Below are 72,089 nucleotides of genomic sequence, written 5' to 3' on the forward strand. Positions count from 1 at the left end.
TCCACTCGTTCCTGTGTGCATCCTCTCCTTTCATCTTTACGAATTTAAGAGATTGAGGTCAGTGCAGAGATTGAGGTCAGTGCAGAGATTTAATGCTGCATTAAATCTCCAACTTGAAGATTTCTCTTCGGTGCATGCCAACGTTGTCTGAGAGAGATGTTTGCCAGGTATTCCTTTCGCCATCGACTTCAAAACTGTTCTGCCAGGTATTGAACATGTCGCCACCTTTTCTTGCCATACATGTCCTCTCTGACGAACTCGCCTGGAGGTGGTAAGGCCCTGACAGTTTTCATAGTCAGAAGATGATTAGGTGTGAGTGGCTCAAGACTATGAGGATCACTGAGGTTGTCAACAGTCAGTGGTCGACTGTTGACGATTGCCATAGCTTCATAGAGAAAAGCCCGCAGTGAAGCATCATTTAGCCTTGGGGGACCCCTTTGCTCAGCAGTTTCAACTCTTCTTGGTTTTTCTGCAGGTCTTTGATTATGCAATGTTCTGCATCTTCTCGTTCTGTTACAGTGGTGAGGTTGTTTGATCTGTTCTTTCTGATGCGCCTTAAAAGGCGTGCAACAGCTCGAATAGCCAGTGACCAAGATGAGAACTTAGATAAACGATCAACAAGGCTCGCTTGCTCTGTAGTTCTTGTGTTAAGTACCAAAGCACTTCTGACCTCTGGGTCTCCAATTATTAACTCTGGAATTTCATCTGCTGGCGGCTTCATTTCCTTGTGCCACAAGAACTTGGGTCCAGTGAACCAGGTGGATGACAAAAGCTCGCTGGGAGTCAAGCTCCTGGAAGCATGGTCAGCAGGATTCTCATTGGTTGGAACATATCTCCATTGTTGAGGGGCTGAGCTGAGGTGAATCTTCTGAACACGGTTAGCCACAAAGGTGTGGAATCGTCATGCTTCGTTTTTTATGTATCCCAAAACCACCTTAGAGTCGGTCTAGAAGACCTCCTCAGTGTCAGCTGATCCAAATTCCTCCTTGAGCATGTTGCTCATCTTCAGAGACAACTGCAGCCGTCAGTTCCAATCTTGGAACAGTTGTAACTTTTGATGGCGAGACGCGTGACTTTCCTACAACTAAGGCACAGTGAACGTCTCCCTCCTCATTTTGTAGTCTCAAGTATGAACACTGACCATAACCCTTCAAGCTAGCATCTGAGAAATGATGCAGCTGTGTCTTCAAAACCTTCCCAAATCCAGCTGGTGAGTAAGTGCGGGGTATAGTGGCATTATCCAACTGAACTAGATCATCTCTCCATTTTTCCCATTTTGGACGGAGCTCGTCAGGGAGAGGATCGTCCCAGCCTGTGCCTCGCCTACACATCTCCTGAAGAATGATCTTCGCTTTGAGCAGAACTGGCGCCACGAACCCGAGAGGATCATACAAGGAGGCAACTGTAGAAAGAATGCCGCGACGTGTTGCTGGCTGATCCTTGAGGCTGACACTGAGACGAAAATGGTCGGACTCCACATCCCATTGAATCCCCAGGGCTCTCTCAAGCGGCAGTTCATCGAACGTGAGGTCCATATTCGTCACATTGATTGCTCTTTCAGAGGGCGGTATACTTTCTAGGACATTTCTCTCATTTGACACAAATTTGTGTAGTCGGAGTCCACCCATGGCACAGAGTTCACAAGCTTCTCTGGCAAGCTGAACAGCTTCTTCGGTGCTGCCAGTACTGGTGAGGCCATCATCAACATAGAAATCCCTCATGATAAACTGTGAGCCTTTAGGGTAGAGGTCGCCATTCTCCTTAGCTAGATGCTTCATCCCGAAGTTTGCACATCCAGGGGAGGAGGCTGCACCGAACAGATGCACCTTCATACAGAACTCACTGGGCGATGAGTTCAAGTCTCCTTGCTTCCACCAAAGAAAGCGCAGGTAGTTGCGATCAGCCTCATCCACATGGAATTGATGGAACATTTTCTCAATGTCACACATCAAAGCAACAGGGTAACATCGGAAGCGGATGAGAACACCGCTCAAGTTGTTCAGCAAGTCAGGCCCTGAGAGGAGATGGTCGTTCAAGCTGGTTCCTTTGTGTCTGGCAGAGCAATCGAACACTACACAAAGCTTATCTGGCTTCTTTGCGTGCCGAACACCATGATGGGGAATGTACCATCTCTCACCTTCACTCCCACCGTCTTCGATCTGCTCTGCATCTCCCCTTTCGATGATCTCCTCCATGAACTTGACATACTGCTCCTTATACTTTTCAACCCGCTGCAGTTTTCTTTTGAGGTGGTTGAGGCGTATCATGACTGACTTTTTGTTGTCAGGCATACTGGGTCTGTTTTTGAAGGGTAGAGGCATTTGGTAATGGCCATGTTTGTTTTTCTGTATGCCCTCATTTAGCTTGTTGTGGAAGGTGATGTCATCTTGTGACACTGTTTTGCTGTCTTCACTATCATCCTTGAAGTCAGATTCCAGAATGCGAATAGCGTCGGCCGGAGTTACCGGAGGCAGTACTTTAATGGAGATTTTGTGGCACAGGCGACTTGAGCTTGGCGAATCATAGCTTTGCGATGAGCGCCCCAGAATACTCCATCCTAAGTCTGTCCGTACAGCATAAGGTTCCTCATCTCCTCCTAGAATAACCTGCCTTGGTGCCATGGCTCTAGAGCAGTTATAGCCTATCAGGAGCCCTATTTCACAGTCCTTCAGAGGTTGGATTTCTTCTGCTATTTCTCTGAGGTGACTCCATTGCTTAGCCGTCTCACAAGTGGGAATATGAGCACGGTTTACAGGTATGCAGTCCTTTGAGTAGGCAACTGGGAGATCAAACTGAATTGCAGAACTGTATCCCCTTACACAGAGGCCGAAAACACTCACTTGAGAGAACCGTGTTCATTCCACTCATGGTCGTCAGCTTCAACTTCACTGGATACTTGTCAGCATTTAGACTGTCACTCACTTCTTGGTCGATGAATGTTGTATCGCTTTGATTGTCAAGTAGAGCGTAGACAAGTCTCTCAGCAGTTGGGTTGTTTTTGGATGACACCCACACTGGCATCACCATCGATGTGTAGGATGAGCCTTCGCCTGCAACACTGAGCGACGTTGCAGCAGCTCTTTGATTTGTCGCTGCTTCTGATGAAGACTTTTCCTTCCCATAGTTGTAATCGTGGAGGACCATCGGATGTTTTCCTTTACAGTTGTCACAGCAGTGGCGATGACGACAGCTTTTTGCGCTGGGGCCGAATTTTAGGCATTCGTAGCAGAGTTTCTTCTCCTTTACATAGTTCCGTCGCTCTACCAACAACATCTCTGTAAACTTGGGACACGCATGAAGCTGGTGTCTATTATCTTGACAGAGAATACATGGAGTTTTTCTCTGGTCTGACCCTTTGTTGATGATGTCCGTAGCTGCTTGAGTGATGTAAACACTGGCCTTGTTTGTCTTTGTGTCTCTGAGATTTCTCTTTTCAGCGTTAGAGTCTGATGAGCGAAGAGCATAAAGCGACGTAATTGGATTGCAGGCAATCTCAGCTTCAGTTGACACAAATATTGCAAAGTCCTTGAAACTTGGGAATTCTTGCCTATCGTTCAGGCTTCGTGTGGCTTGTCGGTTCCAGCGTGAAGCTGCCCAGTCTGGTAGTTTATAGACAAGCTTCTGGTTTTCCTCGCAGTCGTTTAATATGTTGAGACCCTTGACATGAGGCATGGCATCTTGACAGGCATTTAGAAAATCAGAGAAGTTTCTGAGTCCCTCGGCATCTTTAGGTTGTATCCTAGGCCAATTGGTAAGCTTCTCTCTGAATGCTCTCTGAATGGCAAAGGGCTGGCCGAAGCGACGAGTGAGCTTGTTCCAGGCATCCTGTTAGCTTCATCGTCGTTTCGGAAAAAGGTGCCATCTTGCACCTGCCGTGCTGGGCCGGCAACATACTTCTTCAGATAATAGACTTTTTCAGCTGGAGTGATAGCTCTTTGGTCAATGAGCGAGGAAAACGATGCTTTCCATTCAGTGAATCGTATTGGATCACCATTGAAGACGAATGGCTCTGGAACAGGGAGCCTATTCAAGGCTATGCTGTCTTGAAAGACCTGAGCCAGTGAGGAAATGTCTTTATGAGAGGGTGTTGCAACATGGGATGGCGAGACGGCAGTTACAGGCACGTTTGTTGCGTCCTTATCCTTTTCAATGTTGATGCAGTCAGTAGCCTTATGTTCTGTCTCCTTATTATACAAATTCAGCTTGGCCTTAGCTGCTCGCACTTCCTTCTCTGCCTGCAATCGCTCCAACTTATACCTTTGTGCCTCTAGAGCTATCCTCTGTTGTTCCTCTAACTCTCGAATCACTTCCCTTTGTCTCTCTTCGGCTATCATCATCTCATAATTGGTTTCCTTCACTGCTAGTTCTGCTGCTGCATCCGCACGCTTGGCCGCCATAGACGAAGTCATGGAGTGGGGGTCAGACTTGCTGTGACTTGTCAAGGACGCGGCGGATCCATAGACAGACTTTGCATAGTCACGGTGGAGGAGTTCATGAAGGCGATGTCTTTCTTGCTTCTCGTTAAACTCAACTTCATCGTCTATTGCTGTTGTGGGCAATGATAATGATTTCTGTGGTGACTGATTCACAAGTATCGACTCGTCGTCTGACATCAGTGGAAGGTGTGGCAAGATCTCGCATTTCAGAATATATGTTCATTATGTCTTCCTTACTTTTCCTAAGTTCTTCCACAAGAGGCCAGAGGTCATCATCTGGCATGTAGGACTTCAGTTGATCTCTTGCTTTTCGTATTTTGAGTTTCCATTGCTCGTACATGGAGAGCAGCCCTTTCTCCATTTTCTTGGCCTCCTCCGCTTGTAGTGCACGCATCTTCTCTGTAGGGTTCCGTGCACGTGCGGATCGTCTGGGACCTTCAGGTGGGTCATCCAGTTTACCTTGGAGATGACTCTGACCTTCTTGCACCACTTCAGTCGTTTCCTTCAGGCATGATGAGTCTGCGACTGAGTTGAGCTCCCTCTGCAAATCTTGGACTTCATGCTGAGAACCAGCCATTTGCTCCTCTGTGTCACTAACATAACCTGACTTTGACATTATCAACTCCAAACTCAGAATTATTAAGCCAGATGAAAACCCCTAAGCAGATACGATCGAACTCTTAAGCAGTTTAAACATAGAATATCAGAACCCCAGTACAAAAATAACTAGCAGTTACATTAATGTGCAGACACTCAAATAACTGTAAATGTATAGGTAAATAATAATAACATAATAACATGATAAGCACAATTTTCAGATAGCATGAAATGCAGTTAAATTTCCTTTTTTTCTTTTTTTTTAATTATAAAGAGTCCACATGAATGTGTCCGTCTGTATAAACGTATCAACAGTTCCTTCGTTGCAGATGAGCAGGTGAGCATTAAATGTTCTCTGGTTCAGTTCAAGAAGCTGTTAATGTGTTGCTCACCTCATTGGAAGTACCGTAGACCATATAATATTGGGTAATGCTCAGTTCTGCGTCAATGAATACTACTGTACTTGACCAATGCACCGAATCCACGAGACCGCTGCCCGGATTGCCGTAGTGGATCATGCGTTGACATGCAGGAACATGTGCTGCTCGATGACTCCATGTGAACAGCATGGGGCGATGTAGCAGCAACAGCAGCAGGCATGCAGTGAAGACCCTCTATCGTGATCCGTCATGGCGGCGAAAAATCGTCGAATCGATGTGGGTCAAGCTCTTACTGTAGCGTACCCCAGCCGGACAATGGTGAAGCTTACAGATGTTTCAGAAGCCTTTATTTACGTTCAGCCGTCAGCCTTATTTTGAGCATAAATATTCCTTTCTTCACATCTTTCTTCATAAACACCGTAAGAGCTACAGGACAGATAAATAACATTAATTAGCTCTTACTCATACAGTAGGGCAAAAAAGTATTTAGTCAGCCTCCAATTGTGCAAGTTCTCCCACTTAAAAAGATGAGAGAGGCCTGTAATTTTCACCATAGGTATACCTCAGCTATGAGAGACAAAATGAAAAAAAATAATCTAGAAAATCACTGTCTGATTTTTAAAGAATTTATTTGCAAATTATGGTGGAAAATAAGTATTTGGTCAATAACAAAAGGTCATCTCAATACTTTGTTACATGCCCTTTGTTGGCAATGACAGAGGTCAAACGTTTTCTGTAAGTCTTTACAAGGTTTTCACACACTGCTGCTGGTATTTTGGCCCATTCCTCCATGCAGATCTCCTCTAGAGCAGTGATGTTTTTGGGCCACACGGACTTTCAACTCCCTCCAAAGATTTTCTATGGGGTTGAGATCTGGAGACTGGCTAGGCCACTCCAGGACCTTGAAATGCTTCTTACGAAGCCACTCCTTCGTGCCCGGGCGGTGTGTTTAGGGTCATTGTCATGCTGAAAGACCCAGCCATGTTTCATCTTCAGTGCCCTTGCTGATGGAAGGAGGTTTTCACTCAAAATCTCACGATACATGGCCCCATTCATTCTTTCCGTCATACGGATCAGACGTCCTGGTCCCTTAGCAGAAAAACAACCCCAAAGCATGATGTTTCCACCCCCATGCTTCACTGTAGGTATGGTGTTCTTTGGATGCAACTCAGCATTCTTTCTCCTCCAAACACGACGAGTTGAGTTTTTACCAAAAAGTTCTATTTTGGTTTCATCTGACCATATGACATTCTCCCAATCCTGTTCTGGATCATCCAAATGCTCTCTAGCAAACTTCAAACGGGCCCGGACATGCACTGGCTTTAGCAGGGGGACACGTTTGGCACTGCAGGATTTGAGTCCCTGGCAGCGTAGTATGTTAGTGATGGTAGCCTTTGTTACTTTGGTCCCAGCTCTCTGGAGGTCATTCACTAGGTCCCCCCGTGTGGTTCTGGGATTTTTGTTCACCGTTCTTGCGATCATTTTGACCCCACAGGGTGAGATCTTGCGTGGAGCCCCAGATCGAGGGAGATTATCAGTGGTCTTGTATGTATTCCATTTCCTAATAATTGCTCCCACAGTTGATTTCTTCACACCAAGCTGCTTACCTATTGCAGATTCAGACTTCCCAGCCTGGTGCAGGTCTACAATTGTGTTTCTGGTGTCCTTTGACAGCTCTTTGGTCTTGGTCATAGTGGAGTTTGGAGTGTGACTGTTTGAGGTTGTGGACAGGTGTCTTTTATACTGATAAGGAGTTCAAACAGGTGCCATTAATACAGGTAACAAGTGGAGGACAGAGGAGCCTCTTAAAGAAGAAGTTACAGGTCTGTGACAGCCAGAAATCTTGCTGGTTTGTAGGTGACCAAATACTTATTTTCCACCATAATTTGCAAATAAATTCTTAAAAAATCAGACAATGTGATTTTCTGGATTTTTTTTTCATTTTGTCTCTCATAGCTGAGGTTTACCTATGATGAAAATTACAGGCCTCTCTCGTCTTTTTAAGTGGGAGAACTTGCACAATTGGTGGCTGACTAAATACTTTTTTGCCCCACTGTATACAACTATCGCCATGAAGATAACATTTGCACGGCTGTACAGCAACAACACATTTAAACACATTTTAAGTAATATAAAGTCTTGAACAAATTAAACACACAATACCTTGTTCCCATTCCAGCTAGGCACTTATTAATTACTACAAATTGTTATGCATAGCAACCGTGTGTAGCCTGAATTCCTTCCGTAATTACACGTAATAACCTTTCCGTGCGATCTCCTTCAAGTCAAGTTACCTACTGTAGATTCAAACTTCCTGCGTCAAAATAAAAGACCCATGACGGCAAAATACACTATCAAAATAAAAGCATGGAGAAAGTGATTATTTTAACAGACCTTCATAAGAATTATTAACACACAGATATTATAGGGTCTATAATATCTGACTGACAAAATTACTGCAAATTAACCACACAGAGATAACCATGGCAACGGGTCAAACAAATTTTATTTTTGCCATCATTCTGCGCGCGCATCCGCCGCGTTGATAAACAAATAATCCCCCTGTAGGAGAAATGTGTTAATGTTTGTCCCTATAAAACAATAATGGTAAAAAAATAAATACAAAACATGACGGTAACTAAGGAAGTCAAACCGTCCAATCTGAAGGCTCTACTTAACCACTCCCCCTACTTCCACCAATGAAAAGTGAACAGAACTGAGTAGGGGAGGGCGTAGCCTAACTAGTTTGTGAATGACCCAGAGAAACGCAATGCAAATTCAATGGAAACATGTATGAGGCTTTAATAAAATCCCGGATGATTTTGAAATTCCGCCGCACATTTTTTTTAAAGTGTCTCAAAAAGACGGCGTGTCCGGGCAAAAGAGGACGTCTGGTTGACTCCTGGATGAACCGGCCACATGTGATATTATAGTGCTTTAGACCCTTTTTAAATGGACATTTGACTCAACCGTGTAATCATGAAATAATTCAATAATACATAAATACTCAACGTTAGTCTTCTTACGTACGGGAAACCCATTTGATTCCTACCTGTTCCACTGCTAAAAATAGCGGCGCAAATTGGTGGGCGTGACATCGCCGAATGCGTGAGCGGACATGATGGAGGCAGTATCCCCGCTCGTGCCTCCGCTATTCGAGGAGTTCCTCGAGGCGGGACCGGGCGTTGAGGATGCAGAGGGCGATGCCGACTCTGACCTCCTCAACATGGACGAAATGGAGGAAGAGGAGGACGATTCCACTTTTCCTGTCCAACAGTCCAGACCCCCTAGTGCCTCTGACACTGTGCCACCAATGGACAGTAACTTGTATGAGGTTTGCAAACGGGCTGCGGCTAAATTGGGCATCCAATGGCCTGCAACCCCGGATGCTGAAGGGGAGGAGAGGGACCTATATAACGGCAAAAGGCTCCCACCAGCCCAACCGCCGTCTAAGCAGCTCCTACCAGCGGTTCCCACCTGCATGAAGGAAATGAGCCGCTACTGGATCAGCCCTTTTAAGAGCAAACTTCCAACCAAGGGCTGCTCTACGCTGGAGATCCACGGGATGGGTGAGCTGGGGTTGGCCGAACCCCCAGCTGTTGAGCCTTCAGTGGCGTACCACCTCCACCCAAACCGTCGCTCTCTCTCTGCTTCTTCGGGCATCTCTCTGCCTGATAAGATGGACCGCCTCACCGCATCCACTTATCGTAGGGTATATAAGTATGCAGCACAGTCGGTATGCTCGCTCAATGCCATGACACTGCTGTCTGCATATCAAGCTGAAATTCTGGAGGAAATGAGTCACCAGCTGGACTCGGGGTCACCTAACCCTGCCCTCTGGGATGAGATTTGCATCGTGAGTGATCTCGTCCTGCGGCTGAGTTATGGGACTTGCAGTCTCAGGTGAGAGAGGGTTATGGCTCAATCTCTCTGGACTGGGTGACACACAAAAAGCTGAGGTCATGGATGCAGCATATGACCCAACCAAGGGTCTGTTTGGTCTGCTCTGGAGAAGATGAGAGAGACCAGCACTCTCAGAAAACAGAAGGAAAAGCCTTCGATCTCTGCCTTCCCAGAAAGCAGGCTCCCCGCCCGCCCCAACCAGCGAGGTCCGGCTTTGCGGCCTCCGCAGCGGCGGCGAAGGGAAAACGGGGGAAGTAGGCCTACAAAGGGCCTACAGACCAGCCCACTCAGCTGGCCCACAGACCAACCAACAGCCTAGGTCAGAGAACCCGAGGCCATGGGGCAAACACTCCTTCGCTGCTGCGGCAGCCAGGAACCGCTCTCCCCAACCCGGGGATGGGAAGAAGAAGCGTGCATCCTAACGCTCCCAGCTTCTCTCTCTCCCCCTCCCATGAAGAAGTTAAAGCTCCATGGTTCAGGGACCTGGATAGGTTCAGGTTTTCCAGGTGCCCTTTTTCAGTCTCTCCCGCCTCACGTTCAGGGCGAGGTGAGACAGGGGCAACAGGTTACACGGTGTCACCAAGCACTTTCACTCTGTTCGATGTGAAAACTATAAACCCGGCATTTTCACAGCCAGGCCAAGGGCCAAGGGTGAAATGCACAACCCAAAACAAAATAAATCAAAGTCTGGGTCCCTGCATTCCCATAAGGGGAGCTGACGCTCCTCCTGTGGGAGCAGACCGCTCCTCTCTGTTCCCGAGGGTGACGCCATCAAAGCACGGCCACATGGGCACTCTCGCCGGCCGAGTGGAGCAGTGGCGTGCATGCGCAGTTCACCCGTGGATTCTCTCCACTATATCAAGGGGTTACAGACTGCAATTTGCTATGAAACCACCCAGATTCAACGGTGTGTTAGTTTCTATGGCCAAGGGAGATTCGAGACGAATCCTAGAGGACGAAATATCGTCCCTGCTGAAAAAACAAGCGATCAGAGCCGTCCCGGGCGAGCAAGCCCAACAGGGTTTTTACTGCCGTTACTTTCTCATTCCAAAGAGAGGGAGCTTGTCCCTTCGCCCCATATTGGATCTCCGTGTGTTAAACGGACACCTGCGCAAGTACAAGCGCAAGTTCAGGATGTTAACACACAAAGTGCTCTGTCATTCAATCCGTCCAGGCGATTGGTTTGTAACGATCGATCTCTCAGATGCATACTTCCACATCGCCATTCATCCCGCGCACCGTAGATTCCTCCGGTTCACGTTTCAGAACACAACCTACGAATACCAAGTAGTCGTGTTCGGGCTTTCATTAGCCCCGAGAGTGTTCAGCAGGTGTGTGGAGGCGGAACAGCGGCATCAGAATATTGTCTTATTTAGACGATTACCTGATATGTTCCAATTCACGCGAACAGGCACTCAGAGATTCTGCTACAGTGGTAAACCATCTCAGGACTCTGGGTTTCAGCATAAATTGGGAAAAGAGCCGTGTAGACCCCACACAATGCGCAGAATATTTGGGTCTCCACATAGACTCTCTCTCCTATCGCGTCACACTAGCGGAGAGAAGACTAACGTCTCTCACGCAGTGTCTCTCCCTCTTCAGGCAGGGAAGAGCCGTATCATTCAGATTATGCCTACGCCTACTTGGCCTTATGGCTTCGGTGATATCAGTGGTACATTTGGGGCTTCTGATGATGAGAGGTTTCCAGCACTGGGTCACAGCACTGCGTCTATGCCCCCGTCGCCTCCTGAACCTCAAAGTGAAAGTAACACAAGCGTGTGTTACCGCTCTCCACCCGTAGTCGGTGCGCACGTCTCTGACAGCGGGCGTCCCACTGGGGGCCGTGTCGTCCAGAGTTACCATAACAACGGACGCGTCCCTGTCAGGGTGAGGTGCGACAATGATGGGCAGAGCAGTGAATGGCACCTGGAGCCACAATCTGGCTCAGGCTCACATAAACCTCCTGGAGCTGTGGGCGGTGTTTTTTGCTCTAAAACACTTCCTGCAATTTATCCAGGGCCACCATGTCTTAGTGAAAACAGACAATACCACTGTCATGGCATACATAAACCGGCAGGGCGGCACTCGCTCACTGAAACTACACAAGCTAGCTCGAGAAATTATTATGTGGAGCAGCACCAGGCTCTTGTCCCTTCGGGCAACACATGTAGCGGGTGTTTTGAACAGAGGAGCAGATCTTCTGTCCAGAGGAAACCCCCTTTACGGGGAATGGACTCTGAATCCACAGGTTGTGAGGCAAGTTTGGTGGAGATACGGCCTGGCAACCGTAGATCTCTTCGCCTCGCAGGAAAACGCTCAGTGCCCGCTGTTTTTCTCCCTGTCTGATGCAAAGGCTCCTCTAGGGGTAAACGCGCTGGCCCATCCGTGGCCGAACGTGCTGCTATATGCATTCCCCCCTCTCAGCCTAATCTCCCCCACCCTAGCCAGGGTGAGGGAACAGGGTCTGTCGCTAATCCTGATCGCACAGCGGTGGCCATCCAAACTTTGGGTGGCAGAGATAATACAACTCCTGGCGGGCGAGCCATGGCCTCTTCCCCTGCGCAGGGATCTTCTCTCCCAGGCACGCGGGGAAATTTACCATCCGCACCCAGACCGCATAGCACTCTGGGCTTGGCCCGTGAGAGGTGGAACTTGAATGCTGCGGGCCTGTGCTACCTGCACAGGTCGTTGACACTATTCAGAATGCAAGGGCCCTTTCCACTCGCCAGCTTTACAGTAGTAAGTGGCGGGTTTTTGAGGACTGGTGTGACTCGAGGCACGCCATTCCATATTAGTGTTCCGTGGTGGACCTACTGTGTTTTTTACAGGAATTGTTGGAAAAGGGTAAGGCTTTTTCCACAATTAAAGTATACTTAGCTGCCATCTCAGCTTGTCATGTTGGCTTTGGGGATAAGTCTGCAGGGCAGCATCCCTTAGTTTGTCGCTTCATGAAGGGGGCGCGACGCAAGCTCCCAGTTTCCAGGCCCCTGGTCCCTTTGTGGGATTTATCAGTGGTGCTGGACCACTGTCCACTCTCATCACCCATTTGAGCCGTTGGGGATGAAGTTTGTGTCGCTGAAAGCGGCACTGCTTTTAGCTTTAACCACAGCTAAGCATGTGAGCAATTTACAGGCATTGTCTATCCGTCCTTCCTGCTTGCAGTTTGGTCCGGGGGCCTCCAAGGTCTGCCTACGGCCCAATCCAGCTTTTGTGCCTAAGGTGGTTGAGTCGGCCTATAGGTGTCTCACAGTGGAGCTGTCGGCGTTTCACCCGCCTCCTTTCTCCTCTGCGGAGGAGCAGAGCCTTAACACACTATGCCCAGTGCGGGCACTGCATGTGTATGTGAGCCGGTCGGCTGCTTTTAGAAGAGGGGATCAACTGTTCGTGTCTTGGGCCACTCCGCATAAAGGCAAGCCTTTGTCTCGTCAAAGGCTGTCCCACTGGATTGTAGAGGCTATATCTCTTGCTTATGGATGTAGGGGCTTGCAGCCCCCCCACAGCTTGAGGGCCCACTCCACAAGGGGTATGGCTACTTCGTGGGCCTTATTCAGAGGGGTCTCAGTACATCAGTACCTCACACTTTTGTAAAATTGTATAGACTGGATGACTCAGGGCCTTCTGTGGCACGAGCAGTGCTGGAGACAGTCTCCTCAGGCTCCATGTAATATTACTGCCTGGTGGAATTTGCATGGCTTCGGGAGTCATATGCAATACGGGAGTGGTCTATATCTCCCATAGTGAAACACTGAACGAAGTTAGAAAAAGAACTTTGGGTTACTTAACATAATCCCTGGTTCTTTGATAACAGAGTGAGGTGTTTCACCAACACGTCCCTCCTTGCGCTTACACGGAAAGAAACCGGTATAAAATGGTGTGAGGAGGGATGGTCGACTGTATAAGTGCAGGGGGCGGGGCCCCTTGGCACAGTCCAACCTGTCTGTCAAGGACAGACGTGGTGTAATTGGAGCTTCCATAGTAGGTCACGCCGAGGCGATTCCCATAGTGAAACACCTCACTCTGTTATCAAAGAACCAGGGATTACGTTAAGCAACCCAAAGTTATGCTTTTTATATTTTGCTCATAACATTAATATGATCTTTATTCTCTACGTGAAGAATGGATTGTATGTTATAAGATTCTATTTTTTTCAGTCACTGAATGTAGGCTACCATTTTTCATATAGGCATATAGATGTGTGTGGCGTCCAGCCTGCCTTTGCCAATGTAACACACACACACACACACACACACACACACACACACACACACACACACACACACACACACAGGATACATATATATATATATATATACAGTGGGGCAAAAAAGTATTTAGTCAGCCTCCAATTGTGCAAGTTCTCCCACTTAAAAAGATGAGAGAGGCCTGTAATTTTCACCATAGGTATACCTCAGCTATGAGAGACAAAATGAAAAACAAAAATCTAGAAAATCACATTGTCTGATTTTTAAAGAATTTATTTGCAAATTATGGTGGAAAATAAGTATTTGGTCAATAACAAAAGGTCATCTCAATACTTTGTTACATGCCCTTTGTTGGCAATGACAGAGGTCAAACGTTTTCTGTAAGTCTTTACAAGGTTTTCACACACTGCTGCTGGTATTTTGGCCCATTCCTCCATGCAGATCTCCTCTAGAGCAGTGATGTTTTTGGGCCACACAGACTTTCAACTCCCTCCAAAGATTTTCTATGGGGTTGAGATCTGGAGACTGGCTAGGCCACTCCAGGACCTTGAAATGCTTTTTACGAAGCCACTCCTTCGTTGCCCGGGCGGTGTGTTTAGGGTCATTGTCATGCTGAAAGACCCAGCCATGTTTCATCTTCAGTGCCCTTGCTGATGGAAGGAGGTTTTCACTCAAAATCTCACGAGACATGGCCCCATTCATTCTTTCCGTCATACGGATCAGACGTCCTGGTCCCTTGGCAGAAAAACAACCCCAAAGCATGATGTTTCCACCCCCATGCTTCACTCTAGGTATGGTGTTCTTTGGATGCAACTCAGCATTCTTTCTCCTCCAAACAGGACGAGTTGAGTTTTTACCAAAAAGTTCTATTTTGGTTTCATCTGACCATATGACATTCTCCCAATCCTGTTCTGGATCATCCAAATGCTCTCTAGCAAACTTCAAACGGGCCCGGACATGCACTGGCTTTAGCACGTCTGGCACTGCAGGATTTGAGTCCCTGGCGGCGTAGTGTGTTAGTGATGGTAGCCTTTGTTACTTTGGTCCCAGCTCTCTGGAGGTCATTCACTAGGTCCCCCCGTGTGGTTCTGGGATTTTTGTTCACCGTTCTTGTGATCATTTTGACCCCACAGGGTGAGATCTTGCGTGGAGCCCCAGATCGAGGGAGATTATCAGTGGTCTTGTATGTATTCCATTTCCTAATAATTGCTCCCACAGTTGATTTCTTCACACCAAGCTGCTTACCTATTGCAGATTCAGACTTCCCAGCCTGGTGCAGGTCTACAATTGTGTTTCTGGTGTCCTTTGACAGCTCTTTGGTCTTGGTCATAGTGGAGTTTGGAGTGTGACTGTTTGAGGTTGGGGACAGGTGTCTTTTATACTGATAAGGAGTTCAAACAGGTGCCATTAATACAGGTAACAAGTGGAGGACAGAGGAGCCTCTTAAAGAAGAAGTTACAGGTCTGTGACAGCCAGAAATCTTGCTGGTTTGTAGGTGACCAAATACTTATTTTCCACCATAATTTGCAAATAAATTCTTAAAAAATCAGACAATGTGATTTTCTGAATTTTTTTTTCATTTTGTCTCTCATAGCTGAGGTTTACCTATGATGAAAATTACAGGCCTCTCTCGTCTTTTTAAGTGGGAGAACTTGCACAATTGGTGGCTGACTAAATACTTTTTTGCCCCACTGTATATATATATATATATATGCGTCTTCATTTACGGTACAGTTTAAGAATATTTTGTTTGGTGAATCTATTTTCAAACCCTGTTGTTTATGCTTATCATTAAATCGGCATATCAAATGGAGACCCATTGTTTTTTTGCATTTTGTCTACCTGTTACAATCTACCCCAGTTGGTGTTACAACCTACCCCGGTAGTGGGGTAGGAGTTTGTAACAAAGGTATACATTGTATTTGTCATAATCTCACAAATTCCGTGATATAGTTGAGGAGATTTAAATGGTTGCCACTTGTAGTAGAAAAATGTGGGTACTTTGCCTAAAAGGCCAGGGGTCTCATTTATAACCGTTGCGTACGCACAAAACGGGGCTGAAAGTGGCGTAGGTGACTTTCCACGCCAAGGTTGTGATCTATAAAAAACTAACTTGACGGGAGAATGTGGGCAGCCCTAAGCAAACTCTGACCCATGCGTACGCATGGTTTGGAGGAAAAGGAGAATTGGCGACACAGACGGTGTGGTGGTGACTGAAGAAATGTAGAGTGAGAAGAACGATTATGTTTTATCATCGCCCTTCATAACTTTAATTTCAACCCGTATCATGCGTTAAATCTATGTAATCAGAATAATTTAAGTCAACTGCGTTATTTCTCAGTTATAACTCCAGAAACATCTCCTTAGAATCGAAATGAAAAATCAGAATTCTCTATATTTAATCCCGTCACTCCATACTGTCCACTGACGGCGCTGATTTTTATGTGACACTGTAAACACATAATCAAATGTCAATTAAATCCCAAGTGTGGAAAACCAAGCCACATTCTCCTCATCACAATCGTTATATTATTGTCCGTTCCTCTTGATGCTTTTCATGACAAATCAGGCATTAAAAAGGGGTTATGTTCAAGAACATTTAACGTGGGTGATTACAAACTGATTATCCAAGGTGTTCTCAGTCAGTCTTATTACCGTAACCCTATAAATACAGCGGTGAGCCCCGTGCGTAATGCTGCACCATGGCACTGCTGGAGGACCATGCAAATGGCAGGATTCGGAGGGAGAGGGTCTTCAGGGACCATAACGATTCATTGGTACATAAAAATATGTACCTTTATGTCAGACCACTTCTTTTTTAATTCTGGGACTGTGCGCTCCGTGCCATTAACAGAGTTCACTGCTGCAGCAACATGTTGCCACTCACTCTGCTTTTTGTTGTTAGTGATCCCAATCCCGCCGAACACGCACTACTTTTCGGGCCTCCAACTCACCCACAAGTGTCTCCACTTCAACCTCCGTGAAATTTCGCGGTTTTGCTTTTCTCAGTCCTTCTGCCATTGTTTCCGACAAGACATAATACTTGCATCGGAGTCTGTTTTATATGCAGATCGCATTCATGAGGTCGTTTGCATTGACCATTTATGCTTAAAAAGGGGCGTCTACAGGGCGGAACGTGAAGCTGATTCAGCTGCGCACAACTTGTAGGCACTCTTGATTTATAAAGCAAAGATTGCTTAGAGGTGTGTGTAGCTGCCGCTCGAAATACGGCAATGTGTCACTATGGCAACACCGGAAGTAAGTGTACAATTATTTGATTTCTAACTGTTGTTTTATTATTTTTATTTTATTACGTTATATAAGTTAATAATGAAAACTAAATGCAGTGTAGTTCATGGTTCTGCTGTTAAAATTGAAATGTTCAAAACAAATTGATGGAGAGGTCACTTCCTGGTCAAAGTTAGACATGACAGTAAATAGTCAGTGAGAGAGGGAGAGGGAGAGCGAGAGGGAGACGAGAGAGGACTGTCTACTACTGGCTAAGCAGGCGTATACGGTAATTATTCTCAATATTGTGACTTATGTACCCATGTATTGGAAACCAATCTGTGAAAATAATGTATGTGAAATGTGTTTTATTTTGCTGCAGTTTTCACGGTGTTCCGTAACTTTTGAGAGAATAAAGTGGTTGTGGACATCAGTAAGAGGCGAACATCGTTTTTAACCAGGGTAGATACAGTGTGCGTACGCAGGGTTTTATAAGTCTGAAAATTTTTTGGCGCACGCAAAACTTGGCTTTTGGGCGTACGTACACTTTTAGCAACGATCCCACGCACAGTTTTATAAATGAGACCCCAGAATTGTAGCTTTAAAAGAAAATGTAGTTTTAGTGCTGAAGAAAAATGTGTTACCACCATACCCAGTCTCCCCTACACAGAGGAAGAATGCCTACACGCCAGAACATTAAATGAATTAAATAATCACGAATTAAATAATGATTGGACCTACTGTGATGTGCGTTTCCTGGGCAAAGTCGAGAGAATACAGTTGTTGATCTGCTTTCATAATCACTTTATCCGTCCCATCTTCGACCAGTTGTATATGGGCTTTTTTGTGCGGTAGAGTAATGCGCTTCCTTTTCATATCTGGAATCAAACAAAATAATAGTAATAGTTGTGATAGCGTTGTATTGCATGGATATTATTTGGTAAATTGATACCAAAACCAAATTAAATAGCCTACCATGTGTGAACTCCAGCCTTGGACCCGGTGATCTGTGGGCTTCTAAATCTGCCAGAAATAGAAGAAATGCGACAAAGAGCCTCATTATCAGGAGCATTTAATTGGTGTCTCTGGTCTGTTTCCTCATCAGTTCTCACTAGTGTTGACTCGTTCGCGAACGAATCAGTTCGAATGAACGAATCGTTAAGACGAATGAACTGAACTGGTTCCTCTCTCTCTCGTTCGTCTCGTTCGCCTCGTTCGCCTCGTTCGTTCTCAGACTCGACTCCTCCCAGACCCACTAGTCTCTGACTCGCTGACAGTTCGTTCACTTACTGTGTGAGTGGTGAGGAGGGACCGACTGAGAGACGTCACGACTCACGAGAGCCAGCCAATCGTATGCTGTTCTAGGACTGAGTCTAGGACGCTCTCCTTGAATTTTAGTCAATGAGAGACAGAAATCAACAGGTTTAATGGGGAAAAACAAATGGGCTTAGTGAGCGAGCTATCTATTATCCACATTGGCCATCTGTTGCATGGACGTATTTAAAGGATGCATTGTACATATTTATAATTCGAAATTCGTCCCAGCCTTTATACCACATTTTTCACAACCTACCAGCTCTCGTTGTGAAGACTAGTCACCGCGCAATTCGTTTCAATGGAAATCGCGACAGTATACTTTCAACATAAAGTGTACATATTTATCATTTGAAATTCGTCCCAGCCTTTATACCAGAAAATCTAGAGTCTATAGTGTAGCGACCCTGGGACATTTAAAGAGTTTGTGTGTTATGTGTTGCATTGTATTTCGTTGTCCGTTATGCCAGTTGTTCTCTGTGCATGCATTGGATGTTCTTCTTGTCAATCAGTGTGGGGGGCGAATCATCAGGTCAGCTGGGGGAGAGCCTTGGGAGAACAGGAGGGTGGGGGCTTGCACGTTGAAGGGACCGGGTTGGGGGGTTGCCCGGGTAACCGGTTGTTGTTAGTGTGGCTTTTTGCCGTTGGTTACGGGTTTTCAGTGACCTGGTTTGTCACCGGCGAGGTCATTACAATAGCGTATAACTGCGTTGTCTGATGACAGTTTAATGCATTTATCACAATTAACCTGCTCTCGTTTTGAAGGCAGTGTTAATTTTGGCAGCTAGATTTAGTCTTTGGCTGCACAGGGTTCTGTTTATGGGAGCCTAAAACACCCGGTCACCCACCATCATTGCTAAATCAAGTCTATTATTTTGCTGATATGTTAAACATCCAATAATCAACTACACCCCCCATCCCGCTGGGTTTGGTTAAAGTTGTAATGTTGACGTATGAGAATGAGAACGAGGGAGGCGCTGAGTCTGAGCCGTCCATTCCATGATTCTACCGGAAACTCGACTGAACCGGAAACTCGACTGAACGAACGAACGAACGAACGAACGAACGAGGGGCTGAGACTGACTGACTCAGAGAACCGTGTATGATTCGATTCACCGCTACCGGAAACTCGACTGAACGAACGAACGAACGATTCGCGAACCACTCCTCTTGGCGAACTGAATGATGCGAACTGGTTCGCGGAAACAAATCACTAAATCCAACCCTAGTTCTCACTTCTACTAACTTACTATCACCTATAGGCTGCTAAGTGGAATGTGAACATGCGCAGTGAACATGCGCAGAGAGAGAGAGAGAGGGAGAGAGGGAGGTAGGGAGGTAGGAAGGGAGCGAGGGAGGGAGAGCCGACCTCTAGCGTCTGTAGTGCGAAACTACAATTTTCCGAAGATAGACTTAAACAAGCACTCTTTGATCCATGCGTTCTTGTCGTATTGATTTCAATCAGGTTATCGCCAACAGTGAGGATTACTTAGGTCGGACTTGGCCAACGGGAATATTTTAGGCCACTCGAATTCCAATTCACATGTGAAAAAAAGAGGCTAAACTTATCTTCATTTATATTCAAATAATTTTGTTTCTGGAATTGGTATCCATTATTATTAATTGTATTTTGAGCATTTCCTATTATAGGCTACTGTGTAAAATGCTGTTTAGAATTAACGTTTGTATCAAGAAAGGGAAGACCCCGCCCCCTGGGGGTCACACTTTTCGGTGGATCTGCTATGACTGTGGGACTAACTTAAGCGTCGTGGCAATCAGGCTCATGTCTTGTTATTGTGAATGCTGTAGCATTCACACTCTAGATATTGAAATCTTTATTGCTTCTATAATTTGACCTTTTTATATTGTAGCAGTCTATTACTTAGTCATCTATGTCAATGTTTGGAAGGAATTGTTCTTATACTCATTCGATACTGTTTAATCGAGATTGCGTGCTTCAATTCATCTCTTTATTATAATATCTACTTGACTGAAAATGTGATTCAACTGAATGCAGCCTTATGAACAAAATGTTGTTCCTCTAATCCACTTTTCCATTGCTAATTATTTCACTTACCTTCGGATACTGATTCTGAATTCTCCTCTTCAAATGGTTGATAATGATTAAAAAATACACTCCTCGATGTCAAACTTCTTATTTAATGACAACGATGAAGAAGCCCTGCAGCAATACACAAAATAACAACATAAGCTACAACCAGTAATTCCTACATGCACATGTCTAACACAAATATCTTCAGGAACTTAACCTCTCTCCCTTTCTTTCACAAGCTGTCCCTTCTTGCACGCTCTCACGCTGTTTATTTGATGGCCGCCAGGCGGCGCTGTAGCTCATGTATTTTATCAAGCTGTTTTCATCGGCCATAACCCAAATTCTCATCGTATACATGAACATATACCATTTTCAGTGTTGCTCAGGACTACTTTCTAATACTAAAACATAAAAGGATGACGGTTATGACATCATCAAGCGGTAGTTTCTATACTTCATCAACAAATAACAATTAATGCATATCAGTTGAGTATGTACATATTTTCTGTGGTATTAGGGCAGGTTAAATCAGTCATTTAAATCCAGAGTATTTACATGGGATTTCCAGCTAAACACACCGTATAAATGAAATATAACTACCGCCATACTACCGCTCCACTGGATGGTGCCACCGGGTCAGGGTGTGGGTACCGACTACCATTATGTGTCCTGCTGTCCCCAGTCGGTCGACCTTCAAGCTACACCACATTATTTTATGACAAAAATTATAAATTATTATAAAATAGTTCTTTGTAATAATTATAAAAAATGCATATGATATAAAATCGGACACCTTGTTAACTTGCAGTACATCTTACTGGTAGAAAAAACTGAAGATTATGCTTCATGAAAACATGGGACCACTAACGGGAGGGCTGTCTGTCCAGTGTCCCTCAAGCAAAAAGAGGCATGTGTCTGCATGTGTACAATCAGCGTGGCCCACTGGCGTGGGGTGTTACCACGAAAATGTCCTGGCCCACGTGAGCTTCTGACTAGTTATTGTACAGTTAGATACCAACGACTATTGGTATAACCTTACACAATCTAAAGGCCCTGCCGAAAACAGGTGCAGGGGAGTCCTACTTCCTGTCAGTTACAGGAAGTCTGCAGAAGAGCACGCATGTGATGACATGTCTGCTTCTCTTTATTAGGTGAGCGCTGCATGCAGCGCTCAACTATTGTTCTTCTTAACTTTTATTCTGTCTTTCTTTCTTTCTTTCTTCTTTATTATTCTCTACAAACTTTGGGACCTATCTCATTCCTCAATTTTTCACCTAGAGACTCCATTTTTTAAATATTTTATACTTTTTAAGATATTCTACTTTTAAAATACTATTTTTTTTACAATGGAAGTCAATAGGAGGACGGTAGAGCCATCAGCCCATTCTCTGACCACTTCAGACTTCGTAACTTGGCCAATATTTATCGTTAACCTTCGTTCAAAGGTTAACAAATCAACACACTTGTATCTTCAATAATCTGAAAACAGAATTTCTATGAGTATATACTTTTTTCAAAATCAGTTTAAGTTCCATGTCGGCTTGTTTTCAGTTGGTCTCATTGATTTACGCTGAGGTTAGAGCGCGAGGATGTGCAGGCAGTGTTGTCAGATTGGGCAGTTTTTCTCGCTCAATTGGACAACTTTTAATAACGTTAGGCTGGAAAAATTTGCATAAGGCGATTGCATACAATTTTGGCTATTTTAGATTCATCAGTTTAATTCCTTTTACATTTCTGCATGTTTAGCAATGCTTTGCGCTTTTCATTCAGCTGTCAATTTATTTGTTTCCTACCATTTACATTTTTTTAAATGGTGTGCATGTTTACATTGTTTACTCCATATAGACTTTGTTCAAATCCCTTCACTTGATTTGAGCCATTTAACGTTTCTTTATGTCTTAATCTATGTGTAATATGTGTACAGCACTCACCGCATTTTCTGCAGGAAGTGCATTTTCTAGTTCTCTACTCCTTTTCTAGAGATTAACGGGACAAGAAATGTAGGCAGGGTTCAGTCTTTATGAATCCATCCATGATGATTAAAGTGGCTTTTGGGGGGTCTGACCCCGTCTCCTGCAGCTCTTCCTATTGGAGGTAGTGCTCATTGCTCTGTTCAAACCAATGGTTTTCAGCCTATTCCCCAGGGACTCCCATTTCAACTGCCCGTTCATTCCCTCTCTGACCCAGCCTTGAACTAATCAGGTGTTAGGTGATTAATCTTATGCATTAAATTAGATGTGCTAACTCCTAACCCCAGTGCTGCGGTCGGATGGAAAACGTGACAAGGTCAGGAAATCGTCCTCAGAAGGTGACCTACCTTCCTAAACACTGCATTTGACTCCGTCTGCGGTGCGATCTTGCTCGATGCTGAGATGACGCCCTAGGGGGACGGGGCCGGGCGTCTCAAACGTCTGTCTGTCTCTCGGGGTCCGGGCATCTCAAACGTCTGTCTGTCTGTCTCTCGTGGCCCCAGCGCTGTAGACAGACCCACGGCGCTGAATGTGAGCGGCGTGATGAATTGTAACAGAAGCGTTCCAGGCCTGCCTCACAGGAGGGGACACAGGGGCACGAGGGCTGGGGGGGGGGGGGTTGGGGGAAGCAGGCGGTCAGATATCTTTCTATTATCCTGTTTTTATTTAGTTTTTGGGGAAGGGTTCAGTGTAACGACCACAGTCATCATTTATATTGTTGCCCTGGCAACCAAGGTTAGCTATTTGTCTCTGCAGATGTTTTTATAGTTGCGATTTTAGTTTGCTCCATGAATTAATTTGGCTGTGTAACCAAAAACACGGTTCCTCTCTGCATGCGTCGCGAACCCGCTTGTTTTATTTATCAGTTGACATCGCGGAGTTCGGAGTTCCCCCCGGACCGTTTAGCCAAAGTATACTCCTCCGACTCCGTAACTACGGAGACCCCTCGAGCATTCGCAGTTCTCCGTCGGGATGTCGGATACGCAATGCAATTCGCCGTCCCGATCGATCTTATATGTTGACTACAATCCATGTAAGCAGTGTTGAAAATAAACCTCCAAAGCTTTTCAAATCTTATTTGGTGTTCTATTGGTCCTTAATGTTCAAAGTAAACAATGTACTAAGTAAATAAGGTGCAAAGTTAAACCGGAGAAGTGATTCCGGTGTTTCACCGAATTCTGCGACCCACCGAAAAGTGTGATTCCAGGGGGCGCTGTTGCACATTTTCTGCAACATGCACGTGTGCATTATAACAAAACATAAATAAAACATAAGATCCCCCCCCACCAGTGGGTGTTTCTTTTCTTGATAATAACATTAATTCTAAACAGCATTTTACACAGTAGCCTAAATAGCATTTTACACAGTAGCCTATAATAGGAAATGCTCAAAGGTAAAGCGGCTCAGCGTAATTTAACACTGCCTGTAGCTTTTTATGGGTAAAGAAACAACGGTGAAGGACCGTACTAAACGCCCTATCCATTGTATGGGTATGTAAAATGCTAATCAAATCAATCAAATGTATTTATTAAGCACCTTTAATAAAAAGGTAATTGGTTGGGGGGAGATCTTATATTTTATATATGCTTTTGTCATGCCTGTCTACGCTTCAAACTCGTGCATATTGCAGAAAATATTTAACAGCGCCCCCTGGGGTCACACTTTTCGGTGGGTCGCAGAATTCGGTGTAACACCGGAAATTATTTTGTTAAAGGAACAATCACAGCCCTTGCAATCTCCGCGTCGATGGATAGTTAAAAAATATTGGATGCGCACGTAAGCTATGGAGAGGGGCTACGGAGAGTGCAATGCTCCGTAGGGCAGACCATCTCATTTAAAAACGTTCGGCCTTCGGTCCGGTCTTCATGGTCAACGAAGGCCACACCTTCATAGACCGCGTCCTTCGAAGGATTCGTCCCCTGAATTGAGACACAGCCTAGGTGGAGCTCTAACATCAACAGATGCTGGATTGACTGTATGATGTACCGCAGAGTGAAAGTAGATAGGAGTTCAATATTAAAAACAGCTAGCTGAAGCTAGCACAAGTTCTATTCATGATGTTTTATTTATAGATGAATAAGAACATTACATGGTACCAGGAGTAGGGTCAAGAATAAGAAGCGACACAACATGGTGGATGCAATGAAACCGCCAAGTCCGCTGAAGCTGACTGGAAACGTAGATGCAAGTTGGAGGGCTTTCAAACAGCAGTTTCTGCTGTATATTGCAGCTGTCGGAGTGGATCAACGGGCAGATGAAAGAAAAATAGCCATGCTGCTCACCGTCGCCGGCACAGGAGCAATAGAGGTCTTCAACACTTTTGTGTATGCTAAACCTGAGGACAAAGACAAGTTTGATGAAGTCTTGAAGAAATTTGACGAGCACTGTCTACCACAGAAAAATGAAACGTACTTCGCTCACGCCTACAGCACCAGGGTGAGTCTTTTGATACTTTTCTTACTGACCTCAAGATTAAAGCTCAGTCCTGTAATTTTGGTGATCTCAGAGACTCCATGATAAGAGACCAAAAAGAGCCTGCTCATGGAGCAGTGCCCGAAGAAGACGTAGCAGTGAACGCCGTGGCAACAAAAGGAAAGCCATGGAGCAAATTTAAAAACAATGATAACAGGGTTAAAACCAGTGAAAAAGAAATGTTCACCTGCAAGAGATGTGGCGAGAAACACAGACCGAGACAATGTCCTGCCTATAGAAAATACATTGTGCTGGCAGATGCTTTATCACGAGCACCAGCACCGAGTGACATGTGACATGTTGGTCAGCCCTACAACTGAGGATGCTGAAACACACATAAAAAATGGTGACTGCTTCGCCCCCAATGTCGGATGTCATGTTGCAGCAAATCGTACAGGAGACGGTGAAAGACCCTCTGCTGCAGAAAGTGTCCCACCACATCCAAAATGGCTGGTCGAGAGGAGTCTGTCCGGGGTTCTACTTGGTGCGTGCGGACTTGTGTGTGGCTAATGGGCTGGTGCAGAGACAAAACAGGATTGTCATCCCACAATCCATGTGCCAGGATATGCTTCAGTGTATCCACGAGGGACATCTAGGCGTGGAGAAATGTAAGAGGAGAGCGAGAGAGGCAGTTTACTGCTCGGGCATTAACAAGGATATTGAGGAGATGATACAGAAATGTGAAGCATGTCTCAAACATCATTACAAACAAGCAAAGGATAGATAGGTCTGCTGATAGCAGACCTACCCACTGCACCATGGCAAAAGGTAGGCACGGATTTGTTTCATCTGCAATGCAAAGACTATCTTCTGGTGATTGACTACTATTCTAACTCCGGAAGTTGCACAGCTTTCCAGTACATCGGCACAGTCTGTCATCACACACATGAAAGGTTTTTTCGCCAGACATGGAATTCCACAATGTGTCGTCAGTGATAATGCTCCACACTACGTTTGTGGTGAATTTAGAGGATTTGCAATGCAATATGGATTTCAACATGTCACCCCTAGCCCCTTGTATCCACAAGCTAATGGACAGGCTGAAAAAGGGGTACAAATTGTAAAGAGACTGTTGAAAAAAGGCAAGAGACAGTAAGACTGATCCTTACCTTGCTTTGCTTAGCTACAGGGCTTCAAATGTGGAGTGTGGAGCATCCCCTGCTGAGCTACTCATGCGTTGCAAGCTGCGCACCACACTCCCACACATTCCAAACAACAAAGATAACAAACACAACAACAAGCTGGTTGACAAAAGGATGAGACTCAAGCACAGACAGAAAATGAACTATGACAAAACAGCAAGGCATCTGGAACCTCTTCAGGAAAGGGATGTTGTGAAGATTGAGGGCCCTGAGTGCTGGGACAGGAAAGCAATAGTTTTCAGTGAAGAAGGACCCAGGTCGTTTGTTGTTAAGACAGAGAATGGACAAGTGTTAAGGAGAAACAGGAGGAGTCTGTTAAAGGCTCAGGGCATTAAACATCAAGCCGAGGAGACTGGAGCTGAACAACAAGAGGGTGGTACACCAGATGTTCACCACAGTGAGCATCCTTCACCCTTCCCAATGACTGAGACACTTAGAAGGTCTACCAGATCAAGAAAACCTCCTGAGAGGCTCATAGAACAAAGCTGTGACAGAAAGTTGTTAACAATGGCACTGTTTAAAGGCTTATATTTGTTCATACTTATCATATCTGCTGTTATAATGTGTTATTGACTGAGTTGTAAAAAACATTAATTAAAAAAAAGCAAAAAGCTATAATGTATTTGATGCTCAGGGAAATTTAGGCCATAAGCTAGAATTTATTTTATTTGCACTGTTAGGACATTTGGTTACTTGGAGAAAAGCTAAGTGCTAAGAAATGTAGTTTGTTGCACTAATTTTGACATGTTGAATGTTACTCAGACTGACAGTTATTTAAGAGTTGTGTTAATGTCATACTCACCTGTTTGGAAGGGGGATGTAATGATAAGTGCTAACAAAGGACCTGACACTAGGTGGAGCTCTAACATCAACAGATGCTGGATTGACTGTATGTTGTACCGCAGAGTGAAAGTAGACAGAGCGAGTTCAATATTAATAACAGCTAGCTGAAGCTAGCACAAGTTCTATTCATGATGTTTTATTGATAGATGAATAAGAAAATTACACTTAACTATGAACGGTACCGTCCTGTACCGTACGTGACTTCAAAACCGAGGTGCGTACCAAACCGTGACTTTTGTGTACCGTTACACTAGGGCTGGGCGATATATCGAATATATGCGATGTATCGTGAGATGTTCTCCAGGCGATGTATAAAATGCCCCTGTCGCGAACATCGAATAAAAATTGGCACGTAATGTTTATTTTTGCCGCCGCCGGCATACTCGTTGTGTACCCTTCTCTCCCTCTTTCCTGTGGCTCACAGACTCATATGCATTAAACACACTCACTCCCCCCGCGCGATTCTAGGATTCTATGCATGTGTGACGTCACACACACGACCGGTGAGTGAGAACAGCGACCGGTCACTCATCTCCTACCGTTGAGTGAGAACAGCGAGAGAGAGAGAAAAGATGATGGGAACGGAGGATTTGGTTTCAAAAAAGAATAGTACAGGATCCGTCGTCTGGCAGTGGTTTGGCTACCGAAAGGAAGATGTGGAACAAAAAACTGTGTTATGTAAAATATGCCGCAAAACCATTGCCACGAGATCAAGCAGCACCACAAATTTATTTCACCAATTGAAATGCCACCCGCTGCAAAACGAAGAATGCCAAAAACAGCGCATGGCCCAATCTCCATCCACATCAACACACAAACAACCAGCCCAGAAGCAAATGACTTTGGCTGCGTCCTTTTCCAAAGCAGTCCCGTATAAAAAAAAAAGTCAGAAATGGAAAGAAATTACTGCCGCTGTCACACACTACATAGCCAAAGATATGGCCCCAATAAGTGTCGTTGAAAAGCCTGGTTTCAAAAACCTCGTTAAGACGCTTGACCCTAAATATGAGTTGCCTGGTCGCAAGTTTTTTGCCGAAAAAGCTCTACCAGAGCTATACATATCAGAGAGAGAGAAGCTGGCCCACACGCTCACAGACGTGACTTTTTACGCGTCGACCACCGATTTGTGGTCGAGCAGGACGTGTGATCCTTATTTAAGTTTCACAGTACACTACATTGCCAACTGGGAGTTGAAGAGCGCGTGCCTTCAAACAAGCTTTTTCCCGGAAGATCATACCGGCGAGATATTGGCACACGGCTTGGAGGAAGTACTGGCAGCATGGAATATACAACAAGCCCGTCAAGTCAGCATCACCACAGATAACGGGGCCAACATCGTTAAAGCTTGTAACCTGATTGGTTGGACAAGACTGCAGTGTTTTGGCCACCGGCTGCACCTGTCAATTGGTGAGTACTGGTATCCACCTAGTGGTAGTAAAGTCATCATTTATTTTAGATTTTTTTTTATCAGCCATGTTAAAATTGACTAGAATAAAAAAATGTATGTGATTTATGCATATTCATGTGTATATTGAAAGAAAAATATTTGAAGTTAGAGTTCATTTTAAAATAAAATTTAAAATGTACAAAAGATGAAAAGATAATTATAAATTATGTTTGAAAGAATTAATTTGGTGTTGCTGAAGAATTATGGATTTCTTTACAAATATTATAACATTAAAATGTTTGTTTGTTTTTAATCTCAGAGAGAAGTATGAAAGACCCCCGGATAGACCGTGCTGTCAGCCTATGCAAAAAGGTGGTGAGCAGCTTCTCTTTTAGCTGGAAAAGAAGGAGAGACCTGGCCAAAGCTCAGCAAGAGCTGAACATTCCTGAACACCAGCTGATCAGCGAGTCTCCTACCAGGTGGGGATCCAGACAAAAAATGATAGAGAGGGTTCTGGAGCAGGAGCGTGCCGTTTCCAAAATCTTGGGCTCCGACAAAAAAACAAGGCATCTTGTTCTTCATTGGCAAGACCTGGAAGTCCTTGAATCCGTTAATAGGGCTCTAAAACGCCTAGTCGAATTCACTGATGCCTTATCAGGTGAAGACTATGTCACAGTGTCCTACGTCAAGCCTGTGCTCCATCTCTTTGAGTCCAGCATCTTGGCTGTTCAGGAGGATGACACTCCACTGACAAAGTCAATCAAAGTCTCCATCCTGGACTATCTGAAGGAGAAATTTGCTGACCCTGAAACAAACAAGTTGCTGGACATGGCTTCTCTCATGGATCCCAGGTTCAAAACGACATACATTGCAGAGGAAAAGATCGAGGACATCAAGCTCAGAGCCATGGCTGAGATGGAGAAAATGCTGTCTGACCAGGGTGCAGCTGAGGCCACTGTTTCACAGCCTCAAGAAGAGCCACCAAAGAAGAAAACTCTTGGAAGTTTTTTCAGAAAAGCTACGCCGTGCTCTGCCTCTGCCACACCATCACAGAGAGGCCAGATACACACAGAGATGTCCACCTACCTGCAGTCTGCCGCTGCTGACAGTGAGTCTGATCCCCTGCAGTGGTGGAAGAAACATGAAGACATGTTCCCAAACCTTAAAAATCTGGCCATTAAGTATCTATGTGTGCCTGCCACCAGTTCCCCTTCGGAAAGGGTATTCAGTACCAGTGGGAACATTGTCACATGCCAGCGGGCATCTCTCAAGCCTGAAACTGTGGATAGGCTTGTGTTTTTGGCACAGAACCTGTAGCTTATTTCATATGTTGCCACACACCTGTGACATGATTGTTCTTGTCCTGTAAGTGTTTGTTTTACAGTGACATTTCTGACCTTAGCTTCTTTTCTTCACATATTATTTGAAAAAATTTTGGATTTAATGTTGTAATGAACAATGCAAACAAGATGCACTTTAATTTAGTTAATTATTATTACTATTTATTTGTCAGGGGTTACTCAATGCATTTTTTTGTTGGCTTTGAGCTCTCTTTTTGTTAGCCAGTCATAAAAAACTTGATGGAAAAAAGGTACACTTTGATTTAATTTTGTATTATGATCATTATTTCTTGTCAGTGTTTTGAATGCACATTTGTTTGGCTTTGAGCTCTGTTTTTGCTCGAAAATAATTAACGGTTTGAATAAATGCTGTGTTGGTAAATCTAACTTGCTGTGATTTTCCTTTTCTTATGTGCAAGTTCTAAATTCTTCCAATAGAAAGCACTAATGAGTTTAAACAATATGTTGTTTCATGTAATCTACATGCAGACTTATCTTTCAGGAATACTCAAATTATTATAACATGTAGTAACATTATGCCAGACATGGTTGAATCGAGCATTTATGATGTGCTCTAGAGGAGATTCAAAATATAATCGAGATATATATTGTGTATCGAGATATAGTAAAAAAATATTGAGATATTCATTTTGGCCCATATCGCCCAGCCCTACGTTACACCCCTAGTGGGTATGGGTTGATCGTTCCGCCTTCAGTTGATAGCGGATGTAATACCAGAAGTTATGCAGCAGGGGGTGCCTTCCACCAAACAGAAGGACAATGTGGTGTTCCCAACACAGAATGTTATACGGTAGTTTTTATCAGTTTGCAGGTTCCCCAATGTGATTGGTTGGTATTAGGTGGAAGGCATCTATTGGTTGTTCGTGTAGGTATATTAGGCGGAATCGCCACCAGGGGGTATGGAAGAAATTAACCCTATATTCTATGGCAAGCTATGATTATTATTAGGCCTACATATCATATAGATACATTAACAGTGGAGTGTAGCTGATCACCTCTCCCCTATAAGTTAGGTTTGACACGGCGCCAGGGAGAGGTTCACGCTGTTCCCCTCTTGTGTGCTGACACATGAAGGGTCCAGGGGTCAGGAGGATGCACAGACGTCAAACTTAGGCTGTTTTCTGAAAATATGCTGACATGCACACACACATACACCAGCGCTCTGTACGATATCATGTCATGTAATGTGTGTCTTGGATGAATGATTCACAAAGATGAAGGCCATATGTGAATGAGAAACAATATCTTAGGAGAAGGACGAGAATCATTCGGCAGTGTCTTTGCAAACTTCACTCGGCTTCGTTGTTGCTTGTTTGCAGGTAGCAATAAAGTCTCTTATCATACTTGACCTGGACTCCTCGATTCCTCAAGCTCTCTTAGTTTAGATGAAGTGCTAGAACTCGGTTATTTTCTACCACAGGGGGTCTCTTTGTACTCCACTCGGCTTAAATAGCACGTGCTGGTTGTTAGCGTCGATTTCAATAAAGTATTGGATTGAGTCATAAGTCTGCCGTGTGCACTTCAAGTTCTATTTAAACAGTTTATAACTATACAGTATGTGAAACACAACAGTTTGGCAATGAGGACATTGACATTGTGAAACCCTACTATGTGTATGTCAGTGTAAATGGTAAAAGGGTTAAAATGGAGGTAGACACTGGCGCAGCCGTGTCAGTGATATCTGAAACTCTGCTTAAACGCAGATTTAAAGAAGTTAGACTTAGTCTAGCAAATTTTGTGCTGAAAACCTACAGTGAGGAATCATTAAAATTGTTAGGAAAATTCACAGCAAAGGTGAAATGCAAGGAACGCTCTGAAAGGCTTATCAGCAAGTTCCGCTAGAGGAAAATTCAAGACATTACCTAACTCTCAACACACACAAAGGGTTGTATCACTACAATAGGTTACACTATGGTGTTGCTAGCACACCTGCTATTTTTCAAAAGATTGTGGATCAGGTTCTTCAGGGCATGGACGGTGTCATATGTTTTTTAGATGACATTAATTACGGGAAAAGATGCAGAAAGTCACCTGACTAACTTGGAAGACTAACTTGGCTCTTGGCAGACTTCGAACTTACAATCTCAGGGTAAAAAGAGAGAAGTATGCATTCATGCAGAACAGCGTTTCATACTTAGGACATGTCATTGATGCCATGGGCATACATCCAATGAAGGAAAAGACGGATGCTATTCAGAGGGCTGCAGTTCAGTGCACATTTGTGAATATTTTTGTACTGTTATTATTGGCATGATAATTATATTACTGATATTATTGATTTTCTTTGATTTAAACGTCAAAAAATATTAGGACAAAGCACGTGAATGCTTGTAAAAAAAAAGGTTTGTGCTGGTTTATATTGAAGAGCACTTTTCCAAAGTGTTTTTTTCACACATTCTGTTTTGCTCACATTAGTAATATAAATATATGGTTCTCTGGGATTTAAACTTGTATGTCATGATAAAGTTTTACTTTATATCTTACTCAAAAGTGTATGAGTGTTTTTCTTTTCACACAACTCGTATTTCCTAGAAGCGTCCAATATCATCCCACTGCAGACACAAATGGGCGCCCAAGCCTGCAGCTGGTAGTGTAATAGATAAGAAACAGGAATTGGCTCATCTGCCGAGAAATGATAACTTGCAACTAAGAAACTAGTTCCCCTTTGCAGTTTAGCGTAACAAACAGCACATATATCAGTTCCACTCACTGGTATTAGAATCCGATACTTCTGTAATACCTTCACTATGACTTCTCCATTACATTAATCATTGTACGCAGAACTCGAATCAATAATATATTTTTACATTATACAGTGGGGCAAAAAAGTATTTAGTCAGCCTCCGATTGTGCAAGTTCTCCCACTTAAAAAGATGAGAGAGGCCTGTAATTTTCACCATAGGTATACCTCAGCTATGAGAGACAAAATGAAAAAAAGAAATCTAGAAAATCACATTGTCTGATTTTTAAAGAATTTATTTGCAAATTATGGTGGAAAATAAGTATTTGGTCAATAACAAAAGGTCATCTCAATACTTTGTTACATGCCCTTTGTTGGCAATGACAGAGGTCAAACGTTTTCTGTAAGTCTTTACAAGGTTTTCACACACTGCTGCTGGTATTTTGGCCCATTCCTCCATGCAGATCTCCTCTAGAGCAGTGATGTTTTTGGGCCACACGGACTTTCAACTCCCTCCAAAGATTTTCTATGGGGTTGAGATCTGGAGACTGGCTAGGCCACTCCAGGACCTTGAAATGCTTCTTACGAAGCCACTCCTTCGTTGCCCGGGCGGTGTGTTTGGGGTCATTGTCATGCTGAAAGACCCAGCCACGTTTCATCTTCAGTGCCCTTGCTGATGGAAGGAGGTTGTCACTCAAAATCTCACGATACATGGCCCCATTCATTCTTTCCGTCATACGGATCAGACGTCCTGGTCCCTTGGCAGAAAAACAACCCCAAAGCATGATGTTTCCACCCCCATGCTTCACTGTAGGTATGGTGTTCTTTGGATGCAACTCAGCATTCTTTCTCCTCCAAACACGACTAGTTGAGTTTTTACCAAAAAGTTATATTTTGGTTTCATCTGACCATATTACATTCTCCCAATCCTGTTCTGGATCATCCAAATGCTCTCTAGCAAACTTCAAACGGGCCCGGACATGCACTGGCTTTAGCAGGGGGACACATCTGGCACTGCAGGATTTGAGTCCCTGGCGGCGTAGTGTGTTAGTGATGGTAGCCTTTGTTACTTTGGTCCCAGCTCTCTGGAGGTCATTCACTAGGTCCCCCCGTGTGGTTCTGGGATTTTTGTTCACCTTTCTTGTGATCATTTTGACCCCACAGGGTGAGATCTTGCGTGAAGCCCCAGATCGAGGGAGATTATCAGTGGTCTTGTATGTATTCCATTTCCTAATAATTGCTCCCACAGTTGATTTCTTCACACCAAGCTGCTTACCTATTGCAGATTCAGACTTCCCAGCCTGGTGCAGGTCTACAATTGTGTTTCTGGTGTCCTTTGACAGCTCTTTGGTCTTGGTCATAGTGGAGTTTGGAGTGTGACTGTTTGAGGTTGTGGATAGGTGTCTTTTATACTGATAAGGAGTTCAAACAGGTGCCATTAATACAGGTAACAAGTGGAGGACAGAGGAGCCTCTTAAAGAAGAAGATACAGGTCTGTGACAGCCAGAAATCTTGCTGGTTTGTAGGTGACCAAATACTTATTTTCCACCATAATTTGCAAATAAATTCTTAAAAAATCAGACAATGTGATTTTCTGGATTTCTTTTTTCATTTTGTCTCTCATAGCTGAGGTTTACCTATGATGAAAATTACAGGCCTCTCTCGTCTTTTTAAGTGGGAGAACTTGCACAATTGGTGGCTGACTAAGTACGTTTTTGCCCCACTGTATATGCAGTGGTGGAGATAAAACATTTTCAGTGGGGTGGCCAGGGTGAGACCAGAGATTATTTTTGGGTGGCACATAAATCTAAACATGATATAAGGCATCTTGAAATGGAGGGAATATTTAAGGCATGTACACGCTGTAACTCTACATCCTAATATTAATTCAGACAGTGGTGTAACTGTCAAATACACTTTCTTGCAGTTACATGAGTTAATTTTTATATACATACAAAAAAATCATCAAGAAGAATTTAATTTTTGACTCATTTTAAATGTCACATTTTTAGTGTATAGACACTTAAAACTCCTAGATTGCTGAGTCGAACATCATCCATGGTAGATTTAGGCCCCATCCACATGGGCGAAAATGATCTTTTCCCTCCGTTTTCCTTTGATGCGTTTCAGGAATATCTAGGTTAAGACGGACTCAAAAGAATACAAATATAAAATGTAATAAAAAAATTAAACACAACCCCAACGTCGCCACTCTAAAAATAAAATATGAAAAATGCTAATATGACAAGGGTGGCCAATGGGGTGGCCGGGATTCAGTCTAGGGTGGCCCCGGCCACCCCTGGCCACCCCCTAGATCCCCCACTCTATATATGTACAGATATATGTACAGGCGTCATACGTAACAGTTCAAGATTGCTTAACCAGGACGCAGAAAGATTGAAATGAAGCCTTCAAAATGAAAAATCTATAATAATAAATAAAGATCTACTTAACTGCAAGGGTTAATATAGAAGCCAAACTGCAAGGGCTAATATAGTCTAACATTACACAAACATACTAAATAAATGCAACACTCCTCCTTATTACTAACCCCTTTGGCCCGTGTGTGAATTGCAACCTGCTCAATTCGGAATTAATTAATTAATTGATATAATAATCAGCCATTCAATCTACATAAATACATAAATGTACAAATTCGCTAAAAGAAAGGAGATCTTTTACATTATATTACAACATGTGCATATAATGGCAGTTTAAGGAGATTTATACTTTAAACTCGTTTCCCCTTAAAAAGATAACAATCGGGAACAAAAGGCCTGATCAAATTTCACGGCAACTTAATCTCTATTCTGTAATACTTTAATCTTAAGGTGTCCTGCTGCCTTCTCTGTGAGCTGTACTTTGGCTCCATAAAATAATGTTGGCGTGACAGTCTCGTTTTAAAGGTGACATATTTTTGGAGAGACAAAGCATTTTATAAAACGATTATCCAAGGGTAGCCCATACAGTCTTTCCATGAGTATAAGTATCTGGGGGTGGTTTTAGACAAGTTGAAGTGGGAGCAGTATAAGGAACTCATTCAGAAAAAAGGACAGCAAAGGCTTTACTTTTTAAAAAACCTTATCTCATTTGATGTAGACTGCAAAATGGCTAAGATGTTCTACACTGCTTGTGTTTTATTTATTTAAAAGCAGCAAATACAAATTTTAGCAAATTCAAAACACCCACTTTTCACCACCTTTGAATTATTACCTTCAGGTAGCAGGTTTCGATAACCAGCCCTCTCCTAAAATAGGACAAAACAGTCATTCATTCCACAATCAATCAGCTTTTTAAAAAAATATCGAAAAATAAGGTTTTAATTGTTGGTTTAAAAGGCCAACAACCTTAGATGTGTCCTTGATCTACGTGGGAAATATGATTTTCGGTTTAAACGGTCATGTGTATCTGTCTATTCACTGAGAAAATTTCTGACATCACAAGTGAGCGTGTCGACCTAGATGTGTGCTGGATAGATCAGTCTACTAGCCTACCCAGTGGACTGTAGCAAACGTTGCTCATCTATCCGTCACACATCTAGGTGAACACACCCACTTGTGATGTCAGAAGAGGCAGATTTTCAAAACGGCTTGTAACGGCTAATCACACTCAAACCTGGTGGTATACTATGTCACCTTTAAACATTTCTTGACGTGGAAAATTATATTTTAGCGACAGAAACCCTGCCCGGGGCATTTCATGGAGATCTAGATTGAAATTGTTCATTTTAACTTCAGCTATGTTCTGTAGAACAAGTATGGCTGCTAGCTGAAGAAGGCTGATGGCTACTAACCACTCGACACCAGACCCCCCGTGCCGCCCCGAACCGGCGGCATTTGGAGATACCGTCCCCTCCACCATCAGGTTTCTGTGAACTACATTTCTCTTGTAGCCCAGCTCGACCGCCATGCATCTGTAGACCCCTTGGTTCTCGGGGCCCCTGCTGTCGATCGGGAGGTCACACCCATTCTCCAGGGCCTTGCAGGCCATGGTGACGTTCCCGGGACCGTGCCAGGTGTACTCAGCGTGGCGTGAGGTGACGGGACAATGAAGGACGTGCCTGGACTTCGCCACTGATTGCTTCTCGTCTGCGACAGGAAGCACAGAGGGGAAGTTCTGTTATTCTTTCAGGTGGTGGAGTTTGTTGATGCGTTACTGTTGCTCTCTTTCTACAAAAAGTGGCCAAAGACTGGAGACACATCCGCGACATGTGCTCACTAAATGGTAACCGGTAAATGGACCAAAGTGGCCACTCACAGTTCTTTACAATATTGCCTCACATTCACCAATTCATGCACACATTCACACAACGATGGCGTTGTCTATCATGGAGGGCGACAGCCAGCTCATCAGGAGCCGTTAGAGTGAGGTGTCTTGCTCAGGGACACCTCGACACTCGGGAATCGAACAACTTTCGGGTTCCAAGTCAACCCGCTCTCCCTCCTGAGCCACATGCCGCCCCTAGTTAGGTATAGGATTCGGGATCAACCAAACTGTTTTATAACGTGTGTTAAGACAAACGGAGATGGAGTAAAGGGCAGAATAAAGGGGTGGACCCTGCATCCCGATGAGTTGGGGAATCCTGACAGCAATGAGGGACAGACGCTGAGCTTTTCATTTGTTAGAATGTTATACTATGGTGCAGGGGCGTAGGAATGAGTTTAACATTGGGGGGGACACATATCGGAAACCTGACAGATCCGGTATAATTTCTAGGTGGGACAAATGCGCCTGTCTCCGATATTGGAGGGGACACGTCTCCTCCATCCCCCCCGGTTCCTACGCCCTTGCTATGGTGGATCAGGAACCCCAGGGAGGCAATGAGCATTTAATCTGGAGGCTGGAAGCTCTCTGCGTCCTACTCACCATTCACTCAAGATCAGCCATTCACTTGGGAGGCCAACCGGCCAGTTGCTCTTGAATGAGGAAAAGTCTTCTTACGATTTTATACTATATCAGACGCAACCAGCGGCACTACGCATTAAAGGTCAAACTAAATGAACATAACTTTAGACTAACTTCTACTCTTCAGGTTGTTTTAATAGTTGACCTGCTTTGGAAGCAGCCTGCCATGTCTGCGCCGGTTTTAAAGGTTGTGTTATACATTACCATGAGGGTTGCACCAGATCAGTCACGGCTGTTGGCAGGCAGGCAGAGGCAGGGGATATGTTTGAGGTCTATATTTTCACACAGGATGCCATCGGGGTCACATCATGTGCACCACAAACTGAATACTATCCCCCAGTAGTAAATACCTGTGATACTAGTATGGTTTCATGCATCTGCCTCAGTGTGGTTCTGTCTTAGTTTGTTTGCTTGAAGGAACATTTAAGTACTTTTGAATATTCATCGATCAATCAATAAATATGTCCATCCATATTGGATGGAATTTGAACGGTATGTAATGACGATAAATAAGAATCTTCGAGAGTCACCTGGTACTTTCTGTCCTGTCCCGGACGGGCACACAGAGTGATTCCCTCCCTCCACATCCTGCAGTGTCTCCCTGGAAGACACAAAGGTTTAAAGTTCTGTTAGACGCCAAACTACCATTACTGGAGTGGGTGTAGGCCTACTTTGAAGTAGGGTTGGGTGTACAAACAGAAAGTGGTTTCAAAACCAGATGCAAACTTCTTTATTCTCTGATGCAGGTGAACTTTGCATATCCTCTTTTACCTCACAGGAAATCGGTATTACTGGATTTAGTTATGTATCAGAGTGAGAGAGTGTGAGAGAGAGTTAGGGGAAAGACACACACAGGGGAAGAGAAAGAGGGGAAACCATGACTGATAGAGCATCTACAGGAGCGAAAGAGAGAGAGAGAGAGAGACCCATGAATATATACCAGGCTCACAATAAGAGTCACCTTGTAGCAGGAACACATGCTGAGCTGGTCCGGTCCCAGCCGCAGTAGGGGTCACTGGCCAACACGCAGTCCTCACAGCGCGGCCCGTACCGGTCACACTGCTGCACCTCCACCTGCACCACCTCCCTGGACGAGCTCACATACAGCTTCCTCTGAGGCGGAGCAAACACAGACCATCGTTACAACTCCTCAGAGTGATGAGCGGCCAAGATGGCGACCCTACGACCCCTCAGACATCTGGGATCCTAAACAAAGCTCCTGTAGGGAATCAGGAGACATACATCAGCCAGGTCCATTCAAAGGTTAATGTTAAATATCTTGTTTTTCCACTCTTAAGTTGATGTGCACTCATTTAACATTGTGTGCAGTAAATGTGTGCATGCATGACCTTTGTTTACCATTAACCAATGGGGAGGAGTAAGAACAGAATGTATTATGAGGAAGGCCTGACTTCCCGTCCTGTCATCACACCTCGTGTCTTACCACGGGTGTTTTTCTCACTTCGTCGGGTAACTGTGGTTAATATAATATAAAATACAAAAATTAAAAACTATTATAACTAATTATTATTGAATAATATAAGATTTGTTGATCAAAAGCTCCGGAAAAATAGACCATATTTTGAGCCCTGATTCAAATGATGAGTGTTGAGGTTTGTTCCAGACCTGTGGAGTGTAAACAGTGCAGCTGCTTCCCCTGGCGTGATCGGTACCTATGGAACAGTGAGCAGGACTCTCCTGGGCTCAACACACGAGCACACCAGAGATTGAACTAAATGATCAAGAAACGCGAAGTCGGTGACCTTATCACTGTGGAGGACGTTGGCCTTTTCTCTCTCTCTGTTCTCTCCAGTTCCCTCTCTGTTCTTTCTCTGTTCTCTCTCTGTGTTCCTTAACCGGGTCGCCCTGGAGGATGATCTCCAGTGTGTTCCTCACCTCAACCCCCTGCAGCATCATGTCCACGACGTGTGTTCTGTCGCTGAACGGGCTGTACTCAGCGATGATGAACGCCCCGCTCTTGCGCTCCAGAACCTTGTTGATCTTGCCACTCTCTGTGGGAGGGGAGAACCCAGGGGGAGAGGGGAATGGTGAACATGGGAGAAGGTATAGGAGAGGTAAGAGGGCTGACACTCCATCTCAAACTCCAGCCGTCACCACATGAGGCCGTGTCTACTTTGAGGTCGAGCGTTGAGAGCGACCTAGCGTCGGCCCAGGGCAGCACGTGGCGGAGAGATCAAACTATTTCAACTCTGAGCCCGGGTAGGGCTGGGCGATTAATCTAATTTTCGAATTTTGTCTGCTCAACAACAGAGAAACACTGTTCAACCTAACAATAAGTCAGTGTCTGCACAATGACAACAACACCCTACTGCTGTGCTGACGTTTTTCTCTGGAACATGCCATTGTTATCATCGAGGAAATACTGAGCTGGCACTAGTTTGGAAGTCATCTGTAACAAAATCAGCCAGATTAACTAGTTTATTATCAACGCTCTCGGCGACACACACACACACACACACAGACAAACACACACACACCCACACATACAGACACATTAACACAGACCCTCACACAGACACACAAACACACACACTCACATACACACACAAACACTGCTCACCTAGCGAGAGATACAGGACTACGTGATGGCCCCCCCACTGGTTGGTAACGGCATGCAGGCGTATGTGTGTGTAGTGGTGGTTGCTGACCAGCAGGGGGGTGCTCATCGGGAACACCCGGTCGTCCATCTCGGGGTGACTCTGCACGAAGCTCAGCCTCCTCAGCAGCTCAATCTGCTGTCCCCTGAACGGGGTGCACTGAAGCGACAGAGTTACAATTCAGGTGGGTCGGAGCACCAGGGTTAGTGTTTAAACCTCAGTGTCCTGAGTCTACCTGTAGGCATCGTCCAGGAACATAGCTAACCCTTACCCCTACCTAAGAGGGAGGGCTAAGCTAGCTAGGATAAGACGCTAGACATTGCTTAGTACTATTTTTAGGTGCAAGGACGTACAACATACAATAAGTGCCTACATTAAGTGCGTACATTGAGGTACATCTAATTCATTAAACAACGATAACCATAGCCTATTGAATGTCGAGCCTTGAAGCCTGGTTTCCCCGATCCCGGGCCCGTAGCCGGCACTACAGCCTTGCAGGGTGACCCTTCTGTCAGGCATTTGTTTTGAAAGCCTTTGCAGTGGCCACAGAGGTTATACTTTCACTATGGTCCGTAGTTAATATCGGTTAATGGTTATTCAACAGAACTGTTTTGTTGTGACACTTACTGCGCCCGGCCTTGGGTCGGGGAGCTTCCCCTTGTTTCCTTTGAAGGAGGAGGTTTGAAAGACCTTGCGGATGGCGTCTACGGAAAATACGCACACGGCACTCATGTTCCTACAGAGGAGGGAAGCCAACAGCATGTCGGTCAAAAGGGCGGCGTCTAGCAACACAATCTCGTAAGCTCTGTCGCCACAATAGAGAAAGACTGAGGAAGAATTTATTTCCTCATGTCAACAGGAAGTTAAAACAAACTGTGCCTGAGTCAAACGTTCAAGCCCTGGTTTTCTTCAGCAGAACAATAGATCCCTCCCTCTACCTTTCTCTATCTTCCTCTGCCTCTCTTACTCTCTCCATATCTCCCTCTCTATCTTCCTCTGCCTCTCTTACTCTCTCCATCTCTCCCTCTCTATCTTCCTCTGCCTCTCTTACTCTCTCCATGTCTCCCACTCTATCTTTCTCTGCCTCACTTACTCTATCAATCTCTCCCTCACTATCTTTCTCTGACTCTCTCCATCCCTCCCTATTTCTTTACCTTTCTTTCCCTGTCTTGCATCAATACTCGCTGTCTCAACCTGCTTACCACTCGTTCCAGAAGAGCCCGTAGACTCTGTCACCGTCCTCCTGGTGATAGAAGGCCACGCCCACCAGCTCCGGGAAGTGCTGTTGGCTGGCTTTGTCCCCGCAGAAGAGCCGGGCTTTTAACTGGGACGTCCACTGGTACTGCAGTTTGGTTTTGGGACCACCCTTGTCTTCCTGGGGGGCAGACACAGGCGTTATTACAACATTTTGATATGGCGATATATATGTATATAAATACCAATAATGATTAAAGCATTTTCGAATTCCAATCGGATAATTATACCTCACAGCGCCCTGTTGCCATCACAGGAACCAAGAATAAACACGCTGACCTTTATATTCAGTATGACTAGACGTATTCATAAGGTTACAGGCTGTATTCTGATAAAACAAGGCGAAATGAGGGTGGTTCATGGCCGCTGATTTTACATGTGGCTAATACAGGGATTCTTGGCCGATTTTGTCTTTAATGCTAACCCAAAACTTGGTGCCCTCAATTAAAGATTGTCTCATTTTCTTATTACACGCTATATAATCATATTATAATTATTTAGCTATAATATAATTAGGCCATGCAGCCTTTATTTTCTGTTGTTATATCAATATAAATTCATACTGAGGGTATGACACTATGTCGTACTCTCACCCACCCCCCATTGAATTGAGGTCTAGATTCATTTTCGTTACTATGAGCAAAATAGTCTCCCAATTTAAACACATCAGTTTAAATGTCACTCAGTCCAGCATGAGAAAAATCAGAGAAACGCTCTCATTCAAAATGCGCCAGTTTAAATATCGTTCCATGTAGCTCAACAAAAGTCGGACAATCGTGCTCTAGGTGCCATCAGGACTGCTCTCCTGTAAGCGAGCGCTTCTCTCTGGCGACGCGGGGGTAGACGGTTGGGGTGGATGTAGATTCTCTGGACCAGGGGTCGGCAACTAAGTTTGGCCTCGGGCCAATTTTTTTTCCAGCCAATATGTGGCGGCCCAGAACATTACCAAAGGCTAGTTCAAGGAATTTATTAATGAAAGTGCATCTGGAACTGCGACGCAGGCCCGTCAGCTGGCTTAGTAATATGCCTACCAAGCACTAGATGACTCTTAAAAGACGTACATATAAACAAGTGTATGCCCTAATCACGTAAATGTCATGCCTGATCAAGTTGGGTAGAGGTGTTACTGCACTGTGTCCACAGAGACAACACAGCGATATCATTATGAGCATTTCTAACTGGAGAGAGGGTGAACTGGCGGGCCGCCAGTTGCCGACCCCTGCTCTAGACCTCAGTTTTCGCCGGAGCTCTCGTGAGAAAGGTCTTTTGGCCTAGACATATTGTGGCTTTCTTGGCTCTGGCGAAACGTGCTCACGTTTTTTATCTTGCACACATTGGCCATCACTTCCTTTTTCCACATATTTCTGGTACTGTGTCTGGTTTAGGGTGAGAGTAGGCCTCTTCTACGTGGAATATCTAAACCACATGGTGATAAACTGCATGCTACGTTAAAGGTGCAGTAACTGATATTTATGTCTTAAAATAAGTCTCAAATAGCTATGTATTTAACTCAAATAGCTATATATTCAAACGGCCATCCCTAGTGTTACTAGTCCCTTCGCTCTGCAGTAAACACAATATTTTGTTTTTGGAATCTCATTCTGAATTTGTCCAATCATGGAAAAGATCTCCATAAAAGAGGCGGTCCTCCCACTGAAAACCGTTCCAATACAGCAGGTTTTCAGTGTTGACTGACAACACTGGAACAGGCAAAGCTCCACAGTCACAAACAAAACACGTCTCACAAAGCGACCGGGGTCATGATGTGGGGAGGAGGGAGGGGAACGCTGCTTGAAAGAATGACCACATCGCTATCAGCGCCATTGAGCGGAAACATGGGCGGATATACATCAAAACAGACGTCTAAACTGATGCATGAAGCAGGGACCTGTGGTTCTGGCCATGCAGAGTCACTCTGCAAACCCGGCCTATTCAAATTGACTATGCAAACTATGCAAACTCACCATACAAACTTGGGCCACGAAGGGCAGCCACACGTCGCTCTCCAGAGCACCAGCCGTGTTCTTCTCTTTAAAGAAGGCATACAGTTTGTCCTGCGTCCGGTTTGTACCCTTAATGGGGACCAAGCCCAGGTAATGGGGCTCTACCGGGAGTGGAGCTAAGACAGAACAAATGTAACGTCAACATGCTTGTGTGCCTTGGGACACGTGCGTGAAGATCAATGTTTGTCATGTGGGTTAAACATGGATGCCACTCCTGAACCCATGATGTCAGCTATTTGCATTTGCCTCCATAAAAATATGGTTAAGCTAATCTTGTCATGTGAGTTCCTCTGAACTAGGAGGATAGAGAGACAGACTGTTTACCATTATCGGGCGTGGTGGGTCTGACCTGGTTCGAACCAAACTTGTAGATCCCAATGGAGTTCTCTGTGCTGGACTGAGTGACGTAGAGCACATCACTCCCTGGTGCCTCTGAAATATGAAAAGCACATGAACAGAATATGAGATCATACATAGAGGAGGGACGTGGTGGGTTTGGTTTTGGCAGGAGAGGTAATTAAAGGGCTCACGTCCTCTGGGGATAAAAATAAGTAAATTAGCTAGTGAACAACCTCTTTTGCTGTGGCAATGTACCTCCTTGTTTTTTCTGTATTCATTTACATGTGTTCATGAAAGACATTGGAAATCGATGCTAAAGGTCAGAGTGTAACGAGTGCTTCCTGGACAAAATCTTTTTGTTTTTATTGCTACCTATTGTGAGTTTATCCACATTTGGCAGCAGGTTGTGTCATTTGAGGTCAGTGCAGAGCCATCTGGCCAGGTTCTCCCAGCCCACTCAGACTTGAGATGAACACATTTAACATAAATGACAGAAGAACAGGTATGACTGGGAGATAACTTCCCCTAAGGTTATAGAAAGACATGTGATCCTCCACATCACTGCAGAGCCGCACAGCTCAGCAATAGGTTAACTGAGAATCTGCGACACTGATCCCTGAAAGGTTGGCTGATGGATTCGTTAACCTGAAGGTTCAGATAAAATCCACCCGCTGGTGTGTCCCGTCGCCTCCTACTTTGTCCCGTACAGTAACACGGCCAAAGCCGATATGGGAAGCGTCGAATCACTGAGTTTGCAGACGATTTCGTCGTGGTGTTTCTGCTCAGCAGCGGGTACTGCTGGGTACTTCTGCCTCTCAGGATAATAAAGATATGACATCTTTTACACCAGCCCCAGGCTTATTATACAACCAGCCAGACACAGGATGGGTATGCGGGCACACCGAGGGACATTATTTGGGTGATAAATATAATGATTAATGATACCATTAATAAAGAAATTCTGTGACTCAATTATTTAAAGTTGGATTTCCACTGTCGGCAGCAGAGTCAGTATTAACTTCATGCCTCACACAACCTTCTTCCTGTGTGCAGGCTGTGAAGTATTTAAGTACTGAATTGAATTCTTGTAGATTAAAATGTATTCACTGAATTCAATATCTTATTGAAGACCTTGTAGACTGCATGAGAGACTACAAGACCCAGTGCCACGATGAACCCCAGTCAAACTAAAAACGACCTCAAGGCTCTGCGATGAAGAGCGAGGCTCAGACTAAAGGGCTCTTTATGGTCCCACGTTCATGCACACAAGGGGATTGCGGACCCCTTACGTCCTTGCGGACCGTCCTTGCGTCAACCGCAAGGGCCTGATGTTCGCCTCCCAAAAATTGTAACCTTCCGTTTAGGCGACGCAGCAGCAAGGGCCTTGATTGGCCCGCTCACTAAAACCCGACACAGAACCAAAACAGGTTCACGACTGCGTCGAAACTCTGCGTGGTCCTTGCGTTGCGTGAACGTGGGACCATAATCAGCCCGTTAAGGCTCACCGATAAAGAGCGAGGGCTCCCCGGTCCGGAGGCGGTACTCCCTGATGGTGCTGCTGATTCCCTCTAGACTCTTTGGGGCCATGCACGCTGCAGATGATGACAAATCCTGAAATGAAATACAGATACATAGATAGAGATCCAGTGTGGCAATAATGTAAGATCTATTCAAAGTCATTGATTTTTTTCCTTTGTCGATATTATGGGATATGTTATCCAAAAGAAAGAACATCATTAGCATGCATGATTATGGGATTAAATGGATAAAAGTTCCATCAAAGTGATGTCAGTCATCATAATGGAGCCTCAGTTAGCAAACAGGTCGATTCCTCCTCTTCTGGTGGAAAACCAAGAACAATTCCCATACCAAATTCAACAAAAAACAAATATCTTGACTTGCATTTGACTAATTTGATTTATGTATGCAAAAGTGACTTGCCAAGCAGGATTACCATGAAACATGTAACATGAATACATATTATGTGTTCCCAGGCTTGTGTTTTGTAATAATTCAGATGGAGGTGTTGTGGGTATGTTTTACCCTGATGCAGCACGTCGTCATGTTTTCCCTGGTCTCACACAGGAACACCTGGTTCTCCTTCCCCTTCAGTTTGTGCAGCACTGTGATGTTGTACGCACAGGACTGAAGAAGAAACGAGGGACATTTAGTGAACTCAATCAGATGCTCTTCTTTTGAATAGCCTGAGATCATGCTCCAGCTAAATGCATTAGGGGTGTTACGATACACGTATTTGTACCCAGGGCTCTCAAGTTTTGAACTGAGTTCAGAGTGAGATTTTGTCGACGGGGGTGTGGGGGGGGGGGGGGGGGGGGGGGGGGGGGGGGGGTATGTAAACATGTGACTGCATACAAATGTGTCCACAGACATGGTGACTAATGTATGATAGTAAGCATTATTGGCCCTTAACACTAATATTCAGAAACAACACTGCCTCAAAAGGCTATTGGCTTAAGCAACACCAGTAGAGGCATATACTTTTCCCTGAACTTTTAAACGTTGCAAACGTGCAAAAACATAATTATATATTTATGTGGCATTCAGTCCAATGCTTAAAATATATCTGTGGCATTCAGTAGGCCAATGCTGTAGTCAAGTGTGTAAAGTATGACCAAGTGTTTCTCTCTGTTCTATAGATGGATTATCAGTCTACGTCACTCTACGTCACTCCCCGCTCTACGTGCATGTCGTTTGCAGAAAGAGCCGCATCATGTCTTGTTGTGCGGTTGATTGCACAAACCCTTTTAATAAGACTGATTATCCCATTTATTCTACTTCTTGCTTGCCAACATAATAAAACAATTCAAATACTTTAATAATTATGCTTTTTCTTATTCGTATTGCATGCTTATTAAATGTATAATCTTTTTGATTTCATCTCCCTCAAAAAGTAGTCTCCTTTAATCACGATCGATCAAACATGTTTTTGACACCTCGAAGGGCATTATCCCGCTTATACCATGGTCACTTGCCAAAGAAAAGAAATTAAGATCATTCATTTATATTTTCATGCGTTTTACAATCCAAATATAAAGTTTTTCACATAAATAGGACGGACCGTAGGTACGACATGGCAACGGGAGGTATTCTAGTCCGCTGAGCTATGAGCCAGAGAGCTAACGTTATGGATTGTACATATTTACAGTGGCGCCGGAATGATTTCATCGGTGGGGGGATTTCAAATGCGCGTGCATGTGTGGAACAGCGCGTGACACCTCATCATCCTTAAGCCGGCCACACACTGGCGCCGAAGCGCCACGGTGCGCATTTCATGCGTGTTAATTGCCGCCCCTAGCACCAATAGGAAGCGGCGTGCTGTGGCACCATTGTAATCCAAATAATGTGTCGTCACCGCAAAGTAAACACTGATCATCATAATAACCTTCTTCATTGTCATCATCGTCATCATAATCCTCATCATCATCGCAATCATCATTATAGATGGCTTTTAGAGGATTTATATGCAAATGTTGGTGTTTCGATCACCGTTTACTGATTCGATACTTCAAAATTCGCATAAAAGCAGGGGGATGGAAACGCAGCTATTGGCTGAATCGTTGAGAACGTTTTAGACTCAATCAATATAAGGTTGCGGGGAGACGAAGCTCTGTTCGTTTGTATAGTAACAATATTAGGCCAAAACATTACTAAGAAATGAAATAGTTCATTAGTACAGGCTAAAAAAAAAATATATATATTTCTTTTCAAAGAAAAGTGGGGTGGCAATTGGCCCCGCGGCGTCAAAGGCTCATATATTTATAATTCGAAATTCGTCCCAGCCTTTATACCACAGATACTCTAGGGCATTGGTTCTCAAAGTGCGGCCCGCGGGTCAATGGCGGCCCGCAGAAACATTCCTGGCGGCCCGCAATGACATACAGATTTTTTAAAAAAAAATTTAACAAAAATAAATGAATATAAAGAGAAAAGTCGACTCTCTCTAGCTTTCAATTAAATCCTGTTACATTTGTTAGTTTTAATCTGACTGTTCATTACTTTGAAAGGATGAACCTCAGTTTCGCCATTTAGACCTCACTTGACCTCACTCCCAGAGGTCCACGGTGCAATGTTTTTTTCACCACTGGGATGCTGACAGCGTTTCCCGCCTAATTGTTTTTCCTTTGGCAGCCCTAAGTCAAATTCTGGGTTCCTAAATTGGCCCTCAGCTGTCAAAACTTTGAGAACCCCTGCTTTAGGGTCTATAACATATAACCGCATTGTCTGATTACAGTTTAATTCATTTTTCACAATTTACCAGCTTTCGTTTTGAAGAACAATCACTGCACCATTCGTTTCAATGGGAATCGCAACAGTCTATACTTTCAACATAAAGTGTACATATTTATAATTTGAAATTCGTTCCAGCCTTTATACCACAGATACTATAGGGTCTATAGCATATAACTGCGTTTTCTGATTACAGTTTAATGTAACAGTAAGCTGACAAAATTACTGCAAATTAACCACACATAGATAACCATGGCAACGGGTCAAACTAATTTTCCTTCCCATTCTGCGCACGCATCCACCGTGTTGATAAACAAATAATCCCCCTATAGATAGAACTTTATCCATCCCCTGTAGGAGAAATGTGTTAGTTTGTCCCTATAAAACAATAATGGTAAAAAAATAAATACAAAACATGATGGTAACTAAGTAAGTCAAACCGTCAAATCTGAAGGCTCTACTTAACCACTCCCCCGACTCACTTCCACCAATGAAAGGCGAACAGAACTGAGTAGGGAAGGGCGTAGCCTAACTAGTTTGTGAATGACCCAGAGAAACGCAACGAAATTCAAAAAATTCAAATGTATGAGGCTTTAATAAAATCCCGGATGATTTTGAAATTCCGCCACACATTTTTTTTTAAGTGTCTAAAAAAGAGGGCGTGTCCGGGCAAAAGAGGACGTCTGGTTACCCTACGTACGGGAAACCCATTTGATTCCTACCTGTTCCACTGTTAAATAGCGGCGCAAATTGGTGGGCGTGACATCGCCGAATGCGTGAGACTTGAGTGCCCTGATACCGAACCGTCAGGGTACAGGCACTTCTGGGTGGATACAGAGCTGGACCACGGTGCGTAAATGTGGCGTACATAGCGTTAATATGGCGAATGTAAAGGCTTGTTTTGATATGCGCAATTTAAAACTTGAAGTCGGAGTTCCGCCCGGACCGTTTAGCCAAAGTATACTCCTCCGACTCCGTAACTACGGAGACCCCTCGAGCATTTGCAGTTCTCCGTCGGGATGTCGGATACGCAATGCAATTCGCCGCCCGATCGATCTTATATGTTGGCTACAAACCATGAAAGCAGTGTTGTAAATAAACTTCCAAAGCTTTTCAAATCTTACTTGGTGTTTTATTGGTCCTTAATGTGCAAAGTTAACAATGCACCAAGTAAATAAGGAGCAAAGTCAAACCGGAGAAGTGATTCCGGAAATGATTTTGTTAGAGGACCAGTCACAGCCCTTGCCGTCTCCGTTTCGTCGACGGATAGTTAAAAAATATTGGATGCGCACGTAAGCTACGGAGAGGGTCTCCGACAGGCTCTCCGGCTACAGAGACGGCTCTCCGTGTCTACGTACAGCATTTTAACATGCACACGCATTTGAAAAGGCACCATCCAGGTGTTACTGTCACCGTTGCTGTGAAAAAAAAACGAGCTGTGCAAACCCAGCTCACGACACTATTTCAACAACCCCTGTCTGGGAATTCAGAAATGCAAATGCCATAACCAAGTCTATTGGTGTTTTTATTGCTGCTGATCTACGGCCTTTCTCCGTGGTTGACATCAAGCAGTTTTTTAAAATGTTCCCCTTAACTATGAACCGTACCGTCCTGTACTGTACCGTGACTTCAAAACCGAGGAACATACCGCAGCGTGACTTTTGTGTACCGTTACACCCCTTAAATGCATGATTCCATTTATCTTGCTATAAATGTGGTGTAATACGCACTTTAAGTTGAGGACTGCTGCCTTCACATTGGCTTCCGTGAGTCTGGAAAGGAAGATAAGAGATGTGTGCATTATGAAGATATGGAGACACCCGACAGACAAGACTCATTTTGAAAGTATTCAACCAAAAGAAGTGAGGAGTGGGGTGAGGGTGGGGGGAGAGTGGGGTGAGGGTGGGGGGAGCAACTGGTCTGCACACAACAACCATTATAGGCCACTGGTTCATATAATAAACACACAAAGTAACAAGTAGAAACTGAATTAAGCATGCATCAATCTATTTTTGATATGCATGGCTGCCTCATCACCACTGAAGACAGGGTAAAATACTATAGACTACTTTAACTCAGAGAAGACATAAGATAGAAAAAATGATTTATGCAGTTCTAGGCTTCAGAGAGAGGCCTATCAATTAGTACCAAATAACGCACTTCATTAAATAGTGAACAAGGCAATAGGATAGACCGGGATAGTTGTAACACGGGTGAGTTGTAACGCCACCATTTCCACCAATCAAGGATAAGATATGAGCCATGTGACATTTTCAGTCTCCTCCTCCTTCCTACGATCTCTCATGGAAATGTTCCACTAGTTGGCGCCATTTTTCCGGGAGTTACGAGAGAAATCCAAATTTTAAGGTAAGAAAGTAACTTTTTTTATTTTAATTTTTTATTTTAAAACGGACATTACGTCACCAACTCAAATTTCTTCTGATTTTAATTTGTAGTAACGACTCACGAAGATGGTTAGGAGAAATGTATCGGAGTAAAAGTACACATTTTATTTAGGAAATGTAGTGGAGTAAAAGTGAAAGTTGTCAGAAATATAAATAACGGAGTAAAGTACAGATATGTGAAAATTGTACTTAATTACAGTAACGAAGTATTTGTAATGTATTTTGTTTGGTGAATCTATTGTGACGACCACGGGTGTGGGCGCCATGTTCCGGAGCGGCGGGGGATTCTGGGAGTTGGGGTAGTCAGTTGACAAAGGGGGTTTTGTTGATTTGTTCTGTTGTTGGGGCTAATGAGTTCGGGATGTTGTGTGTTAATTGTGTGTTGTTCCATTGTTGTGTGATGTGTAGTGTGATCGGGACCATTAGTGAGAGTGTTGTGTGTGTTGGTCAGGTGTCCCGTGTTTCTGTTACGTTCGGGGTGGTTAATAAAGGCAGTCCGTGGTCGTGCGGTGTATGGGGCACGGAACTGCATAATTGTTCAACCTGGGCTCCCGTCTCGTCCTTCCCGTGCTGCTCGCCACACTATTTTCAAACCTCAAACCTTATGCTTACCATTAAATCGGCATATCAAATGGAGACCCACGGTTTTTTTGCATTTTTTCTACCTGTTACAACCTACCCCGGTAGTGGGGTAGGAGGTTGTAACAAAGGTATGCATTGTATTTGTCATAATCTCACAAATTACGTGATATAGTTGAGGAGATTTAAATGGTTCCCACTTGTAGTAGACAAATGTGGGTACTTTGCCTTAAAGGTCCAGAACTGTAGCTTTAAAACAAAATGTAGTTTTAGTGCTGAAGAAAAATGTGTTGAAACCATACCCGGTCTCCCTACAAAGAGGAAGTAGGCCTACACGCCAGGACATTAAATTAATTAAATAATCACGAATTAAATAATGATTGGACCTACTGTGATGCTTGTATCCTGGGCAAAATCGAGAGAAAACAGTTGTTGATCTGCTTTCACAATAACTTTATCCGTCCCATCTTCGACCAGTTGTATATGGGCTTTTTTGTGCAGTAGAGTAATGCGCTTCATTTTCATATCTGGAATCAAACAAAAATAATAGTAATAGTTTTGATAGCGTTGTATTGCATGGATATTATTTGGTAAATTGATACCAAAACCAAATTAAATAGCCTACCATGTGTGAACTCCAGCCTTGGACCCGGTGATCTGTGGGCTTCTAAAGCCAGAAATAGAAGAAATGCGACAAAGAGCCTCATTATCAGGAGCATTTAATTATTGGTGTCTCTGGTCTGTTTCCTCGTCCGTTCTCACTTTTACAACTAGTGAGAGACTAGAGAGAGAGAGAGAGAGAGGGGGGGGGGGGGGGGGGGGGGAGGGAGAGCCGACCTCTAGCGTCTGTAGTGCGAAACTACAATTTTCCGAAGATTGACTAAAACAAGCGCTCTTTGCTCCATGCGTTCTTGTCGTATTGATTTCAATCAGGTTATCGCCAACAGTGAGGATTACTTAAATCGGACTTGGCCAACGGGAATATTTTAGGCCACTTGAGTTCCAATTCACATGTGTAAAAAAGAGGCTAAACTTATGTTCATTTATATTCAAATAATTATGTTTCTGGAATTGGTATCCCTTATTATCAATTGTATTTTGAGCATTTCCTATTATAGGCTACTGTCACGCCGCGTCCTGCTACGCGGTCCAATACCTCCACCTAGCGACTACTTCACGCCAGTGGTCCTTCTCCCGACACACCTGTCTGCAATCAGCAATCACCATTCCCTCCTTCAGCCGGGGATTTCCTATCAGCCGGCGCCAGTTCGTCGTTACGTCTACCCAGTCAGTATCGGTCCTACCAGCATTCTTGAACCTCTGTTTCGTAGCCTGCCCCCGTGGTAACCACCTCTCCTCTTCCCTAGTTCTCCACCTGCCACCGGACCCCTGCCTGCCTGACTACCCGCATACCGTCTCGTCCTCGCCTGCCTGACTGCCTACCTGCTATCGAACCCCTGCCTGCCTGCCTGACTACCCGCCTGTCGTCGAATCCCTTTCTGCCTGACTGTCTGCCTGTTACCGGACCCCTGCCTGCTTGACTACCCGCCTGCCTACCAATAAATCCCGTTTCCCTTACCCCGCCTCTGCCTCCCTGTGTTCAGCATTTGGGTCCCCACGTTCTGTTCCCGTAACAGCTACTGTGTAAAATGCTGTTTAGAATTAACGTTTGTATCAAGAAAGGGAAGACCCCGCCCCCTGGGGGGTCACACTTTTCGGTGGATCTGCTATGACTGTGGGTCTAACTCATGCGTCGTGGCAATCGGGCTCATGTCTTGTTATTGTGAATGCTGTAGCATTCACACTCTAGATATTGAAATCTTAATTGCTTCTATAATTTAACCTTTTATATTGTGGTAGTCTATTACTTAGTCATCTATGTCAATGTTTGGAAGGAATTGTTCTAATACTCATTCGATACTGTTTAATCGAGATTGCTCGCTTCAATTCATCTCTTCATTATAATATCTACTTGACTGAAAATGTGATTCAACGGAATGCAGCCTTATGAACAAATTTTGTTCCTCTAATCCACTTTTCCATTGCTAAATATTTCACTTACCTTTGGATACTGATTCTGAATTCCCCTCCTCAAATGGTTGACAATGATAACCCTAATAGTCATTATGTTAATTGTGTAGCCCTTTTACCCCTATAATAAAGAGGGCAGGGCCCTAGGTTCTTCTATCAATCTTAAATTATTATTTTTGAATTCCTATATTTGGTAACCATATAACAAGAGCATCCTTAATGAATATTAAACACTAAACATACACAATATCAACACTACACGTATTAGTAAGCAGCCAACAAAAAAGTAAGTAGTAGAACGTTTACTTATTTTAGAACAAAATATAAATGCATGTGCATGTCACAGATACCATATCACAATATCACAATACAGGCTATAAGTAATAATAACATTACTAAACTAAACTAAGCCGGCATAATATATAAAAGAAAACAAAAGAAAACAATCCTGTACAAAAAGAAAACCCTGTTGCAGGCCTGTTGATTTTAGTAGTCCTCTTCGCTCCTCCGAGCCAACGGGAACACGGTAGGCTACTCACACGTCCAGGTGAACGGCAACGGGCGTCCTTGAATGTCCGTGGTAAGGCCAGTATCGGGAAAGTCTGCGAAAGTCTGTCGAAAGGACAAAGACGCTCCTCACTGGCTTGTCGCTTGATTCCTCTTCGCCAGAGGAAGGTGAACCAACTCTCGTGGTCACACTCACTATCTGATGCGGCGGTCCACGGGAAAATCCCTTTGTAGTAGAGTCGCTAGCTGCGCTAGTTAGCAGGCCACTACTGTTCAGCTCCTTGCGTTAATTAACTGACCGGGTCGTTAATGTGGACTGGTCCGGTGGAGCTTTTTAGTAAAGTTCGTATTGAACTTTATCTTGCATCTTCAGAGTTGCTGATATGTCATCAACAGACGGTACTCCAACGAAAAACATCTAACGAACGTCTTTCCTCCATTTTCCCCAACTCCAGCACGTCTTCTCTCCTCTCCCTTCCCGCCTTCACCCCATTCACCCACAAACACCTCATCGCGCCCCCTCCTATCACAGTTCAATTAAGCAAAGGATATATACAACATTTACAATACATCAAATAACATCTACAAAGTTTGCAACCATTACACAAACGTCAAAAAACATTATGAAAAATAATACTCGTATATAATGTTGTTTATTCTTATGAATAACCAGAACCCGAATCCCAACTGGGTTACAATTGATTGCATTTATCCAGCACTTTTCATGACACAAAGCCGTTAAGAGAGGATGGCAGAGCTACCGTCCCAGATGGAGAGCAGGTCCCGCCACAAGCAGGCTTACTTTTCAACCTGCTACAAAACGTAACCTTTCCCATCCTATTCCAGAGTTAATTAAATGTAATTAGTGATATCCTGTAGCCCAAACTGTGCGTAAGTATTTATGACAGAAACTGGTTTTATTAGTGTACGAGCGATAAAATTGCTTTATAATAGCTCATCTTTTAACAGACAAAGCCCCCTCCCCTGTTAATTTACAGGGAACTCCTAAAACTTTAACCTTATCAATAGGTACACACTCAGTGTGGGCCAGAGTGCCCTTAATGGTGTAATAACTATTGGATAACATGTTGTAGGATGTCCGGCAGGAACAGGATGCTGAGTTGGATGAGCTACAACCAAGGGTGGAGCTAGGGACTGATGGATGAGTGGTTCTGGAAACACACACTGAATAAATAAGTAATACAAATGACTGATCTCACTGACACATCTAACAGTGAATACCTCAACTATTGTCACATCCCTTTACACTTTACAGTGTTCCTATTACTGCTAATAAACATTTCTAATTCTAATCTATAATCATCTTCTTATCCATACCGGAAGAATACAGCTATACAATCACAAAGCATTATGATACAATGAACAAGGGGTACAAATACAACCGGTACAAAATACAATTACAACATGCAAAGGAATTCACTTGTGCGCATATATGAATGCATGTGTATGATTGTGTGTGTGAGTGTGTGCATGGGCATGCAAGTGTGTTTGCTATGTGTGTGTGCATGCGTGCGAGTGTGTGTGTCTGTTGGTCCGTGTGTGTGTCTGTGGTTACATGTGTGTGTTTGTGGGTGTGCATGTGTACGAGTGTATGTGTGTCTGTGCATGCCTGTGTGTGTCTGTGGGTGCTTGTGTGTGTCTGTGTGTGTGCGTGTGTGTGTGTGTGTTTGTGCGTGCATGTGTCTGGGTACATGTGTGTGTCTGTGGGTATTAGTGCGTGCTTGTGTGTGTGTGTGCGCATGCGTGCAAGTGTCTGTTTGTGGGTGCGTGTGTTTGTCAGTGGGTGCGTGTGTGTGTCTGGCTACATGTGTGTGTTTGTGTGTGTGCGAGTGTGTGTGTCTGTGCGTGCATGTGTGTGTCTGTGGGTGCCTGTGTGTGTCCGTAGGAAGGCGTGTCTGTCTGGGTGTGTGTGTGTGTGTGTGTGTGTGTGTGTGTGTATGTATTTATGTATGTATGTGTGTGTGTGTTTGTGGGTGTGGAAGTGTGTGTATATCTGTGTGTGTGTATACATGTTTGTATGTGTGTGTGCATGTGTGTGTATGTGTGCATGTGTGTGTGTATTGTGGCATCCCGCCGCTGAACCTCGGACCGGGCGGGTCCGAGGACACGCAGTAGACCTGGTTTACCGTCCCCACCTTCCAGCCGGCGACAGAGAGCACCACGTCTCTCCCCCCAATCAGCGCAATCGGGGACACCTGGCCGGAGGAAGGGAAAGGACCAGGAGCCGGGCTTAAAAGGCGCACCAGACCGGGCGAACGGAAGAGTGACACGGAGGGAGTAAGCACCAGACCGGGCGAACGGCAAGGGACGCGGAGGGAGTACGCACCAGGGCGAAGCGACACGGAGGGATTCCGCACAGCGCCGGGCAAGTGACACGGCGGGAGTACTCGCTAGACCGGGAGAAGGGCGAAGCGACACGGAGGGATTCCGCACCACGCCGGCGATCTAGAGGCTCACGGAGACCCTAGCACGAGTATACAGACTACTTATTCTGTTGAAATAAACGCCGACTGCGGCTTTAACCCCTGCTTTCCGTGTAATTCCTACCGGGTATCTGACACTTGGGGAGACGGGTTGCCACAGTATGTATGTGAGTGTATGTGGGTATATTTATGTATATGTCTGTGTGCATGCGTGTGTGTGAGTAATTATTTTTGTGTGGGTGTTTGGCATGTGTATCTTTGTGTCTGTGTGTATTTGTATGTGTGTTTGTGTATGTGTGTATTTATGTATGCATGTGTGTCTGTATGTGAGATTAGGTCCTTGAGTAGGACGCCCTCTCAGCTGCTGTGTCTTCTCCTCCAGGTGTCCGGTGGTTCTGCTCAATGTCTCATCCAGAGAGGTGGAGGAGGAGGAGGCCCCGCCCACATGGCAGTCTGTCATCTCCTCCTTCTGTAATGGAGCCATCCCTCTCTTTCTCACACTAACTCTCTTTGTACGTCTGTTTCTATCTCATTCTCTACCTATATTACCATCTCTCTTTCTGTATCTCTTTCCATCTCTCTCTCTCTCTCACACACTTATTCTCTATCTCTTTTTCTCCCACACACTTATTCTCTATCTCTTTTTCTCCCCTCTCGTTCTCTCTCTCTCTTTCTCTCGCACCCTTTCCCTTCTTGCACGCTCTCTCGCTGTTTATTCGTTGGCCGCCAGGCGGCGCTGTAAGCTCATGTATTTTATCAAGCTGTCTTCAGTGTCTATAACCCAGATCCTCATCGTATTAAATACATGAAAATAAACCATGCTCAGTGTTGCACCCGAGGACTACTTTCTAATGCTAATACACAAAAGGATGGTTATGAAATCATCAAGTTGTAGAAAATACAGAAGATTATACTTCATGAAACTTGGGACCACTTATCTAACGGGAGAGCTGTCTGTCCCCCAAGAAAAAGAGGCATGTGCAAACACATTACAGAAGGCTTGAGTTAAAAAAAAAAAAGGGGTTCCCTTCACCCATCTGGCAGAGTGGACCTGAAGCTAAGGGCTTGTCTCGACACCCCATGTTCACATATCTTGCAACAGAACTGGCATATAACAATATAATATAATAAGGCATGGGCACTGTTTGACCTGTGAGCGCATCTCATACAAAAGGGGTTAAATGGGTCCACACTGTAGGCGGTGTGTGCTACGCATGTAGAGTATATATGAGCAGTCTGGCAAAAGCGAGGGTTATGGTTAGGGTCAGAGCCATAGAGAGAGAAGAGTTGCGACACTCTCTGATCTCGCCGGCAGGGTGGTCACGTGGTTCATGTAAGCCTGTATAGTTCCAAAACACCCCGCGCTGCCGTGTTCTTCAATGGGACTGAAGAAGATTGCAATATTGAAAAATATTTAAAAAAAAATATGGTAAATATAAATTAAGAAACACGTTTTCTAAGTTTGAGGGAAAGCTTCACGTTTGTGTTAGCATGGGTAGCACTAGGCTACTGAGTTTAGTGGCTTCCTTAACTTTTACCTTACATCTGTTCTGAAATCAAAGACGATTCAAAATGTTCAGTTTTGCGCAACTGGACTATTGGATTTCCTTGATTTTGCTTGTAATTCGATTCACTTACCCAGAGAGCGCTTGAGAAAGCAGAGTAGCAACAGTCCATTTAGCATTTATTTTTTCCAGGCAACTTCTTCTGATGAGGCAGGAGCTGACCACACAACCATGATACTTTTAAGACTAAGCTATACACAAAGTATCACATATATTAAAGAATAACAAATCATTACGCTTGGATGAATGAAATAGTACTTTTATTAAACAATGGGTGACACAACAAGAATGTGTGTGTGTATCAAACTTGAAAAACCAGAACAAAGTGAAGGAACAGGGATGAATATTGAATATATTAGTGTTAACAAGAGAAGAATACGGTGAGGAAAGGAGACAATTAAAAAAGCAATACAAGTAAAATGGATCACTGGTTATAAAACTCTCCAGCAAATGCAGATTCCACTGCCTAACATCTGCACGCTGCAAAGGAGGATGCACCATGTAAAGCTGGACCCAGTGTTTAGAAAAAAATCTAAAAAAAAAAAAAGATTCCAAGAACAATGAAGCAAACATACAGTAAGTGTGAACTAGAACAGCAAAGTAGAGCCAGGGGGTATCAATAAATAAAACAAAGTTAGTCATGTGTGGAACAAGAACAACAAATGTGTAAACAGGTGTGCGTGTATATCTAAGTTGTAAAACAAGGACAAAGTTAAGGAACAGGGAGGAATATTATAAGTTATTAATAAACAAAGAAAATACTCCACATACAACAGGATGAGGTTAAGGATAGTAAAGTGCATCAGGTCGAAAGGAAGGACAACAATCTGAGCAGTCGCCACCGCCACCACCAGCCACCAGCAGTCGCCACCACCAACAGCCGTCGCCAGCACAAGCCGCCACCACTAGCAGCAGAAGTCGACACCACCATCCTTCGCCACCACCAGCCAGCTGAAGCAGCCATCGCCTCAAGCAGCAGCAACCTGCAGCAGCAGTGTTTGCCGGCACCAGCCAGCTAAAGCCACCAGCACCAGCAGCCGCCACCGCTATCAGCATCCACCATCAGCAGCATACACCATCAGCCGCATACACCACCAGCAGCAGCAGCCACCACCACCAGCACCAGCAGCCACCACCTGCAGAAGAGTGAAGATAATCAGACAAGACCTTGAATAGCCTGTAGGTCAATAAGTTTCCCCACACATGGCCAAATTGCTGCCAAGTTGGGGAAGGGGTGGCCAGAAGCTTACATTATGAAAAAAAAGAATGTCACTGTCTGTGTAATAACATTTGAAAGCTCATCGTTATGGCCTATATTTTTTGTGTGGAATAATTTCTATTCATATATGTAATCCAACAGCCTTTTCAAGGGTATAACTAACAAAAGCAACCTTATTTCTACTAGCTATAGCGTCAGACACAAAGTACTCCAACACCGTAGCTAACACCGTCAGGTTCAGCAGATTAAACCCGTGGTTAATCAACCTTATTGATCCTAGTAATCCTACATCAATAACTAACTAAATAGAAGTTGTCAGAGATTCACTACCTAACTTCTGGTGTAGTGATACCTTCACAGCTGGCAAAATCGAGCTGACTAACTAGCAGGCAATGATTGAAAATCGGTCGTCTACCAAGAAAAAATATATATATAATTACGCTGTGCACATACAAATAAAGATCAGTATACGCTTCATAAAGGCCCTCTGATATAATATAGAGGGTTGACAATTCCAAAGAGGTAGCAATTTAATCAATTTACCCCCGGAGATACCTTCACAGATGGTGAAATCAAGCTAACAAACTAGCAGGCAATCGGTTGTCTACAAGATAAAAAATATTCATAACTACGCTGTCCATATACAAATAAATATCAGTATATGCATCATAAAGGGCCTCTGATACAATATAGACAGTTGTCAATTCAAAAGAGGTAGTGTGGTGTTTGAATGGAAAACATGTTATATACTGTTATGCCTTTAGGGGGCGCGGTATAATCGAAGTAACTGTGTAACCATGAGTTGCCAGACAAGATGAGTCTGTAAGAGGAACAGACATGGTCATGTTGCTGTACGCCTGCTATTAAAGTAGCCACGTTTCTATGCATATTCCTCCCTGTCGTTTTTCATCATAAGTATCCACACAGTCTGTAGAGACACAACAGGTAGCTATTTAATGCACTTATCTCAGAAGTTACTCGAGCCAGCAATGGAAATGCATGATCTCCTACGACGTAAATGGATGTTTTGGAACTATGCGAGGCTCCATACCCCGGAAGTATGCAGCAAAAACGGCTACAACGGAGTAGGGCTGGGCGATATATCGAATATATGCGATGTATCGCGAGATGTTCTCCAGGCGATGTATAAAATGCCCCTGTCGCGAACATCGAATACAAATTGGCACGTAATGTTTCTTTTTGCCGCCGCCGGCATACTCGTTGTGTTCCCTTCTCTCGCTCTTTCCTGTGGCTCTCTGCCTCACAGACTCATATGCATTAAACACACTCACTCCCCCCGCGAGATTCTAGGATTCTACGCGCGTGTGTGACGGTCGCGTGTGTGACGTCACACACGCGACCGGTGAGTGACAACAGCGACCGGTCACTCATCTCCTACCGTTGAGTGAGAACAGCGAGAGATAGAGAAAAGATGATGGAAACGGAGGATTTGGTTTCCAAAAAGAATAGTACAGGATCCGTCGTCTGGCAGTGGTTTGGCTACCGAAAGGAAGATGTGGAACAAAAAACGGCTTTGAGCTGTTTTTGCTCGAAAATAATTAACGGTTTGAATAAATGCTGTGTTGGTAAATCTAACTTGCTGTGATTTTCCTTTTCTTATGCGCAAGTTCTAAATTCTTCCAATAGAAAGCACTAATGAGTTTAAACAATATGTTGTTTCATGTAATCTACATGCAGACTTATGTTGCAGGAATACTCAAATTATTATAACATGTAGTAACATTATGCCAGACATGGTTGAATCGAGCATTTATGGTGTGCTCTAGAGGAGATTCAAAATATATCGAGATATATATCGTGTATCGAGATATAGTAAATAAAATATCGAGATATTCATTTTGGCCCATATCGCCCAGCCCTACAACGGAGTCCAATGGAAATGTGGCCACTCTGTTATATCTATCACTCTGGTTAGGGTTAGTGTGTGTCGAAGTGACGCCCCTCCCACGCATCTCCAACCACAGCCTGAGGATGTGTGATGTGTGCTGAGCTTCTCGGCTTGTCCCTTCTCCAGGGATGCACTTCCAGGGCCTACAGCCTCTGAGAATGTGTGTGGTTGGTCTGGACTCTGGAGATGGAGCTGAGGAAAAGCCTGCAGGCTCCTTAGCCATCCTCTGACCAGACACATCAGAGGTGCTTCTGAGCCAAAGGCGAATTTGCACCATGTTAACATTTCCTTACTACTGCCAAATTTTGTTTGTTTCGACTCATTTTAAATGATGATGTACAACAACAGACCTAATATTACTATTACTACTACTAATAATAATAATTAATCTTCTTAATATTACGTTCACTAATGCAAGTTATTACACACGTGCACAAATAAACTTCCTGAAGATCTGAGACTTGCTCCAACCCTGACTTGAAACGTTTTTGACCACCTTTGCTTTTCTGCTCCACCATAATGTAATTCTCACTTATTATTTTATTTAAAGTCTTTCAGTGAACCTTTTTAACCTGTTTTATTTTATTATATGCCGTGTTTAAGGTGAAGCACATTTAGTCTGCCGTGTGTAGGAAATCTGCTATAAATAAAATTGCCTTGACTTCACTTGAAGTGTAATAAGAACAACGCGTGTGTTGTGTTAGCCTAGTCTGAAGACATCTATGGTGGATTAGTCAGCAACAGGGATGAGAGAGAGAAGGGGGGGAGAGAGAGGGGCGGGGGAGGAAGAGAGAGAGGTGGGAGAGAAGAGGGGGAGGGAGGGAGGGAGAGAGCAAAGGGGGGAGAGAGGGAGGGAGATGGGAGGGGGAGAGAGGGAAATAGAGACAGAGAGGGGGGGAGAAAGAGGGAAGAGAGAGAGAGAGAGGGAGAGAGAGAGGCGGGAGAGAGAGGGGGAGGGAGATGGGGAGAAGAGACAGAGAGAGGAGAGAGAGAGAGAGACAGAGCGAGAGCGAGCGTTACTTCTATAAGATGAGGTAAAGAGTTAAAACGTATTTTTAGGGGTATGCTCTTCTCCCGTTCATCGTTATGAATAGATGCACATAAACGCCTTTCCGGTATGAGGACGGCAGCGCCGTGATGATGGATGTAAACACCGGATCCCCTCACGAGACGTTCTCGTAAACCCATTCAGCGGGGCTACGACGTCACGCGGCGGCGCTGCTCCATGGGCGGGTCTGAACGCTGCCGCTGCCTCCTACGCGCTCCCTTTAGAGCGAATCGAGCATCGGCGTCACTCAAAGTTGTGATTGGACGGGAGACTGCCAACGACCCGCACCGCAGTGTGGTGATGGAGAGCACTCACTAAAACACCGCTGCTGCACTCACTAACTACACTACACACCAGCTGACCACAGGACAACACGAACACAGCGGGGAACATGACGCAATACACTCTCTCAGGTGAGCCCATCTTAAACTGTAAACAACTCTGAATAACAAACTGTTATTCAGAGCCTCAAGCGGTACTTTATTCAGTGTAAGTTTTATAATAAGGAATGGATTATGCTTTGAGCTGAAATTTCATGAATACCGTTAACATAAGGAGACATTTGTGTGATAGCTAGATTGAAAATTGTTGAAAATAATTCTTGAATGAAGACTACTAAGTAAGTGCACTTAGTTTCAAATTCATTGCATATTAACAAAATCAGATAGAATTCAACTCGCTTTTCCCAGAAAATTCCTGTTAATTATCACTGCACAGCGACAATTTAGTTTGGCAGATGTTTCTCTGCCATAAGGCTATTTTATGGATATAGGCCTAATTGCATAAATATTATAACCACTACGATGGATGTGACGAGGATCGTTTAGCGGCTGGTGACTCACTGCAGCCTCGTCCTGCCGGCCAAACGGAAACATGAACGGAGAAAAGAAACGCATGGGAAATATAGACATGGAGGTCAATAGGAAAGAGTTCAGAATATTTAACAGAGCTTTTTATATCCATTGTCGAATATGGGAAGAATATAAATGTCAAATCATATACGCCTACGAATGATGTGTTATGTGATGTGATGATCTTAACAAACATTTGTACAATTCATTTCATGGAGAGTTTAAATATGGTAATCCAATTTGGATTTACACAATTTGACCCACTGGTCAGATGAAGGTGGTTTGATGTATGAGTCATCAGCCCTGACAGACAGTGTGTATTTAATGCAGAAGGGTGACAGGAAATGAGGCTCATGTACAGTCGTTGGCGTCCGTAGTTGGGGTCAGAGCTGCGATCGAGTCAGGGTCCACCACGGAAGCAATGTGATTATAGGGCCGAGACATTTCCTCTGAGATCTCATTAGGGAAGGGGGCACAGACACAACAAGATCTGAGCAGACTGAGGCTTTGGGTCTAAGCTGGATCGCTCTTTTCCTTCCCACCTTTCTCCTGAAGGAACGGTTTGCAAAGAGGAGAGTGTCATGAGCAGAGATCTTATACTGTAAAGCCTTGTGTGCTGCTGCTCAGGTTGTGTTGTTGTTTGGGGCGGAAGGCAAAAACTTCAGTAACTCAGTGATCAGTGAGCTGCTCTGTTGAACTGTCAGCTGCGTCAGTTGGTTGGCTGTTTGTGTGTTCATTGTTTAGGACTAGATCTTAGGTTTACTATTTGTCTTTTGGTATCCTGTTTATCTTTATAGTTGCACTATTTTGTCTCTTATCTCTATTTTGCATTAAACCCAAATCACCATCAATTGAGTTCTGATCCTTTAAGACAATTTAATAAAACGTTATATTGAGCAAGATAGTTGGTTTTGTTTGGGTTTGAATACACAAACAAAACCAAGAAATGAAATGTATGTCAATCACGTCTCTTTCTCTCTCTCGCTCTCTCCCCCCCTCTCCCTCCCTCTCTCTCCCCCCCTCTCTCTCCCCCCTCTATCTTCCTCTCCCCCCCCTCTCTCTCTCTCTCCCCCCCTCTCCCTCCCTCTCTCTCTCTCTCTCTCTCTCTCCCCCCTCTCTCCCTCCCTCCCTCGCTCTCCCCCTGGCTGGGTCCCTTCCCTCCCCCTCTCTCTCCCCTCTCTCCCACCCTCTCCCCCCCCCTCTATCTTCCTCTCCCCCCCCCTCTCTCTCTCTCTCCCCCCCTCTCCCTCCCTCTCTCTCTCTCTCTCTCTCTCTCTCTCCCCCCTCTCTCCCTCCCTCCCTCGCTCTCCCCCTGGCTGGGTCCCTTCCCTCCCCCTCTCTCTCCCCTCTCTCCCTCCCTCTCTCTCCCCCCTCTCTCTCCCCCTCTCTCCCTCTCCCCTCTCTCCGCCTGGCTGGGTCCCTTCCCTCCCCCCTCTCCCCCCCCTCTCTCTCTCTCTCCCCTCCCTCCCCCTCCTCCCTGGTCCTCACCCCTTCCTCACCCGGTCTGTGTGTCTAGTCCACCTGCAGGTGCTGCTAGCCGTGGGTCTGGCCGTGTTCTGCTGGCTGCTGGTGCTCAGCTGCGTCCTCTGCTGGCGGAGGAGGCGCCGGGGCCGCCTCTCGGCCCTGGACAAGGAGGCGGGGGCCCCGGTGATCCGCAGCCCGTCCCCGCGCACGCTGCCCGTCAAGCAGCAGTACGAGGAGCTGGATGGGGAGGTGCTGGAGCTGCCCGCCCTGGGGTGCGGCCCCTCCCCCGGTGAGGACCGCCTCTGCTCACTGCCCCCCGACACCGGCGGGGGGCGCTCCCCAGAGCCCCTCCCCCCCCTGCGGCGCCTCAGCTCCCCCGCCGTGCCCTGCACACCCCGGGCGGCGGCCCCCCGGCGCGGACGGGCCTCCCTCCCCTCACTGCCAAAGCTCAACCTTGTGTCGCGGACGCGGCGCGCCATGGACCGCCGCAGCACCGTGAGCGCCGACAGCTTCCTGTCGTACGGTGAGGCCAGCGCCATGACCCCGGCGGGGTCGTCCTGCCCGCAGTACGGCTCCGGTGCCGCTGCCACGCCACCGTCCAAGCCCCCCACGCTGCTCCACTTCTCGGTGACCTTCTCACCCGCCCGCGGCATCCTGGCCGTCAGCATCGGCGGGCTGACGGGCACGGCTCCGCGGAGACGCCACGGCGTGTCGGTGCGCGTCAGCCTGCCGCCGCTGCGCCCCTCCCCGCAGCACGCCCCCTCCCGGCGCCGCAGCCTCAGCCCCGAGCTCCACGACCACAGCTTCCTGCTGCAGGTGGGCTCGCTGGAGGAGCTCCGCGCCTGCACCCTCACGCTGGCCGTGCACGCCCGGGACTTCTCCGGCCTGCGGGAGGCGGTGGTGGGCCGGGTGGAGATGCCCTGTGCGGAGATGGACTGGGAGCCCGACACCACCTCCAGCTACGTCAGGGAGCTCAGCCCGGCCAAGACCAAGCTGAAGAAGGTAAGGATGAGGTTGCTTTCTCACTCAGTTAACAAAGTATTTACTGTATATTTGCACCTACGGACGCAAATACCATTGCAATTGCCGTGGCACACTCTCCGTTGCATATGCAACAGAGAGTTTTGCATCCTTCCACAGGATGCGAGAGGTTTACAGCAACACACAGTGGTTACACCTTGTTTTTCTTAAAGTGCCTGGTCAGTTGATGGAACAGATAGGGGTTCACACGCGACTAGGAGGCTATGATTAGCCCGTATCATGTTTTATCCATGAAGGAATGCAGTGCCTAATCAGTTCTCCCTGTTAGACATTTTTCCACTGCGGTTAGGCATGGTGACATTGCCATAGTAACGGCAGAGCTGCACACAAACACTACAGCGATCTGGCTGATCGCCCACGCCTTGCCCTCTGCGATGTCCCTACTGCCAGAGGACGTTAGTGAAAGACTGGTGACGGCCGGAGGGTTACTGTACATACCATGCCCCGCAGGCCGGAGGCTGTTAGGACCATGACTGATTTATCCTGTGTTCAGCCTTTAAGGGAGGCAGGCAGGCCTGCGTCGATGCAATCTCAGCGGAAACATGTTCTTGGGCCGTCCTACAGAGGGCGCTGTTGTGTGTTCCCCTGTAGTGGATTCACATCCACTGTATTCGATTCTGTTCAAACACTTTCACCCTCAGAACATTGGCTGACACATGGGTCTGTAGAACCCAGACCCCAATGATGAACCCGTGCATTAGACCGTACATTTAGCAGCACTAAAGACAAACAAAAAAACATCCTCTTAACTTGTCGCATTTGTTAAAGAATCGCTATATTGACTGAATCTCAGTACATAAACACGCGAAAATCATTAAAAAACTGAAACTCGTCTTTGCTCAGCCAATGATATCGTGAGGTGACACATTTAGGAATCACGATGTGGGCAAAGAGAATGCCGATCCATTGCTTTCCTCACGCGGTACGCCTCAGTCAGGCTGAAATATGGATGAACCAGGCACTCGGTTGGGGAGCGGGGTGTTTATGATGAGTTCCTGGCAGCCATGGAGAGCTGGGGGGTGACGTAGCATTAGAGGGTGAGTCATACTGAAGGGCTGATGGAGCAGGTAGTGGAAACAAGAGAAGCAGGCGATTAGACGCAGTCCACCGCAGATGACTCCGCAGGCTCAGTGTTCGCCCTGTAACGACCAGCCTCTCATACTGGAAAAGGCTGGGCAGGGTGAGGTCCACTGCTGAAGTGCCTCTGAGCAAGGCCTGGCAGGTGGAGCTCGGATGATGGAGGATGGATCACGAGAATGTTGAGTTCCAATTTAAGTTTAAGAAAAATTGCCATAATAGAGGAAGTTTGATCACTCATCCTAGTAACCACATGATCAAAACTGAATTGATGACTGTACAACGATGTAGCTAAAACCCTTGCTGTTATTGATCTGATTATTTGAACGCTAAATCACCCAACCATCCATTTGATTACCAACCAAACAATCCTATTAGTTAAGAATTAAGGATTTGTCTAGCGAAAATAATTTACTTGTGATACAGAACCAGTGAGTTTAACTTCCAGCCTGCCATCAATGATCTCGAAGGCTTTAGGAAATCTCTTTTGGAGTAAGTATTTCAAAGATGTAACCCCTATAAAAAACAAATTATTGATTTGTATGAAGCATTTACACATTGAATCTGACTGCGTCACGAGCATCAAATCATCTCCGCTTTTCAAACTGAGACGCAGACCACAGATCGCAGAATATCACTCTCCAAAGAGAGGGATAAAGAAGTCCCGGTTTGAATGAAGAGAACGATCTCATTACCATCTCTTTACTGCACGTCTGTACGCTGCGGAGAGACCCGCCCTTCTCGCTCACCCTTGCCATACAAACAGGAAACATCTGCCTGATGAACTTCCTGTCTTTCTCTCCCCTCTTCCTCCGCTCAGAGCATGAGCTCTCAGGACTCGCTGGCCCGGAGGAGGAGCTCCGCGGCGCCCGGCCGCGCCCTGGGCCAGCTGTTCATCCTGCTGCAGTACCAGGCCCTGGCCCAGAGGCTCAAGGTGATGGTCCGCAAGGCCGAGAGCCTGGTGAAGCTCACCCGAATGCCCGGAGCCCCAGGTGAGCGGAGCTGGAACAAGGAGGATCTACCTGTAGACCACGCCCAGGAGGTTATAAGTGAAGGCCACGCCCCAAATATTCTACCTGTAGCCACGCCCAGGAGGTTCTACCGGTAGACCACGCCCAGGAGGTTCTACCTGTATGCCACGCCCCAAATATTCTACCTGTAAACCATGCCCAGGAGGTTCTACCGGTAGACCACGCCCAGGAGGTTCTACCTGTAGGCCATGCCCAGGAGGCTCTACCTGTAGGCCACGCCCAGAAGGTTCGACCTCTAGGCCACACCCAGAAGGTTCTATACCCTGTAGGCCACACCCAGAAAGTTCTACCTGTAGGCCACGCCCAGGAGGCTCTACCTGTAGGCCACGCCCAGAAGGTTCGACCTCTAGGCCACACCCAGAAGGTTCTGTCCCCTGTAGGCCACACCCAGAAAGTTCTACCCGTAGGTCATGCCTACGGGTAGAACTTATTAATTACAAAATAATAATCATCACTTCATATTTCTATGCATCCATGATTCTTTGACTTGTAGCCTCCCAGTAAGCACCATTTTTGTCAGCAGTTGCAACAGAGACATGCCCCGAAACCATTAACATCTCTGGCTGTTCCTGACCAGTTCTTCCTGACCTGGCCTCCGTCCACCTCCACCCGACCCCTCGGTGGAACCAGGTCAGGCTCCGCTCTGTTTATCACGGAAGCCCTGCCTGAGAGAGATGCATTTGTTTCATGAGCAGGAGCCATAAAGTCCTGACCGAGATGAAAGAGCACCGGACCTCACCAGGGTGTAATTCGATCTCCTGGCTCCAAAGCCGAGTGTCATTTCCTTCGCTCTCACTGTGATATGCCACTTCATCTTACTGAAGCTCTGCTCCGATTACGCTGAACCAGCACGGACAAGTGACATATAGAAATCAATGCGCTGTGTGATTCTCTTTCTTTTGTTGCAAAGGTGCAAAGAACATTGACGTAATGGAGTCCCTTTGTTGTTCCTGGCGGTTCAGAGATTACATAGAGTACCTTTATTTATTAACATGAACCCTGGTGCCACCCTACAAACCCCTTGATATCTGCTAACCCAGGCTTGGGGAGCATCATCTTTAACAACCTGAAATACAAAACGAGCTGATGAACTGTGTCTCCTGTCCCCCACAGACCACTACGTTGTCATCAACCTGCGACAGGACGGTAAAGTGATTGCCTCCAAAGAGACCAAGGGCACGGCGGGCTCCAACCCAGTCTGGAACGCTCCCTTCCTGTTCGACCTGCCCGCCGGCGACATCAGCGAGCTGCCGTTGCTCTTGGAGTTCGTTGTCATGCAGGTAAGGTCTTAACGTGTGGCGATGTTGTCAAGTGACTCTAGTCTTTCCAGTGACCGGGACTTGTGTTATTCCTCCTTCTGTTTGAGGGTTAGGGTGAGGATCATATTTCCGTTAATTCAGGGGTTATTTTCCTCCTATACTCCGCCTGTCTGGTCGCCATCTAAGGCTCGTCCGTTCAGAAGGACCATCCCTCTGAAGAATGAGTTCTTAAGGCTTCTGGTTTGGCGCATACCTTCTTGTCTTCATGGCTTAGGGTTCAGCGAAGCCCTTTGACAATGTTATCCAGATAGAAACCGGACTAAACCAGACTGAACCCACTAACCCGACGACCTCTCTGTTTCCTCAGGGCCGTCTGTACACCAAGAGCAGCGTGCTCGGCAGCGTGCTGATTGGCTGCTCTGCTCCGGAGGCGGGACAAGGACACTGGAAGGAGATGTGCCGTCGGGGGCAGTTGGAGACGGCACGCTGGCACACCGTCCAACCAGATGGCCTGAAGGCTTAACCGGTTGATTGGTCCATTGATCCTTCCCCTAGGAAGACTTGGGAAGATCTGAAAGTGTAGGACAGGACAACGTGCAGCAAAAGAGAATCCGTCTTCAGAGGATGGACTCCTGATCTCTCAGACTCCCCTCCATGCTCTTTGTTTATAACCCTGTCAGCGTACGGTGAAGTGTGTGCTGTTATCTGAGAACTTTGTGATGTGTCAGATACTGTATCTTGTATGGAAACACTTCTTACCTTTGCAGGGATCAATACTTATACTAAGGCAACTGCTGCAGAGACATTAACCAAAGGGCTGAGACTCTTACAGAACTAAGACGTTGCTGTTGGTGTCACATGCATACGTTAGGCTTACGTAAGTTAAGCTTCTGTATCTAGTTACTGTACTGTATTACGTTGCTGCCTGGTCACTTCCACAGACCATGACTCTCTCTTCTGCATGACCTTGTGTTACTGTGTTACGTTCTATGCATTGGGCAGAGGTGGATGAGTGTTTGATCGGGTGTCGATACTCAACGATTGGGGTGTACATACTGGTTGATGTCGGCGTTGGTGTACCAAGTCAGTATTCATTTACATAACTTTGGGGGGGCTGGTTGGTGTCGTGCCCTAGGTGTTTGACTCGCTGAGAGGTCCTGGGTTTGATCCCCAGTACCGACAGCCTACCAGTAAGACCTTGAGCGAGATGCCCGCCTCCTACCTGTTCCCTACTGACCTATAGCTGAACTCACTGTCTGGGCTCTGCACGATAACAACACTAGCATTTGAGCATGACCCAACATATGAGATGCATCGCTAATGTTGAGATTGTTGTTAATGTAATTGGGTGGAAATAAGGTCTTTGTTTATTTAATTTATGTATAACTAATAAAAAAGTCAATTAGCCTGCTGTGGCAGTTTGTTTTATTTGATACATGGTGAAACTGGGTTAAAACAAAACAAATAATCCATAAATTAAAAGGTATTATAATTATTATATTGGTTATAAATAAATACATTTTTTAAGAATCGCATACAAATGTTTATATAACCTAATAATATCGTAATTATATAAAATATATATAGATTAGATTCTGTTAGATTCTAATTTAGTCCTAATTTAGCCCTGCAATTCAGCCCAATTTGTTGACGTATTCTTGACATATCGACATAACGACATCTATTAGATGACTATTTTTGACATCTATGTGGTCTAAATATAAGCCGAGAACTCATTCATATGAACAAAACCTAATTTAACAGACTTGACCGAACAGAACCGCGTCAACAGAATGTCCTCCTGATCTTTTTCAGGCCAAGAATGGCCTTTTAGGACATCACGTTACCGGATTAGCTGGTAGAAGAGTCAGGAATCGTGATCCCAAAGATTATGTAATGAAACCGCTTCTTCCTAAAACAAATCCCAACCAGACACACACACACACATGCACACACACAGACACACACACACACACGCACGCACGCACGCACGCACACACACACACACACACACACACACACGCATGCACGCACGCACACACACACGCACACACACACACACACACACACACACACAGACATGCACGCACACACAGATACACACAGACCCACACACACAAAATATGTCTGCAATGTGTTTTAGTCGCTCAGGCGCCAGTTAGATGGAAAAAACACTTAATTACACACATCAGCCGCCGCTGCCTGCTTCAGGCTCCGGTAGAGCTGCTGCTGTACTTCCGCCAATCCATCCTTCATCCGGTGAATTCTCCAGCGCCCACACAGCCTCAGGCCCCCCGGGGGGGCTCTGAAACATGACATATTATGATGCTTTCAATTAGTTGAAGACAACTGAACAGAGCTCATTGTATGCGTAAGTGTGTGTGGGTGTGTGTGTGTATAAGTGTAAGTGTGTGTGAATGTGTTTGTGTATGTGTGTGTGCATGCATGTTTGTGTATAAGTGTATTTGCATGTGTGTTCACTATCTCAAGATATGCTATGCTATGCTTATGTGTGTGTGTGTGTGTGTGTGTGTGTGTGTGTGTGTGTGTGTGTGTGTGTGTGTGTGTGTGTGTGTGTGTGCGTGTGTCTGTGCCTATGTGTGTGTGTTAATATTTTCCATGAGATGGATTCTGTTCGTTAAAAGCCATCGATAATGCATCGCTTGGACTTTATTTTCCAGATGGGTAAGTAGCTCACCTTTACAATAAGCTAGGGAAACTAAATATAGACTCTCAGGATCTGAGGACATCTGGCTCAGTGACCGCAACAGACCTTGATCTCCTCAAACACATTAACCACGTCGTCAATGCTTTGGTTCAACTCTGGTTCAGTCATTGAACCTCCTCATGTATCAATAACCCTGGGACATTTTAGCTTTCACCATGATTACAGGTCTAATTAAAGAACTTCCACCAGGTCTTGTTCCTCCTGTGAAGTCCTCAGTGTTGGGAAAGTTCACTTTCTACGTGAACTAGTTCAAAGTTCAGTTCACACATTTTAAAATGAACTAGTTCATTTTTTTAACTAAGTTCACAGTCCCAAAAAATGAACTAGTTCATAGTTCTTTTTTTCAATATGTTGCTGCGAGCTATTATTTTTTTCCAGTATTTTGAACATTGAGCGCCCTTTGTGGTTTGTCTAGGATGAAATAGAGTGGTTGAATCAAATATCATAGCGAAATACAGTTTCTATCTTGTTTTATTGCACATTTAGCGCATTTTGTAAATCCTATTGATTTACTTTGGAAGACTCATTACTCGTTGACCGGAAACGGAAAGGGGGGGTGTTCACGTTTGGTTGTAGTCTTTTCGCTCGGTTCTAGCCCTACTGTTGGGACGGAGAACCGAGCAAAAAGACTACAACAAAACGTAAACAGCCCCCCTTTCCGTTTCCGGCCAACAAGCAATGATTCTATGAGATATTCTAGTCCGCTGAGCTATGAGCCAGAGAGTTAACGTTATGGATTGTACATATTTATAATTCGGAATTCGTCTCAGCCTTTATACCACAGATACTCGACAGATAATTTAGGGTCTATAGCATATAACCGCGTTTTCTGATTACAGTTTAAAGGCGGGTTAACCGGAAGTTTTGATAAATGGGTACATAAAGCACTCGAAATATGTGTATAATTTATAAAATGTCTCCAAAATAGTGTTAAAGTCCAGTTTTTGTCTTTTTTGGCAGTAACGGGTGTTTTCTAACGCCATTCGGCTACGACGTCATGTTGGGGAGAGTGGTGGAAGGTAGCCTCAGCCTAGTACTAGAACTATGGCGTCTAAGAGGTGGCAAGAACCACAAGTAACATGTATGATGGCCCACAGCAGTATCATTTCGAACCTGTCAGACGTGAGAGGGCGAATGAGGAATTGCCGAGATCTGATGGTCAAAGCCAATTAAATGCATGGTCAGAGGAGAATGAGTGGAGAGTTGCTATCATTTAGTAACGCAGCAACGAGCACTGGCGCTAGTCAACGAACAGCAGTGCGTACAATAACGACACTGTTATTTATTTTTACTGTCAGTGAATAGCACGAGTGAAAGTCAATGTTTTCTTTAGATCTAGTGACAGCGATTATGTCGTAAGTAGGCTGTGAGCCGAATCACCTAAATGAATTCCCGACGATTTTTTGTAGTTTAGTATTAATAAAGACTTGACTAGGCTATCTATCTATCTATCTATCTATCTATCTATCTAATCTATCTATCTATCTAATCTATCTAATCTATCTATCTATCTATCTATCTGTCTGTCTGTCTGTCTGTCTGTCTGTCTGTCTGTCTGTCTGTCTGTCTGTCTGTCTGTCTGTCTGTCTGTCTGTC

At 45.0% G+C, this 72,089-nt stretch overlaps 2 protein-coding genes and 1 long non-coding RNA gene across 6 annotated transcripts; 2 read left to right on the plus strand and 1 right to left on the minus strand.

The window, feature by feature from the left end:
- Positions 1 to 32,290: 32,290 nt before the first annotated feature.
- Positions 32,291 to 52,993, minus strand: LOC307075815 (semaphorin-7A-like). Of its 4 annotated transcripts, none has more exons than XM_079736510.1 (15): positions 51,899 to 52,871; positions 50,945 to 50,986; positions 50,710 to 50,846; positions 49,066 to 49,107; positions 45,131 to 45,232; positions 44,593 to 44,698; positions 43,073 to 43,180; positions 42,710 to 42,864; positions 40,694 to 40,866; positions 40,119 to 40,227; positions 39,455 to 39,650; positions 38,770 to 38,885; positions 37,835 to 37,986; positions 37,404 to 37,474; positions 32,291 to 36,056 (listed from the first exon to the last, which is right to left on the minus strand). In XM_079736510.1, the coding sequence occupies exons 1-15, from the start codon at positions 51,924 to 51,926 to the stop codon at positions 35,578 to 35,580; spliced, it is 2,016 nt and encodes a 671-aa protein (XP_079592636.1). In that variant the 5' UTR covers positions 51,927 to 52,871; the 3' UTR covers positions 32,291 to 35,577. The 4 variants fall into 4 exon arrangements, with proteins under 4 accessions (XP_079592636.1, XP_079592637.1, XP_079592635.1 ...); XM_079736511.1 differs by lacking the exon at positions 51,899 to 52,871 and adding an exon at positions 52,890 to 52,993 and having other exon boundaries at positions 32,292 to 36,056; XM_079736509.1 differs by lacking the exon at positions 51,899 to 52,871 and having other exon boundaries at positions 32,292 to 36,056; positions 42,710 to 42,849; positions 50,945 to 51,085.
- A 1,889-nt stretch (positions 52,994 to 54,882) lies between these two features.
- LOC307075699 lies at positions 54,883 to 56,122 on the plus strand. Its single transcript, XR_013811862.1, has 2 exons — positions 54,883 to 55,351; positions 55,684 to 56,122. It is a non-coding gene; the product is annotated as an uncharacterized lncRNA (long non-coding RNA).
- A 5,243-nt stretch (positions 56,123 to 61,365) lies between these two features.
- On the plus strand, positions 61,366 to 68,975 carry LOC307076103 (synaptotagmin-4). The gene is made up of 5 exons (XM_079736979.1): positions 61,366 to 61,455; positions 63,410 to 64,359; positions 66,296 to 66,467; positions 67,620 to 67,786; positions 68,133 to 68,975. The coding sequence occupies exons 1-5, from the start codon at positions 61,434 to 61,436 to the stop codon at positions 68,286 to 68,288; spliced, it is 1,467 nt and encodes a 488-aa protein (XP_079593105.1). The 5' UTR covers positions 61,366 to 61,433; the 3' UTR covers positions 68,289 to 68,975.
- The last annotated feature ends 3,114 nt before the right edge of the window (positions 68,976 to 72,089 follow it).

This window comes from Pollachius pollachius, assembly GCF_949987615.1.
Source record: "Pollachius pollachius genome assembly, chromosome: 5".
Classification (NCBI taxonomy): Eukaryota; Metazoa; Chordata; class Actinopteri; order Gadiformes; family Gadidae; genus Pollachius; species Pollachius pollachius.

What these genes read in the sequence shown, in the direction of transcription:
- LOC307075815 (XM_079736508.1), bottom strand. Translation starts at nt 51,038, where the DNA reads ATGCTCCTGATAATGAGGCTCTTTGTCGCATTTCTTCTATTTCTGGCT. An exon ending in TGACGACGTGCTGCATCAGG is followed by an intron (nt 44,699 to 45,130) that starts GTAAAACATACC and finishes ATTTCATTTCAG; the next exon opens with GATTTGTCATCATCTGCAGC. An exon ending in GGGCTCTTCTGGAACGAGTG is followed by an intron (nt 40,228 to 40,693) that starts GTAAGCAGGTTG and finishes CCTCCTCTGTAG; the next exon opens with GAACATGAGTGCCGTGTGCG.
- LOC307076103 (XM_079736979.1), top strand. Translation starts at nt 61,434, where the DNA reads ATGACGCAATACACTCTCTCAG. An exon ending in GACGCAATACACTCTCTCAG is followed by an intron (nt 61,456 to 63,409) that starts GTGAGCCCATCT and finishes CTGTGTGTCTAG; the next exon opens with TCCACCTGCAGGTGCTGCTA. An exon ending in CCAAGACCAAGCTGAAGAAG is followed by an intron (nt 64,360 to 66,295) that starts GTAAGGATGAGG and finishes TCCTCCGCTCAG; the next exon opens with AGCATGAGCTCTCAGGACTC.